Consider the following 72,089-nt stretch of genomic DNA (forward strand, 5'->3'; position numbering starts at 1 on the left):
ATTAAAGAAGAATAATAGTATGAACCTGTGATGAGTGGTGTTTAATGGAAGGCAAGTGCGAGACAATATAATCAGAACAGAACAGAGAGGAAAGCAATCAAAATCACCAACCTGGATTTGCAAAGGTGTATAATGTCATGCTTATGCTAAATAAAGCTTTAGGTTAGAGACTAAATAAAATCTTCCAATGAATGCAAAACAAAGTGTCAAGCTGAAAAAACTAACTAAACAATATTAGGAGACTTTTATGGAAAAATGCATATTAATCCACGTTATTAGAAAGCATGTTAATCCAAAAATGTTATTGCCCAACACCATTAAACTGTATGTACGCAGAGTCTTCATCATGGACAACTGTGAAGAGTTGATTCCAGAGTATCTCAGCTTTGTTAAGGGTATTGTGGATTCTAAGGACCTTCTTCTCAACATTTCTAGAGAAATGTTGCAGCAAAACAAGATCCTGAAAGTCATCCGCAAAGAACTTGGTTAGGAAGTGCGTTGAGCTTTTTTCTGAAATTGCTGAGAATAAGGAAGATTATGCAAAGGAGCAGGTGCCATCAGTGGCACCGCAACAAAATGAAAGGAAAAAAAGTGGGAGAGGAAATCAGCAGAGAACAAATGTATTTAAACAGAAGAGGGAGCCCCGTGCATGCGTTTATTAGAGAGAGACAGAGTCATAGAGACTAGATTACCCCTGAATGAGTAATAAATCCTTCCTGGACAGAATAGAATAAAGAACAAGTCATATTGCAGAAGGCAAAATATGGTTTCAGAATGATAGGTCCTTGGCTTACCTGAGGATTCTGGGTATTAATAGCATCAAGGACTTCTTTTAAAACTTCTAATGCATTACTAGCCTTTTGAATAATGCTGCAAAACACAATTGCAGAGTAAGAGATGTGCTTAGCTGGATCAAAAAAATGACAGCAACAAACTATTTTTAAAGTAATATTTCTTCTTTATTTTCAAATGTATTTCTTTTCATTGTTTAATTTGATAAAAATGACCAGTACATATAGCCATTTCTAGTAAGAGTAGGATTTCTAAAGAATCTGTCCACGAGTATACCAAAGATGAAGATAAGTCACCTAGATTCAGCAACAGTTTGGACAACAACAGTTTGGGACTCTACTTGTTGATGTCTAGTCGAAGCCTGATCTGTGTTCGGTACATTGTTAATCCAATTAAGTTGTGGATAAGGACGATTTGATTGGGTCACTTGATCCCTTTGAGGAAACTGCACCCCAGCACTCTGGAAAAAAGGAAAAACAAAGTCTAGCTTCGCCAAATAATAAACTAGTATTGACAAAAAATTATTTCCATATGATCATTTGTGTCACACACACAGAGAAAGGGGATAGGAGATTCATGACTGTCTATAATTCAGGTATAAAACGTCAGAAAGAAATTTACTAGAAAAAATGCAGATCCTCAAAGCCTTTGAAAGAGAATTTATAGCATATTTACATGCCACCCGCGGGTTCTAAATGAAAAATACCACCATTTGCTAACCTAACTAACTTTGGATCATTCTTCCCCCTCAACACAAACTTCTAATATAACCTTACAAATTTATAATTTCATCCCATAAATCCATATCAAAGACTACCATATCACCTTACAACCCAAATTTAGTATATGCAGTTAGCAACACCTACCTTCTCCAGATATTTATTCAAGAATAGGGTGTGGTATATCATCTTAACACACTATCAAAATTCGAAAATATAGGCACCATGAGCACTATACAAAGAAGAAGTATTTAGGGATTAAAAAAAAGAAAAAAAATGGAAACTCAAGTTTCAAAACGAAATAAGTTTCGAAAAAAAATAAGAAACACATCAGATTGAACCAAACAAGCGGAAGGGTTACCGTAAGGTGGAAGGAGAAGTTTTAGCGTTGTAGTGTGGAAGGAGAAACTTGAGCGTCGTACTGTGGAAGAAGAAGCTTAGCACACAGAAGCCGTAGTGCGTAAGAAGAAATGCGGAAGCCGTAATGTGGAAGAAGAAATGCAAAAGTCGTAGTGTGAAAGAAGAAATGTGAAAGTCGTAGTGTGGAAGAAGAAATGCGGTAGCCCTTGTGTTGAAGAAGAAACGCAAAAGCCCTTGTGTGGAAGAAGAAACGCAGAAGTTGTAGTGTCGAAGAAGAAACACAAAAGTGGTAGTGTGGGGGACGAAACAACACGCGAAAGCATTAGGGTTAAATTTTTTTGAATGTTTGAGAGGTTAAAACACTTATTATGTCAGTTAAAATAAAAATGACACAGTAAAAATTTATTATGACAATTCTATCCTAAACAGACAATACAAGAAAACAATAAAATAAAGACCAAAAATAAGCGTCCCTTAGGTGATAGACACTATTAGACTGCACTATAGCGTCCATAAAGGGATGTGAAAAGGACATGCATCAAAGTGTGGGTTATAGAGACGCAAATCAGACACAACTAGATGCAAAGAAGGAAAAATTGAAAAACCCGACGCCCGCATAACCAATGTCCAAAAGTTTTTGCTAGTGCTGGACGAACACTATGACCATAGTTGCACCCATCGCGTCAACGACGTGTGCACGAAGCTTGAGAAAGGGAGTAAGGGCTTGGTCGTCGATGACAATGGAGTAGCCAACATTGGGAATGAGTTTTACCGTCTCTAAGGTTAGGTGGTAGGTACGTTTGAACCCTCGCTTTGTCGTCGTTGGTTGTGTGTGGTACGCACGCAGTGTTGTACGCGTGCGGTCGTTGTAACGATCGGGTTTTGAAACTAACTTTACCAAATTTTTCTCCTCTCTCATTTCACAATCTGATTGCACTCTCTAATTTTTTTCTTTTTTCCCTATCAATCTCACATTTCAGTTGGTGTCATTGAAATCGTAAGGAAATGTTGCTCTCATTTCACTGTCCTTCTCATCTCATTGTCTCTGATTTTCATTCTTTGTGCTTTCAATGGTGCGTCGTAGGTTTTCGAAGTGGCGGTGGTGGTAAAAGTTGAGCTGAGAGCACTGTTGCTATTTTCGCGGTGAGTGAAAGGTTAGTTTAGAAGGTTTTTATTGTGATTTAGGTTTATGTTTATTGTTGTGGTTTTGGTTTGCGCTGATTTTGAGCTACTCAATTGTGTTTACTGTGGTTTGTTTATGTTCAATGATGTTTAAGAAAAATGGAATTATTATAATAAATGGATTCAACATTGAACTAAATCTTTAAGCAAAATGGAACTTAAGTACATAGAAGCTAGGTGTTTAGCACTTCTTCACTGGTTTACCAAGCAGATTTGTGTAACTAATCTGCATAATTTCTTGCTCTATAGAATTTAAATCACATTGTATTAAAAGTTGCAGATATTTGGTAAGGGTTTTGTAGGATGTTGTTGTTTTTGGAAGGTTTCTAAGTGGTTGGTTAAATAAGGGGTTCTCTATTGGTACAAGTAGGGATGATGCAGGGTGTAATAGTAGACACTGCAGGTCAAGCCCATACCAACTTTGCCTTGGTTGCCTTGCTTGTTTTGTTGAGTCCTTACTGTCAAAACAATAATGCTTATATGCATAATGGGATATATATGATTTGGAGTGCCAACTGGTGTGAGTTGCGCAGAGTTTTTTTTAAGGAGGCTTTTGGAGCATATGTTCTTTCTTTGGGTTGTTTTTGGGAGTTTGTTTCTCTTCCAGACAGTTTTGTTGTTGTAGTTTTCATGTTTTTTTATTGCTCTTTGTGGCTTAGGTGTTGTTTAGCAGCTGCCAAAGTGCGGGACTAAGGGGTAGCATAGGCAATGGTGTTTATTGTTCTAGTCTAAGTTGTACCTTGCTGGAAAGTGCTTATTAGAATCTACTAGTTAGATTTTTTTTTTCAGGTTTTAGGAAACCTTATAGGAAAAAAGAGATTAAAGGAAGATGTTAGCGCCAGTTCACAACCCATATGAGTAATGCAACATCGTAATTAGAGGGTGGTAGATGTATGAGAAGTAGGCGATGGAGTCTCTTAGAAGCTTTTATTAATTGAACATCTTGAGCCTGTTTTTTGAGTTGGTTTGATGGGTATCAGTTATGATGCTAAGAGGCTTGTTCCTGGTTAACTGGTATGGTGCAGTGATGGTGGCATTTGGAAGTTTGGAGGGTGGGGTTGGGATGGATTTGTTGGCAGCAAGTGCCTTTTATGCAACTTTTAGGTGCGACAGTTGACATATTCATGTGGCACTTTAGAACATCAACTATGTGCTTAGTTTTGCAGGAATTGGTGTTGATCTAAACTTTCTTTGGGGTAAATAATTTTCCTAACCAGGTTCTGGTAGGATGGTTGGAGCCCAAATCTGATCTGTTTAATCTTTGAGCAGGTAAAGCCTTGTTAGGCACCTCTGCAGGGAGTTCTACCTATGTTTCTAGTTATGAAGCTCTATGTTTTTGTCTCAATCTTGCCAAAAACCAGAGTTGCAAGTGGGTTATAGGAGAAGGACTTAATCTGTGATTTGCTAGGCACGGTATGCTAGTAAACGGCCACCAAATCCTGTCAATTTCTCTCTTACAAGGCTGTAGTTTTTGGAGTTCAAAGAGGAACCAACAGCTATATGCAGAACAAAATTCTCTTTTTATGGTTGTCAAAGAAATCAACAAATCTCTTCCCAAGAGGGATGTTGTTTTGATTTCCTTTGGCAGCAGTAGTAGAGGAGGCAATGCTTTTTGGGAGTATGGAAATGGATGTGGTGGAGGATTCATTTCACAATTCTCACCTCTCTACTGTAACAGAATCTGAGGAGGCAAAGGCATGCTGGCTTTGAGAAGGTTATGGGTCTCTGACAATGCAAGTGTGGATATGAGGGCTTTCGGAATGCGTGAAAATTGGTGAATGGGTGAGAGGAACTTGGAGTCAATATAATTGTAGGTGCTTGTACACTAAGCTTTCAGTAAGCTACAAAATTCCCTCAAAAGGGGATCGCACGTGTTGTTTTTTTTTCAGGTTTATTAGGCTTTTTAGTTTGTTGTCCAATAGGCAGTAGTGTTCCTCAAGGTTATTGTCGAATTGTTCACTTCACATACTTAGGAGATGGGGCCATCAAGGATAAGAAACACAAGTAGAAAGCAAAGACATAACAAATTCTTTAAACATCCTATAATACTAGTTACATAAAGATGAAATCAAACAATCATAAAATATTAGTTATCTATCATAAATGCTTGCTTACCAATCATAAAATATTATTCATAAACTATTGTAAAATAAAAACATAGGTAAAAAAAAAGGACCATAAAACAAAGAGAAGAATGTATATCAGAATTAAGACATCATCAACTAGACAGATTTAATATACCTCCAAAATGTGCAGCAACAAGTATTTGAAACGGAAAAAAAGTCCATGAGTGGATTTATCAAAAAAATTATTTCAGAGAAAGAAATAGAAAAATATGTTCAAAAGAAAAGAAAAATGAAAATTAATAGCTAAATTAATAGTTTATTTCCAAAATACAAATTTTCAAACCTTATCGTGTCGTTGCTTTACAAAGCCAATTATATCTTCATTATCACTTTTTTTTGTTATATACAATAAATACAATGAAGTAAAGAAATATATGTTGACTATAATCTATTATATGGTGATGTATAATTTTTATAGTTTCTTTTAAATCCATGAACACAACTACTTTAATTTTTTAATTACTAATCATTTCTATGAATGTAAAAATCCATGATCAAATTTATAATTAGTCTATTCAAATTAGTACAAATAAACTAAACCATTTTGAGTATTTAATAAAAAATAGAAAAAAAGTATTCTAGTTAAAATCTTCATCATGGCTTTGTAGATTCATTTATTTGCATTTGTGTTTTCAATTGTTTTTCTTTTTTGTCAGGTATAATATGTTGTTTAAATGTTTTGTTATGGTTATGATTTATTTATAAATTTCAATTAGAGACATATTCTTAAATGATGTTAGGTGGTCTTTAGATTAGTGGGACCAACTAGGTTAGGAAGAGCCTTGGAAATGTTTAAATGTTTTGTATGTAGATAAATGATGTTTTATGCGTATGTCATTTGGTAATGAACATGCAGAATAATGGATTGAGGTTGGATGTATGACATGCTTGATCCTTCAAGGAGACTTAGGCAAGAGTTCATGTGGAGTTCATGATTTTGTTTCAAAGGAAATGGAGCAAGTTTTTTATACAAAAGATGGAGGGATAAGGTTTCCTTGTGTCAAATGTGATTGTGTGAAAATCCTTAAATCTTCTCTTGTGAGGGCTCATTTTCTACAATATGGCTTTAAACCAAACTACTACGTATGTTTTATCATGGAGAAGAGTGGCCAAATGATGATAACTTACTGCATGCTTCAAGCAGCCATGGTCAAAGCAATGTTGATCAGTTTGAGTTATTAAACGATATGGTGAATGATGCATATATGCATGTAGCAGATATAACAACTTGTTATCAGAACTTGGACAATGACAGAATGTTTAACGAACACTCCCCTAATGCAGAGACACATAAGTTTTATGATATCTTAGCATGTGGAAATGAACCCATTTATGATGGAGCAACCGAGTCAAGATTATCAATAGCCATTCGACTTCTGGTTGTTAGAACCAATTGGCTTGCTCCCGAGAAGTGTTTAGATTACTTCATAAAAATGTTAAATGATGTAGTTCCAAAACAAAAGTGCCTACCGAAGAATTACTATGAGGCAAAAAAAGTTGTGTCTACTCTTAGGTTGAAGACTCAAAAGATTGATTGTTGTGAAGCAGGATGCATGTTATATTACAAGGATGATATTGAATTAACTGAATGCAAATTTTGTAGTCTTCCAAGGTATTTTCCTCTGAAGGGTCAAAAGAGAAGATACAAAAATGTCCCAATCAAAAGAATGTTTTATTTGCCAATCATACCAAGATTACAAACACTGTATACATCAATGGAATCTGCAAGCCAAATGAGATGACATTTTGAAAATAAAAATGACGATGGTCTATTGCGACATCCATGTGATGGGAAAGCCTGGAAACACTTTGATAGTGTATACCCAGATTTTTCTGTTGACCCATGTCATGTAAGATTAGGTTTATGTTCAGATGGGTTCACTCCTTACATCCAAGCTTCAACATCTCCGTATTCTTATTGGCCTGTATTTGTGACTCCTTATAACCTACCCCCTGAAATGTGTATGACTAAACCATACATGTTTCTAACTTGTATTATACCTAGTCCAAGTAACCCAACCAAAAAAATTGATGTGTACTTGCAGCCTCTTATTGATGAGCTCCAACAATTGTGGAATGGGGGCGTTTTAACCTATGATATCTCCAGTAAAGAGAACTTTCTCATGCGAGCTTGCTTGATGTGGACAATCAATGATTTTCCAGCATATGGCATGTTGTCTGGATGGGGAACTAAAGGTAAGTTAGCATGTCCTTATTGTATGGAGGACAAAAAAGCTTTCACATTGAACCATAGGGGAAAAAGTTCTTGGTTTGACTGTCATCAACAATTCTTGCCACAAAATCACCCTTTCAGGAGAAGTCAAAAGAGGTTCTTCAAAAACAAATTTGAATTGGATGGTTCACCTTATTTGTTGAATGGGGAGCAATTATGGGAGTTTCTTTGTGACTTTCCGAATGTAATTGATGGTCCATTTGAAACAGTGCATGGCTTGGACAATATCATAATTGGACAAAAAGATCCATATTCTGGGATCTTCCATATTGGAAATACAATTTGTTGAGACATAACCTTGATGTGATGCACATAGAAAAGAACTTTTTTGACAATGTCTTTAACACTGTCATGGATGTTAAAGGTAAAACCAAAGATAATGAAAAGAAAAGAATGGATGTCGCTGAATACTGTTTACATGGAGACTTGGAATTAGTGCAATTACAAAACGGGAAGTTAGCAAAGCCAAAAGCTAATTACACGTTCACAACCAAAGATGCAAAAGCAATTTACAAATGGATAACTGAGCTAAAGATGTCGGATGGTTATGCCTCTAACATTGGAAGGTGTGTTAATCTTGACAAAGGAAATTTGCATGGCATGAAAAGTCATGATTGTTACGTTTTCATGGAGTGCTTACTCCCAATTGCATTCCGGTCATTACCTGAATTTGTGTGGACTGCAATTGCTTAAATAAGACAACTTTTTAGAGATTTATGTTCAAATACATTGAGGATGGATGATTTAGTTCGGATGTTAGAAAATATACCAATCATTTTATGTAAGTTAGAACGAATCTTCCCACTGGGCTTTTTTTATTCAATGGAACACCTTGTTATTCATCTTCCTATGGAAGTATTAAAAGGAAAAGAAAGAAAGAATAGGGTAAATCCCTTGTGTATATTGAACACATAGGGTTATATTTATATAGGAAAAGAAACATATGGGCTAAGCCCATTACATAAATAGAGATATTTAGTAATATCTATAATATCTCATAATATCTAATTATATCTAACACTCCACCTCAAACTGGTGCATATAGATCATATGTACCTAGCTTGTTACAAATATAATCAATCCAAGGCCATCGTAAGGATTTAGTAAAAATATCTGCTAATTGATTATTTGAATTAACAAACTCAATTTTTATATCTCTCGATATAATCTTTTGTCGAATGAAATGACAATCAATCTTAATATGTTTGGCCCTTTCATGAAAAACTGGATTTGAGCTAATATGAAGAGCAACCTGATTATCACATATAAGTATCATTTGAGTGACCTCTCCAAATTGTAATTCTTTAAGTAACTGTTTAAGCCAAATAAGCTCACAAGTAGCTGAGGCCATAGCTCTATATTCTGCTTCTGCACTAGATCTCGCCACAACACTTTGTTTCTTGCTCTTCCAAGAGATCAAGTTATCACCAATGGAGACACAATAACCGGAAGTTGATCTTCTATCAGATGGAGATCCTGCCCAATCAACATCTAAATAACAAATGACTTTAGTATGGTTATTATGACCATATAACTAACCTTTTCCAGGAGAGCCTTGAATGTACTTCAGTATACGAATGATTGCATTCCAATGATCTTCACATGGAGAATTAAGAAATTGACTCACCACACTGAGTGCAAAGAAAATATCAGGACGAGTAACAATGAGATAGTTCAATTTTCCAACTAATCTCCTGTACTTCTCAGGATCTGAAAGAGGCTTCCCCTGATTGGATAGAAGCTTGACATTTGGATCCATGGGAGTATCAACAAATTTCGAATTCATCAACCCAATTTCCTCCAAAATATCCAATGCATATTTTCTTTGAGAGATAACAATACCAGTGTTGGATTGTGCTACCTCAATCCCTAAGAAATATCTGAGTTTGCCAAGATCTTTGGTCTGGAAGTTTTGACAAAGGTGTTGTTTTACTTGTGAGATGTCATGGTGATCACTGCCTGTAAGAACAATGTCATCAACATATACTACAAGATAGATACATCCAACACTCGAGTGACGATAAAAAACTGAATGATCTGCTTCACTACGAGTCATACCAAACTGTTGAACAACATTGCTAAATTTTCCATACCAAGCCCTAGGAGACTGCTTGAGGCCATATAAGGATTTCCGAAAACGACATACCAATCCAGAAGACTCCCCCTGAGCAACAAAACCGGGAGGTTGCTCCATATAAATTTCTTCATGCAAATCCCCATTAAGAAAGAGATTTTTGACATCCAGTTGATTAATAGGTCATTGTTGAATAGCAGCCATGGCTATGAATAAGCGAACAGAAGCCATCTTTGCCACTGGAGAAAAAGTATCACCATAGTCTAAATCAAAAATTTGGGTATAACCCTTAGCCACAAGACGAGCTTTGAGACGATCAATAGTACCATCAGGACCAACTTTGATATAAAAAATCCACCTGCAACCAACAACAAATTTCCTAGATGGTAAAGGAACAAGTTCCAAAGTTCCACTATTCTGAAGTGCAATCATTTCATCAAGCATGGCCTGACGCCAACCAGGATGAGCTAAGGCATCAGCTACAGATTTTGGAATGGATACAGACAAAATAAACGAAACGCAAGTATAAAAGGGTTGAGATAGTCTATGGTAACTCAAAGCAGTATAATGTGGAGAGGGATTACGAGTAGAACGTATACCTTTACAGATAGCAATAGGAACATCAGGTTCAACTGTCGAAGTCGAAGGGGGATGAGGTGTTGGCACTAGAAGAGAGTCATTTGATGAATGATGACACGTTTGACGATGAATATACACCTGAAGAGTTGGTGGCAATGGTGAATCTTTAGGTGCACTAGGCACAACAAGAGGAATATCAACTTGATTAGATGAAGAAATAGAAGGAGAAGGATAAGACTTAAAGTAAAGAGAAGATTCACTAAAGGTGACATCCGCATAAATAAAATAACGGTTTAGAGAAGGTGAGAAACATTTATATCCTTTTTGTGATCTAGTGAACCCTAAAAAGACACATTTGTGTGACTTAGGAGATAATTTATCAAGACCGGGACTAAAATTATGAACAAAGCATATGGACTCAAAAACTTTGGGAGGTAAAGAGTGGAAAAGGTCATGTGGAAATAAAATAGAATGAGGAATTTTGTTATCTAAAACTGAAGATGGCATGTGATTAATGAGATAGCATGCACTAAGAACATCATCACCCCAAAAACGTTGAGGAACATCCCCATGGATTAAAATAGTATGAGTTGTTTCAACAAGATGTTTATTCTTACGCCCAGCTACCCCCATTTTGTTGAGGTGTATAAGCACATGAAGTTTGATGAAGAATACCATGAAAAGCCATAAAATTTTTAAAAGAACGAGAAAGATACTCACGTCCATTGTCACTGCGCAAAATGCGAATGGAAATTCCAAATTGATTTTTAATTTCATTGTAAAATATTTGAAATATTAAAAAAACTCAAAACGGTTTTTCATTAAAAACACCCAAGTACATCTTGAATAATCATCAATAAAAGTAACAAAATACTGAAATCCTAAATTAGACTTAATACGACTTGGTCCCCAAATGTCAGAGTGAACTAAGGCAAAAGAAGATGAAGCACGTTGTGAGACACTACTAGGAAAAGAACTATGAATGTGTTTCCCTAACTGACACGACTCACACGATAAACTAGACAAACTTGGAACAAGCTGCTACATCTTGGCAAGACTAGGATGACCCAACCGAGCATGAATGAGAGATGGAGAATCCATAATCGCGCCAACATGTGTAGAGATCTGTAGTTGATAAAGTCCATGAGACTCACATTCGGTGTCAATAATTCGTTTCGAACTCCGGTCCTCTAAAGAAACATAATCTTTGGTAAAAGAAATAACACAATCGAGGGAACGAGTGAGACGACTAATGGATAATAAGTTAAATGAAGACACAGGGACATAAAGAACATTATAAATAGATAAAGAAGGAAAAAGGTTAATAGTACCAACACCATGTTATGGTACCTGATATCCATTGGCCATGGTAACTGAAGGTAAATTGTTGAACCAAGTAGTGTTCAAGCTTTGAAGAATCCAAACCCTTTGAAGGATGTTGAAGCCTTTGCTGGGCTTGGTGTTGCTGTGCTGGTTTAGCTTAACTCTGTGGTAGTTTATATGTTGTAATCCACCCTTTGATTAAATCTAAGATTTGTGAAAGTAAAATGTTTTCAAACTAAGTTAAAACAACTGATTGTTTTGTCGAAACAACCGATTGTTTATACTTAAGTGTTTTGAGAAAAAGATTGAAAACTGTTTTTAAAATGGTTGAACTGTTAAGAACCAAAACAACCGATTGATTCGAGGAAACAACCGATTGTTTGTTTTCGGACCATAACAGAAAAACTATTTTCTCTTTGACTGAGCTTTAAATGTTTTAACTGCTTACGCTCCAGTCATTAAATGCTTTGACCAATCTTTTAATGCAATTTAAGAGTTTGTTAAGATTTGATAACAAACTACATCTTTGAATAAATTCAGAAAAACAGATTTGACAATTAATCTTTGACAAGTTTTTGCTAAGAGTTTTTTAGTTTTTCAAAGAGCTAAGATTTTTAAGAGTGTGTGATTGATCAAAGTTGTGGGATAGGATTCTGCTTGTATTGATTTCAGATTATCTTCTGTAACAAGTGTAATCCTTGTACTCTCTGTAAAAACAAGTTTCGTTTCTGTGTTTGCTAAGATTGGTTGTGTGTTCTTGAGGGGATCAAGATCAGCAATCTTGGTGTAGGTGTGTTGACCAAGCAGAGTGTGTTTCTTGAGGTGTTCAAGGTCATTTTCTTGGTTGTTGTGTAAGTGATCAAGGTGTGATTGCTTAGTGGATTTCCTCAAGGTTTTGAGAAGACTGGATGTAGCTCTGGATTTGGAGTGAACCAGTATAAACAACTGTGTACAATCTCTCTATCCCTATCTCTTTAAATTCAGTTTTGTCATTTGATAACTGGTATAAACAACCGATTGTTTTTCCAGTATTGTGCATTTGCTTTATGTTTTGAAAAACTGATTTCTTAATCAAGGTTTTATTGAAGTATTTTTATTCTAGGCTTAAAAGTTTACGAAAATCTTTCTTAAACAATTCACTCCCCCTCTCGTTTAAGGCCATATATTCTAACAAATAACCCATAGTAGATAGGGAAGAGAAAAAATATTGATTACCAGTAATGTGATCTGTGGCACCTGAATCTAGAACCCAAGGGCCAAGGGAAGTAGAGTGAGTGAGACCAACAAAAGATGTACCTGAATGTGCAACAGAAGCCGTGGAACTAGAGTTCTGACGATCCTCATACCATTTAAGAAATTCATTGAAAATAGCAGGTTGACCTAGGGTATCAATTGAAGTATGGTCCACAGTAGAAGGTTGCACAGGAGCAGTTTGAGCAACAACAACAGATTTAGGAGGACGACCATGTAAGGCATAACATCTGTCAATTTTGTGGCCAAGTTTGCCACAATGGTCACACTTGTGACGCCCTTTGCCCGACTTGTGAGGGCGAGTACGATCATTATGCTGAGAGACTAAAGTAGAAGAGTCATCAACATGAGATGTTATATCAGTGGTGTGTTTACCTAACACACACAGAAGGGTAGAACAAGTGGAAGTAAAATTGGGCACGATAGGAAATCCCAAAATTTGGTCACGAACATGAGAATAATCATCAGGAAGGCCATGTAAACCCAATAACATGAAGAACTTGGATCCTTGTTCTAGTTCTTGAGAAGGAGTGAGGACAGGAGGTAATAACTCATTAAAATCATGAAGAAGAGCATGAAGCTTACCTAGATATTCCGCCATTGTACCATCAAGACGTTTGGGAGCAACAATTGTGAGGAGATTTTGACATACACCATAAAGACGTTGAGTATCATTGGTGTATAATAATTTTGCTTGTTCCCAAACTTCTAAAGATGTCTCATAGGTACGAAAAATTTGTTTCAAAGATGAGTGAATAGTAGATTTGATAACAATGCATAATTGAGCATCAACTTTTAACCAACGAGAAACCTCATTTTCAGCAACATTAGGATGGGTAAGATGATAAACATAACATTGACTCTTAAGGCATAACTTAATATCTGAAGGCATAGTGGCAATGGAAGCGAAAGAAGCCATAGTGGCAACAGGAAAGATGAAGGCTCTGGCAGCGATTCTGACGGCATCTTCGGCGGCGGTTTCGGCGAGATTCCGACGATGGTGCGGTGGTGACGACTCCGATGAGACGGTGGGGCGGTGGCTGGAAAATTCCAATGAATAGTGGGTTCACCAAAAAAATTGAACCTTAACCCTATGCTCTAGATACCATATTAAAGGGAAAAGAAATAATAGGATAAATCATTTGTGTATATTGAACACATAGGGTTATGTTTATATAGGAAAAGAAACATATGGGCTAAGCCCATTACATAAATAGAGATATATAGTAATATCTATAATATCTCATAATATTTAATTATATATAATAATATCTAACAGGAAACAATCCTTGGAGGTCCAGTTCAATAATTCTTTTGAAAGGTACAAACATGTAATTATTTTTCAATGTTAACCATTCCATGCTAAACATGTAATTCTTCTTTGTTCTAGGATGATTAGAGATGCAAAGCGATCAGTTGGTAATTTAGCAAGGGTCGAAAGTTCAATTTATGCATTCTACTTACACAGGGAGGTCACATATTTTTGCTCACATTATTTTTAAATCAGATAGTTTGTTGTCAAACACAACTTTGAGAAATGAGCCTCGAGTTAGTTCAAAAGAGGATGACACTTGGATATTGCACTAGGCCTGGTAAATATTACTCATTCCTTATGTGTAAGAAATTATATGTAATTCAATTCAGATGTATAAGACATAAATTCTTTGTAACCATAAGACCTTTCTCAGGAATGTAAATATGAACGACTTATTGAACCAGATGAATTATTCCTCGTCACTCACACAAACAAGAAGGGTGATTGGGTAGATGGTCGTTCCCGAGAGACTTATGTAAGCAATTATTTTGTTTTAAATTTAATACTTCACTAAATTTTTAAATGTAAATTACTAACATTTTTTATTTCCTTTACTCCTAGGAAACCTATCATGAGCGGTTGAGGATGTGATCAGGGAGTTCAGAACGATCAACTCCTGGTATCTCTCCCATTGATGAAAAATAAAGCTTCAGTGCTGGAAAGATGTTGCTGGAGGGAAGAGTAGAGATAAAGTTTATGGCACTGGGGATTTGGTTGCTAACTTCCGCCATGGTGCCCCATCCCTCACTCAACCCTCTGTATTAGCTTCTAGTATTGATCATGATGATCAACTAGTTGAGAATGCACAACTTAAACAACAAATATTATAAGCAAATGCAAAAGCAGACATGGCTGATAAGAGGAGTGCACAATTAGAGGACACAGTGAGGTTAATGCAACAACAATTAGCTATGATGATGGAAAAATATGTTGCAGACACTTCAACAAGTACTAGTCAGGTCCACCCCCACTATGCCGAAAACTTTGATGATCACCATGTTCCTTGATTACCACTTCTACTGTAAGTTAAATTACTTGCTCATTCTGTTCTATATTTTATATTAGTAAATACATTTTTATTTCATTTTAATTATTGTTATTTTTTACACGTACTTTCCATTATTTTCATTGCTCACTCAGTCTTATGCTTTGGGAAACATCATATGTATTAAATTGAAGACTTTTTTTAACTATGTAATATTGACATAATATTCGTACTTCTTTCAGTTAGTACATTCACTTGACAAAAGTACTTCTTACATCCAGAGTGATTGGATGATTGAAAACAGTGACTGAATGATTTAAAATGCATAATGTTTGATATTTGTAAATTTGTAAATGGCTGGATAAGTGATGTTTAAATGTGGATGAAATTTGGATAGGTTATTCTGGATCTGATAATAGAATTATACATGTTATTATGAATGTGAGAATGAGATTCTAAATAAGACCATCAACTCTTTTTTTATGTTATGCACGAGAGTGAGGGTTAATTCCTCACCAAGTCCACTTTTACCATAGCTAGGGTTTATCCCTCTCTAAGTCATAATGAGCTAGCTAGGACTTAGCCCATGCATGTTCATAATGAGTTACAATTTAACAAGGGTCTAACCCTCTCTATGTTAGACTAAGTGAGGGTTTGTCCCTCTCTATTTTAAGAGGAGGCTTGCTCTTAGCAACGAAGAAAATTGCCTTAAACCTTACTCTAACAGTGAGGGTTAGGTCGTCTCTACTAGCTTCAAACTAGAGAAGGTTAAACCTACACCAGTAGCTGCAATCCCACACACAAAGATTAGCGTTCAACCTTTCAGCTTCGCTTGACCAGAGTACATTTAACATCCAAAATCTAACATCCAAAATATTTATTCAAATTTCGAAATTGAAAAACTGTATACCTTTTTGCCTCCAAAATAGTTGGATAATAATTATAAATTAATTATTATCAACTAAATCAATTGCTGAACTTATTAAAAAATATAATTTGATAATTTAGTTACTAAACTACTTTATTTTTATATATTATACTAATAATAATAAACTTAAAAGACAATTGTATTATTATTCATATATTTTTATCTTTTAAAATAAATTAAAAAACTATATAATAATATCTTCACCATAATAAATATTAACTTCTTCACCACATATTTACTCTTATACATAACTATTATTTTAACTACCGATGTTTATTTTTGGGAGTTATATTAAAAAAAAGCCAATAAACATTAATGTTGATGATATATGAGGGTAAATTCTCTATCTAACACCATTTACACTTTTATTCCCTATCTAACACCCTTTTGTTTTTATTTCCCTATATAGCACACTTTTGTTTTTATTTCCCCATCTAGCACTCTTTTATTTTTTATTTCCCTAACTAGCACCATTTAAAAAATAAATAAAAATAATAATAAATTTTTTTTATAATTTTAATTTTGAATGCATTAAAAAATAATTTTTTTAATGTTTAAAATAGTTAGAAATATAATTAATTAATAAAGAAATGATTTTTTATAAAATAAAAAAAGTAATAAATTTAAAATGTTTAGATTAAAATTATTTTTTTTAAGAATGAAGAAAATAAAAAATTAAACCCTACAACAACATAAAAGTTGAATCTATAAACATAAATTAATATTTATTTTTATTATTATTGATGATGTCATCATGTTAATTTTAAGTAAAAAATACAGGACATAATTATAAAAAAAATCAAAGTCAATTAAATAATATTGAAGTGTCTAGCCTAAATTCAAAATCCTAAAAAAAAGATTAAAGCAAATGTTACATTTAATGCTTAAAAATGAGAAAAAAAATGCAAAAATAAATAAGTCTAGAAAATAAAAACAACAACAATAAAATAAAAACAAAAAACATAAATAAATAAAGAATGGCATAAAAAAAATAATAACTAAAAACATAAAAGATATAAAATAAAGGCAAAACAAAATAAGATAAAGATAAAAAATATAAAAAAAATCCAAATAAGATAAATATAAGATGTATAAAACGATACTAAATAAGTATATGTTGATCATAAAAAGGAAAATAAATGAAAGATGATCATTCATTTCATATTTTCTTCAGTTGTACATTAAATAGTTTGTGCGAAATGAAACATATTTAATGACGAGAAGTGCACAATCCAGTAATGTTGGAACATGTTCTTTATGTGTGCCCTAGTGTTTGACAATATGAACATTTTTTTTCTCGATCATATTGTTCTCTTATGTCCATATGAGTCCTTATTCAACTTGTTTTTTTTTTTTATAATTAGGTCATGTATTTTTTACTTGAAATTAAAAGGGTGTTAGATAGGGAAATAAAAACAAAAGGGTGTTAGATAGGAAATAAAAAAAAATGCTAGATTGAAAATAAAAGTTTAAATAGTGTTAGATAGGAAATTACCCTATAAATAAATGCGTGAAGTTATTTATTAGAACTCCTTAATCTTTAATAAAACTTTGAAGTGATTGGACTGGAGGGAATAATTACTTTTAAGTTGTAGAAATGTATAAGTTATGTGCAATAAGGAAACTCACTTAATATTTGTAATAGAAAGTATAAAAAAGGAGATTCTAGGTGGTGGAATTTCCAAAATGTGTTTTCATATTTACACTCTATTTACATTCAAGTGAGTCAATCTGAACTTAGATGGATTTGTGATGATTAGATGTGTTTGTTTTCAATAATTTGTATGGATTAACGAGTGAAGAAAGACGACAAAAGTCAAAATTTGATTAATCACTATTCTATGAAGAAAAACGAATATAATAGTTGGATATGAAATAAATTAATTATTTATAAATATATAAAATAAATTATTTATATTATTAATTTAAATTTTATAATATTATTATATATATAATATATAATATAATTGATTATATGTTAACTTATAACTGTCTATAATTAATTATATAATATAATAAAATTAAAAGTATTAAATATTAATTAAATTTATAAATGTTTAATAATATTATTAATAATAAAAATATGATTATAATATAATAAAAATAAATATATTATTTATAATAAAAAATAAAATTATATAATAATATTAATTACAAAAATAAATATAAAAATAATAGTAATATTTAAATGTTATTTCTTATTTTTTGATGTTAATTATAATCCTAACTCTAATCTTAACCTATAACTTTGTAAATTTATCTTCAACCTAACTCAAATTATAATCTTAACTTCAATTCTAATTTTAATTTTAGTCCTAATCATAATTCTAATTCTAACCTTAACCTTAATTATAATCCTAATCATAACACATAACTCTAATCATAATCCAAACTCTAACCATGACACTAACCTTGTCCTATCCTAATTCTGATTCTAAGCATAATCATAATCTCAATCATAATGTTAATCATAATTCTTACCTTAACTAACGAGAGTCATAATCCTACTCATACCATACACATAATCCTACACTAACTCAAACCCTAAATTTTATTTTCAAATGAAATAAATTATTTTATTCATAATAATTATTATATTTGGATAATGTTAATAATTTGTATTTTTTTTAAATATGTGTACATTTCTTACACAAATTTGAAAAAAAAAATCTATTATATCATATTCATTTTTCATTTTTTTTATATACAACAATGAATTTGTATTCATACATTTTTATTTATTAACAAAATATAATTTCAATCACATTCATTACATTATTCACAAATTTTTATAACTTTTTTCTTCACTTCTTCTACTTTATTTATTTTAATCCAAAGAATCTAATTTTCTTCGAGCTTTTCTTTCAAATAATTTCAAATCCAATCTTTCAAATTCACTTATTAATCTAAACAAAAAAAAAACATAAAAGAATTAACAAGTCATTTAAAATATTGTCTTGCTTTTTTTTTTCATTTTTTATTACACTTCTTGTTCAAAGAGCTTTCTCTCTACATAAACTATATCAAATTCATACAATATTATCTCTTATATTTTTTTTATCATATTTAAAAACAATAAAATTTATTCTTAAAGTATTATTTTTCTCTCCTACATAATTTCTAAAATAAAAAAAACATATAAATAATCTCAAGCATTATTAAACATAGTAAGTAATTTCTCAAATATTGAAAAACCCTTTGAATTATTCTCCAAACTTAATAAAATATATCAAAGGATTAGTGTTTTGTCTTTACCTTTTAAAATAAGTAATTGTTTTAATAAACTAAGTGTGTGTTGGTCTAATTTAGTTATTTAAAAAGTAATTATTTTTCATTTATTTAACTGTAATAATCCGTTTATTAAATTAGTAATTATTTAAAAAAATTAAACAACTTAATTGAATATTCGATTTGAGAGATGAAATGGATGATTTAATATTTGAAGATGTGAGAGAGGAATTGAAGTCAATTAGATAGATGGTTCAAAGAAGGTAGAGTTGTGAGAGAGTTGAATTTACTAGGGTACTACCAGTGCAGGGAGGTTTCTGGTCAAAGTTGAGACGCAAGAGTCTCCTACCCAGTAAGGATGGAGTGGTGCGTGTCAATGCCAAAGATAGAACTACATGCTCACCTCAATGGATCTATCAGAGACAATACACTTCTGTAAGTTCTTTTCATTTACTCTTTATGCCTTTTCCCATTCTCCAACATTCTGAAATTTTGCATTTTTTCTTGCAGAGACCTCGCTAGAGCTTTGGGGGACAAGGGTGTCATAGATTTCTCCCAGGTCGAGCATGTTATTCTTAAAAGTATGCCCCTTTTTCTCCTACATCCTTGTTGTGCTTGAGTTTGGATATGAGTTGTGTTTTGTTGCTTTGCTCATTTTGTTTGCAAAAAAGGGTAGGAGATTCATGACAGTAAAAGAGAAAACAGAATATGACAACGAAAAACGCAAAAGGGGTGGAACCTGAAATTCAAATTTTTTGAATTTATGGACTGTTCCTGATTTTTTTTTAATCTGATGCAAGCAGGACATGGCCCCATATATACCCCATATTTGTGTTTTAAAGTTTGAGTTTGATTACGGCTATTTTAATACAGATGATCGTTCATTAAGTGAGGTATTCAAGTTGTTTGACTTAATCCACATTGTTACTACTGATCACTCGAGTATTACCAGAATTACCAAAGAGGTATGTTATTGTATTATTTCAGTTTTTTTTGCTTTTGCATTTATGCAAGCAACTTGTACAAGCAGGTTGTTGAAGATTTTGCATCTGAGAATGTTGTATATCTGGAGCTGAGAACCACACCAAAGGTAATATGTGGAGCTCAGTTGGTTATTTTGTTTGTTCTTGTTTCCATGGGCTGGATGAGGAAAGTGTTTTCTTAATTATGTGTAGAAAAATGATTCCCTAGGAATGAGCAAACGTTCTTACGTGGATGCTGTAGTGGAAGGTCTAAGAGCTGTCAGTTCAGTAGATGTGGCTTTCATTCCTTCCAGCGAGGAACCTACAAATCTTTCAAGCCCATTACTCTCAGATGCGAGTGATAAATGTAATGGAAACATTAGAAAAAAAATATTTGTTAGGCTTCTCTTGAGCATTGACCGTAGGGAGACAACGGAAGCGGCAATGGAAACGGTAATATTCTATGCAGAAGTATTTTGGGCAAAGTTAAGTCTGTTTGTTACTGACTTGGAGCGCTATACTCATCTGCTACAGGTAATGCTTGCACTGGAAATGAGGCGTTTTGGGGTTGTTGGGATTGACCTCTCTGGGAATCCAGCTGTTGGTGAATGGTATATCAGAGTGATCTTGGACTCTACCGAAGTGATTTATTTTAAGTTTTAAAAATTCATGCTAGAGCCCAGTTTTATCTTTTGTAGGATTACATATCTGCCAGCATTGATATTTGCTCGACAGCAAGGTCTTTATGTGACTCTTCATTGTGGAGAGGTGATTGATCTTTTCTTTGTACCTTTTATCCTGGTGTTTGTCTGGCAGTTTTTTTTCTTTCTGACTGTGTGTTCAGGTATCAAATTCAAAGGAGATACACAATATGCTTGACTTTCTTCCACAGAGGATTGGGCATGCTTGTTTCTTCGAGGAAGAACATTGGAGAAGGCTGAAGTCGTCTAACATTCCGGTTAGACCGTTACTTTAGTTATACTAATGTTAAAGCAACAAAAATGGTAGTGTGTCATGATTTATGTGGTTACAACTTACAAGCACATGCTTTTGTTAGTATTCAGTCAATTAAAAGTTTATACTCGTTCAATTTCTTTTTTGTCAAATTTAATGTTTGATTTGATCTGGAATAAGTGGAGGAGACCACAATCTCTTCCTTTCACTGATTATTCCCTCCAGGGCTTCTGATTGTTGCTAAGTTTGAATTCTTTGTATTGTACAGTCTTTTTACAATTTATAAACAGATGACTTAGATATCGTGTTTTTCATCTTCATTTTCAGGTTGAAATTTGTTTGACATCAAACATTAGAACATTGTCTGTTCCAACGATAGATGCACATCATTTTGGTAGGATCTCTTGTTTATTTTTGAAATTGATGATGACAAATAAAAGAAACTTAGTGTTTGTCCAACTTTATTAATAGGCTTTAAAGTAATTTTAATTTGATTACCATTGGTTTCTGGGGAAGACAATTTTTTTTTAATTTTACTTTTGGTTGATAAAGGAGAGAAGTTTTGGGCTGGCTACAAGCCTACAAGTTTTGATTTTGAAACATACAAAACAACTATACTTACTTTCAGCTTTTCTTTTCCCCCACTTGAAGCTATTTTTCCCGATAGAGCCTGAGAAAAAGTGCCCCTTCTTTTCAAGAGAAGCTGATTCCCTCTTTTCCGAAGCATTCCATGATATTTTAGGGCTTTGATCAGGGAATCAACTTTAGGCAGCCTCTCTTGACATCATGCGTTTGTTGATGCAGTTGATTTATACAATGCAAGACATCCTTTAGTTCTGTGTACTGATGACTCAGGCGTATTTTCTACCAGTCTCTCCAACGAATACAACATTGCTGCTTCCACATTTGGTAAGGTTTCAGTTTTCTCTTGCAGCCAGTGGAATTCAAACTAATAGCTAAACTCTGCTGACTGCTTGTTGGTTTGGCTAATATCTAGGCCTTGGACAGAACGAAATGTTTGAGCTATCAAAGAACTCCATCGAGTTTATATTTGGAGATAATGTAGTAAAGGAGATTTTAAGAAAAACTTTTGATTCAGCAGCAAAGAGTCTGGAATTGTAGGTAGAGTTTTTCACACTGGTGGTATGTATTTGGATTGTTTTGACTTTAAAGTTATAGCGGCTACTACAATGGAAACAACTTGTGGTTTTTCATATTATATTAGAGAATGAGTTAACAGGGGTGGCTGGGATTGGATTGGTCCCTGTATATCAGACAGACCTGGCATTCATTCCAGAAGTGACTCTCCAATGAGACAACTTTATATTTGACCAATTTGAGTGGGCGGCTATGAACTCGTCCACTGTGCCATACAACTGGACAAAATTCTTTTTTGGAGGCTTCAATCCAAACATCCCAATTCAGTACGCCAAACAGCTTAGGCAGTAATCCACAGTATCTTTTAAGTTCATAGACATATGTGAAAGTTAACATAAATTAAATTAAGAGTGAGAAAAAATCTAAATTTTCAAATCCAATTCATAATTATCCAAATTTATAATATTTGGTAAATTCTCCTTGTATCGTACCAATTTGAACTTGCACCCTATCACTTTTTAAAATTTTAAAAATTATTCACTATTTCGAATTTGAAAATCCGGAATTTAAAAAATATAATTTTGAAAATCAAAATTTCATTTTGGAAAATTAAATTTGGAATGCAAAAATTACATTTTGGAAAAGAAAATTTGGAATACAAAATCTGAAAATGCATTCTGGAAAAGGATTTTCGGAATTCAGAAATGTGTTTTGGAAATCCAAATCTGGAAAATTGATTATGGAAGTATTTTTTATTCGTATCCTTTTTTATTTAAGGTTATTTTCGTCATTTTGTAGAGGCATTTTTGTCATTTTGCAAGGATGTTTTGGTTATTTCAGTGTTAAATTGGGTGCAAGTTCAAATTGATATGGTCTAAGGAAGAATTTCCATATTATTTTTAAGTTTATTTAAATGGATCTATATGAAATCTAAATTCAAATTTTTAGATTTTAAGTCCAATCCATTTAGATGGATTTGGATTGAAAATTGTACCGTCCCAGGTATTTGGTGATATCCATAAATGGATTTGGATTGAAAATTGTACCGTCCCAGGTATTTGGTGATATCCATAGCTGGTTGGCTAGGTGTGTTCCAAGAATGCTTAGCTAAAGCTTAAGAGCTAGGATAAGGAGTGTTGTCCTTTATGGAACATCTTAATTAAAATTAGGTTGCCTCTTCAACAAATTGGACATCGATCATAGGGAGACAACATTTAGATTGAGACTTGATAGCGAGATAAGTGGAGAGGATTTATATTTTGTTGAAATTTTAGGGATTTAAAATGTATCTGAATAAACCTGGAATCTCAGGACATGATTGTAGGTGGAAAAATATCTTTTATCTCTCATTTAGTTTTTCGGTACCTATTTGATCCTAGGGACATTGGGAAAGTCCCTAACGAGAGATCCTAGGTAGTGGGGGAGGTGAGAAAAAAAGAACATTCTCGTCGAAATTCACAAAGTTTCTAAACCAGAACAAATATACATTAGATAACTTTTTGGATTTTGAAAACCAAAATCAATGTGTGTTTAGGTCATTTCAAGTTATGAATTGTTAGGTAGGGCCAAACTAGGTAATGCCGAGTTGTGTTCATGCAAGGTCTACCCAAGTTGACCTGGGTCAGAGACAAAGTATGTTGAGTCAAGTTAGCTCGAGTGAGAATCAAGACGAGTTAGGACAAATCAACATTTAGCTAAGTTGGGCTAGGCCCAAGTTGGTCTTAGTCTGATCAAAGACTAGATTGAGCCTAACTCGATAAAGACTCAGTTGAGTCGCGCCCAAGTCAAGCCAAGTCAGGCTAGACCTAGGTTATAGTTGACTTGAACCTAGGTCGAGTAGAGTCGGTCTAAACCTAGATCAAGCAGAATTGGCCCGAGCCTAGGTCCAATTGAGTTGACACGGCCCCTACTTGAGTTGAGTTAGTCGGGGCCTAAGTTAGCCTTAACTTAGGTCGAGCAAAGTTAGCATGGACCTAGGTTGAGTTGAGTAGGCACATGCCTAGGTTGAGTCATGTTGACCTAAGCCCAGGTTGTGTCAAGTCGACTCGGGCTAGAGTTGAGCTAAGTTAGCCCAGACATAAGTCAACCCAAGTAAGGCCGAACCAGGTCTAGTCGAGTCGACCCAGGTCGAGTGGTGTTAGCCTAGGCTCAAGCCAACCCAAACCAGAGCAAGTTGAGTCAACTCAGGCCCATCTTGAGTCGACTTGACTCATGCCCAAGTCTAGTGGGTTGGACTAAGCCCATGTCAAGTCAAGTTTAGTTTGGTTGAGTTCAAGTGGGATCGAGATAGACTAGGTCAAGTTTGACCAAGTCGAGTTGGGTTCGTGTTGGATTGAGATATCACCTTTAAATTAGGTTTGGACCATGTCAAATTAAGTTAGGTTGATCCACATCAAGTCGAACTTGGTCCAGGTCAATCCAAGTCAGGGTGTCCCGACGCTTAATCAAGTTGGGCTAGGCCTAGGTCAGTTTGGGTTCAATCGGCTTGGCCCAAGTTGAGGCGAGCCTAGGTAGAACTGAGAAAGACTGGGCCAGGTCGAGCCAAGTCGATTTGTGTTTGTGTTGAGTTTAGACATCAAGTACACATTGAGTTAGGGTCATGCTAAGCTAAGTTGAGTCAATCTCACGTTAGGTTGAGTTAAGAGGCTAGGGTTCAAGTTCAGTCGAGTTAGCCTGACCCTATGTTCAATTGAGTTGTGTTGACCCAAGTTAGCCCAAGTCTAATTAGAATTAGATTAGGCCATGCCCAAACCAAGTCGAATTCGTTCGAGTCCAGGACAAGTTAGGTTCAGTTCGGATCAAGACAGATTAGGTCAAGTGAAGTCAACAGGTCGATCAAGTTGACCCCACATCAAATTTAATATAACTGATAAAATAGATTTAATTTAAATTTAATCCAATTTAAATTGAATTAAAAATATTTAAATGAATTTGCTCTAATTAAAATAGACATGAAGTGTATATCCAATATTTTTTATTTTATGTGGATTGATCTAGACTTTCACCCTATGCAGATTTAATATAGACTATCTTTCGATGTGGATTCGATCTATACTATCACCCATGACATAAATTGACTATAATGATTTTTCAGTGTTTGGATTGAGGAGGAGATGTGTGAAGAATTTGAGGAAGTGGATGTGTGAGGATTTGAGATGAGAGTGCGAAGAAAGTCAATATGTTTGGATTGAGATATGTTAAAGTGAGTGTGTGAAGAAAGTTTATTCGAATTTATGACGAATGTGATGATTATGAGGATATTTGAGTTAATTAATTTTTCTCTCAATTATTTCATGTACTGCTAATTAATATTTTTGAAAAAAATACGAATTAATTATCATTATCGAAAAGTTGTTAAAAAAATAATACACAAAATTATATTCGAATAAATATAATTTATTTATTTACAAAATTTAGCCGTTGTTTGTAATTAAAGTATTATTTTCGAACTATGTTGAAATCAACTTTAAACAAAATGTAGATTATGTCAAACTAATAAAATTATAACAAATTACAATAGACACAAATTAATTTATAACTAATTATAATACACAAAAATAAATTTATAACTAATTATAGTACATAAAAATTAATTTATAACTAATTATAATATAGAAAAAAATTTAGAATTTAGAGTTAAAGAGCACTTATCAACAAATTAAATCGATTATAGAACCAATTGTATACAAAACATAAATCTTCATAATTTCTAATTTTAAATTTAAATAAATTTTATTTAAAATAAATTATTTAAGAGGCATTAATTAAATATTTAAGTTTTTTTAAAACATAACTACAAATTTCTATTGTAAATATTTTAAATACAATTTTTTTTTCTCACAACTCCGCAACAGAAAAAGATATACACAAGAAAAAAAAAACACACGAGCAGTATATAAATCTGCAAAAATTAAAACGTACTGGAAAATAAAAACAATGCAATAGACTTAGAAAACAAATAACATAATTAGTTATACCTAAGAATAAACGCACAACATAATCGATTAAAGATCTAAAAATAATGACTAATCGATTATGACTTAGTTTAAAGTATAATATAATCGATTAAGTAGTATATTTTATAAATAATAATTGATTAAATAGTATATTTGCATCACACAAATCTCTCAAATGCTCTCAAGGGAAGTGGACAATGACACTTAAATGTTGTCAAGGGAACACTAACAATCTGCAAATATGAAAACTCAAATGGTGCACAACATGTTCACGGGCACAAGGTTTTGAAACAAAAAATGTTCAAAAAGCAGTTAAACATGCTCTCTGGATTCTTCTGCATGACTCACATGCGAACACTGCGTGCAGAAAATTGTATTTCACATACAGTTCTTGTGCATGTTGTAGCTAAGGGCAATGAAGTAAAATAATCCTAACCTACATGACTTTACTCGCATTGTTTGGTAAATCTTCGCTGTCGAGAGAAGATATAATATGTATACTCACTCCCTTTTCCTTCCGCACACTTTCTCTCACAAACACAAATGATCATTGATATAAATAATTAAATATCTAACACTGTATACCAAACAACGACCCATAAATTGTGATTAATTCATATTCAGACGGCTAATCCTTCATTAGCGGAAGAATACATAACTACGGTCAAAGTCACGTATCGTGTTGAACTTATTTGAAAAAATAACTGCTTGCAGTTTCGTATTTTCTCACATGGTTCGGTAAAAATAAAGTTTTAAAATCAATAATTCGATTTTGAAGTTTTGAATGCATTGATAATATGCAGGAATTCATTAATATGCAATAGACTATTAAAAAGCAAATAATAAAATTATTCTTTTACATGGGAGTCCAATCCCTTAAACGTAAGGCCAGTTAGTTGAGTTCTTCTTCTCCAGTTTTCTACCAACAATCTGGTCATGTTTCTTCCTTTAAATGTACTGAAAAAAAATACAAACTAAATCCAAATTAAAATTCAATAGCCTTCCTTCAATAATCTAATATTTTATAAACTAGTATATTTTTCAAACTTGACATCTACGAAATATGGTAATTGCAGTATTATAAAATAAATAAAAAAATAAATAATAATAAATAGCGAACATCCTTGAAAATCAAACATTAATTAATTAATTTGTCCAAACCAGTGCCTTTCTTTCTTTTCCCTTTTCTTAAAAGAAAAGGAATAAGGAAAGAAAGAAAGAACACTGGATTTGATGGGATGTGTAGGTATGTGTATGTGGGTTGACGGGTAACACAGCTTGGGTTCGTTTTCTGAGTTAGTGTGCGCTGAAGCTGATTACGTATCTACATGCGTGTTCTGTTATTTTCCGATATTTGTTGAAACATCGATCAGCATTCAGCATTCAACCGCATGATCCGATTCGGATCCGAATGCGGGACCGTAACGTAGAGGTCAATTCTCAATAATTCAATGTCAGTACGTAACTGAATCGTGAATTCTCGATCCCAAATCGACAATGTCTTGGGGTTTGGGTTGGAAGAGACCTTCGGAGATCTTCCACCTCACTCTAAGCTATGGCACCGATGATCCGCCGGAGAATCTCGCCCGCACCTCATCCTCTTCCCGCTCCTCTTCCTCCTCCACTTCTTCCTTGTCTTCCTCCGCTTCCACTTCGTCAATCATCTCGCAGGATCAGGACCTCGGGTTTCGCATTGAATTGGATTGGTCGGCGTCGGAGGACGAAGATCAGGTGGCGTTGAAGCTTCAATCGCAGCTCATGGTGGCGCTGCCGATGCCGCAGGACACGGTGGTGGTTGAGCTTACGCCTCGGGACGATGACGAGAGCCTGGTGGATTTGGGAATGAAGGTTGTTAAGCGACGGGAGCCTCTCAGAGCGGTAACAATGACCAAGGTTGTTGCCTCCGGTCAGCAGAGCGACGGAACTGGCGTTTTGATACGCTTGTTGCGCTCCGATTTGCCGTCCTCCACCCCGCCGCCGCCGCCAAACGTTGGAGATGCCGCCGTTGTCGGTTCCGGCAACCACTGGACCAGTCTCTCTGTGCTCAGCCTCTGTGGCTGTGGCTTGTCGGTGAGTGTGGCTTACTCTTTGATGGAACTCTTGCTCCTGTGCTTTATAGCTGCTGCCATGTGAATAATTTGAAGCTACGTGTGGTTTGTGTGATATGTGTAGTTTCCGAAATTGGAAGAGTTATCTTCTATATTCTTCGATAACATATGAAAGATTTAGGTTATGTTTGGATAATGTTAGGAACATGCATTTCTAAATTCTAATGCATGATCCGGAATTTCACGGTATAAAATAAAGAAGGGATAATTTGTTTCTTTAGAAATACAAGTACTTCTGAACTCAAGTAGCATCTAAAAATACACTTGTATTATATTATTATGTTTTCTTGCCTTACTTTTTTTCTCCCTGGCGCTCAGGAAGTGCTTTGTATTTTATAATTGTGGCGAAGTTGAAGTCAAATGTTATTGAGTTGGACCGGGGATGTTTTAAACACGTTATCACTATGTACAGGTATTTCCAGTAGAGCTTACACAATTGCCACACCTTGAGAAACTCTATCTTGATAACAACAGGCTAAGTGTTTTGCCGCCTGAGCTTAGTGAGCTAAGAAGCTTAAAAGTGCTCAGGGTTGACAGCAACATGGTTGTCTCGGTGCCTGGTAAGCTTTCATTGTTTGACTACTACCATTGAGGATAGTGGTAAACTAGTGTGTTCAAGTGTGCCTAGCAGTGATGGAAATATTTGTACGTCCTCTAATAAGTATACTGAGTAAACATTTTCCGACAGATCTACTTGAAAGTAATGAGTAATGTTAGATTACATGCAGCTTCCAACTTTACACAAACATAGAAAGCATGATTGCATTGGGTACGGGAAGTCCTAGCCCCACTTACTGCACTAATGTACTTGATTAACCTTGTGGAGTTGGGGAGCACACCCAATGTTCAATCCTGCAGTATCTACACGTGATATTTCCTTAAGTAACTGATGTACTAATATTAGTGTTGCTTATAAAATAAGTCCTTGTTTCTGATTTTTATTTCTTTGAGCAGCAGAACTGAGACAGTGTATGCAATTGGTGGAGTTGTCATTGGAACATAACAAGCTTGTTAGGCCACTTCTTGACTTCAGGTTTTTGGTTTAGAGGATTTTGTATAAACTAGTCTAGACTCCTCGTATTGCTCTGGTCTTATTGATACCACTTATGGCAGGGCTATGGCTGAATTACGGGTTCTTAGGCTATTTGGAAATCCTCTTGAGTTTCTTCCTGAAATTTTGCCCCTCCACAAACTTCGCCACCTTTCCCTTGCAAATATTAGGATTGTGGCAGATGAAAATTTGAGATCGGTGAATGTGCAAATAGAGGTAGGACTTTGCAAACTAACTAGACTACTCCTGACATTATCCTTTTAAAACATCACATACAATTAAACATGTTTTTTCTTGTCAGTACAGATGGAAAACAGTTCTTATTTTGGTGCTTCTAGGCATAGACTCAGTGCCTTCTTCTCTCTTATATTCCGCTTTTCTTCTTGTCATCACCCTTTACTAGCATCTGCACTGGGAAAGATAATGCAAGACCAAGGAAATAGAGTGTTTATAGGTAAAGATGAGAATGCAGTGCGACAACTTATTAGCATGATAAGTAGTGACAACAGTCATGTGGTATGTTTTACTGGGTCTAGATATCACAATTTCTTAAAACCTTATCTGCTGCTATTTGGTGATTGTCCTTAATATTTTACAGGTTGAACAAGCCTGCTCTGCTCTTTCATCCCTTGCCTCTGGTGATTCCGTAGCATTGCATCTGATGAAAGCAGACATCATGCAACCGATTAGAACAGTTCTGAAATCTGCAGGTCTGGAAGAGGTAATATCTGTACTGCAAGTTGTGGTCAAGTTGGCTTTCACTTCTGATTGTGTGGCTCAGAAGATGTTGACCAAGGATATTTTAAAATCATTGAAAAACTTATGTGCCCATAAAGATCCAGAGGCAAGTTAGTTTCTTTTCATCGACAATGATTAAATTGATTCCTTATATTGCACAGTCATTTAAGTTTTAGGTTTGTCCTTCTATTAGGTACAAAGGCTAGCCCTGTTAGCTGTTGGGAATTTAGCCTTCTGTCTGGAAAATCGTCGCATACTTGTTACTTCTGAAAGCCTACGGGAACTTCTCTTGCGCCTGACTGTTGCAACTGAGCCACGTGTTTGTAAATCTGCTGCTCGTGCTTTGGCAATTCTTGGTTTGTCTTTGCATATATAAAATTCATTTGTTTCTTACGATGTTTTGTCCTGATCATTGAATGGGGTTCTTAATTTTTTGCTTTTGTAGGAGAAAATGAAAACCTTAGGCGTGCAATTAAAGGGAGACAAGTGGCAAAACAGGGACTACGCATACTCTCAATGGATGGAGGTGGAATGAAAGGTCTAGCAACTGTACAAATGCTAAAGGAAATTGAAAAGGGATCAGGAAAACGAATACATGAGTTGTTTGATTTAATATGCGGCACGTCAACAGGAGGAATGCTAGCTGTTGCGCTTGGGATTAAGTTAATGACTTTGGAAGAATGTGAAGATGTATACAAAAATCTTGGTAAGGATGTTGCTTAGGAATGATATATGTCATTTATTTTTTATCAATCTGTTTATTTGGTCTACAATTCTAGATAAACTGATTCAAAACAATTGGCATCAGGGAAGCTTGTTTTTGCGGACTCTGTTCCCAAGGACAATGAAGCTGCTACTTGGAGAGAAAAATTGGATCAACTTTATAAAAGTTCATCACAGAGCTTTAGGGTTGTTGTTCATGGATCAAAAGTATGTATTTCTTTCCTTTATGTTGGTGCGCATTGACATTTACTTGTCATATGTACATGTTTGTCTATCTGTATGTAATAGGGATTTGACAACATACACCCTCCCCCCACCAAATTTTAGGAGTAAGTTAATTAATTATATCTACAAATTTCTTCTACTACCCCCTATGTGCAACTTTTTAATTTACTCTTTCTACTAAATACATATGAGATTTGCTAGCTTACGCCTGCTTAGTTTTTAGAAGAAGTAAGTTAGCAAAGTATAACTTAAATTTCTTAAAATATATCCAAGGTGTAGTTTGCTAATTTATTCATTCTAAAAATCAAGAGGGTGTAAGTTAGTAAATCCTCCTCCCTGCCCAGACATATATAGGGACTTGCTAAAAGTACACCCACTTATTTTAAGATAAACTGTACACCCAGGCATATTTTAAGATAAACTGTACTTAGTTTGCTAACATATTCCTTTTGAAAAACAAGTGGGTGTTTGTTAGCAAACCCTGCCAACACTTGCTAATACACATATAATTTGCTAATGCTCTTCTTCAAACACACACACACACACACATATTTGAAGCATGTGTTATAGAAAATCTTAATGGAAATGAGATACTTCACAATATCAATGTTCATGTTGGCCAATTTTATTTTACATTTGTTAATGCATAACTCATTCTTTTAGGTGAACTTTTAGTTATTTTGACTAAGATATGATCTAGGTACGTGAATTTTCTATGCCCTAAAATGAGTGTTATGACTTATTAACTTGCAGCACAGTGCAGAGCAGTTCGAGAGGTTATTGAAGGAAATGTGTGCTGATGAGGATGGAGATCTAATGATAGATTCTGCTGTGAAAAATGTGCCCAAAGTTTTTGTTGTATCAACCTTGGTGAGCATGATGCCTGCACAGCCCTTCATATTCCGCAATTATCAGGTTCATATTTTTTATTGTTGTTTATAAATGCTGTTAAAATACATTTTTTCATTGTTGTTAATGTGTTGTTTATTTATAATATTTAATTCTCTGTCCCTCTCTGTCTATGTTGTTACTATCTATAATGCAGTACCCTGCTGGAACACCTGAGGTTGCTCTGACAGTATCAGATAGTTTAGGTATCAATGTATTACAATCAACTATAGATGAACAGGTTGGCTATAGGCGCAGTGCTTTCATTGGAAGCTGTAAGCAACAAGTATGGAAGGCCATCAGAGCATCATCTGCTGCTCCATATTATCTAGATGATTTCTCGGATGGTACTGATTACTCTGTTGTTGTTTGCAGCAAATTTCCTGTATTTTAGTCTTAGTTATTTCTATTTCTGTACTGTTTTGACATGTATTTTCTTTCATTCTCCAATGTACCTTAAGATGTCAATCGCTGGCAAGATGGTGCAATAGTGGCAAACAATCCTACAATTTTTGCCATAAGGGAAGCACAACTTCTGTGGCCTGACACAAAAATTGACTGTCTGGTTTCAGTGGGATGTGGTTCTGTTCGAACTAGGGTAGGTAATCTTCTCGGTTTTAATTCTGCTCTACAATAATATTCTGTGTTCCGAAAAGAAGATCAAGGGTTTGGATAGTTATTCATTGTAACCCTTGTTTCATAGGTCTGTAAACATGAAATTAAAAAAAATGATATTGAAATTATGGGATTTTAGGTATAGAAGGAGGTAGAGAGATATAAGAGAATGAAATACTTTATTGATATTAACTAAGATGTTTTACAATGTTTTGACGTGTTTATAAAATTTAAAGCACTAACCCGTATTTATACTAATCATAATCCTGACTAATTAGAAAAATAAATCATGATAAGGAAATGTGGTAACTTAAGCAATAGTGAAGAAATAGGAAAACTAATCCTAGACGAGAGTCTAAGTTATGACAAGATATTTTTGGATATTTCCATAATCCATATATTCTAATAAATGTGATTAGTAATTTTTGATTTTTTGAAGATGTCTCACTGACTACTGAAGTTTGTAAGTTTGTTTTTTTACTGTTCTACATTAATACTTCTGTAGGCACGAAAAGGAGGTTGGCGGTATCTGGATACGGGGCAGGTATTGATTGAAAGTTCATGTTCTGTTGATCGAGTGGAGGAAGCTTTAAGTACATTGCTACCTATGCTTCCTGAGATACAATATTTTCGTTTCAATCCAGGTATAATATTTATGCCTTTTGATTTTGGGAATGAAGAATCTTTCCTTGCCTTTAAATTCTGTTGAATGTAACGGGCTTAGCCCATAGTTTATATTATTCTGTTATTGTTTTCATTTATAAATAATCACCCCTATGTCTGGATTTTACACCAGGGATATGAATCCTATATTTATTTTCTTCATTCTTAACAGATTCAATTTTCAGTAGTTTCCTATTTTCTCTCAATTTTAGCTCCATTTATTTTCTTTGTTTGATAAAGAAGTCTATTTCCAGGGTAGACATTCTTGGAAAGAACTTTAATTCTCATTAAGTGTTCTTGGTATTTTTACTTGCAGTTGATGAACGCTGTGATATGGAACTTGATGAGACAGATCCAACGAACTGGCTAAAGTTGGAATCTGCAATTGAAGAGTATATACAAAAGAATCATCAAGCATTTGAAAATGTGTGTGAGAGATTGCTCCTTCCTTTCCATCATGAGGAGAAGTGGTCAGAAAATCTTAGACATAAATTACCCAAGACAAAGGAATCACTTGAGGGTATTGTGGATTATATGTTGTCTGTACTGTAAAATTTCTCTTTCATCGATCCCCTTAGACATTATGATTCTTCTGTTTTATTTTATCAGGAACCAATGGCCCAACCTTAGGGTGGAGGCGTAATGTACTACTTGTTGAAGCTTCACATAATCCAGATTCTGGAAAAGTGATCCACCATGCCCGGGAACTTGAGTCATTTTGTGCTCGTAATGGCATACGTCTGTCCTTCATACAGGGTTTGTCTGGGATTGTGAAGACAGTGCCATCAACAACATTCCCAACGCCATTTGCATCACCTTTGTTTACAGGAAGCTTCCCTTCAAGTCCCCTCATGTATAGTCCTGATCTTGGTCAGAGGATTGGACGAATTGATTTGGTCCCACCGTTAAGTTTGGATGGTCAATTGGGAAAAACAGTTGCATCACCCCCGATGTCTCCTCGAGGACTTCGACAGCTCTCTTTTCCTGTTAAATCATTGCATGAGAAATTGCAGAATTCACCACAAGTGGGTGTTATACATTTGTCTCTTCAAAATGATTCTAATGGCTTAATTGTGAGGTATTTGCTAGTATGATTAATTGCTTTCATGAATTTCTGTTCACTGTCACTAGTTATTTTGTCTGTGCGCATAGAATCTTGATGCTGTTGTCCTTTTATTTAGTTGGCACAATGATGTGTTTGTTGTGGCTGAACCTGGAGAGCTTGCCGAGAAATTTCTACAAAATGTTAAATTCAGTTTGTTGTCAACAATGAGGAGCAATCGCAGAAAGGGCGCAACTCTCCTGGCAAATATTTCTACTATTTCTGATTTAGTTGCCTTTAAACCTTATTTTCAAATTGGAGGCATTGTCCACCGATACCTAGGCCGTCAAACCCTAGTATATCTTCTTTCCCTTGTGCTTCTTTATACATTTTTTAAATCAGATTAATCTATCTATTAGAAACTTAAGTTTTTTTTATATAGGTTATGGAAGATGATCAAGAAATTGCTTCATATATGTTTCGCAGAACTGTCCCTTCTATGCACCTATCACCTGAGGATGTAAGATGGATGGTATGTGTTCTTTGCTTCCACTTTACTGTCCTTTGGAAGTAAATTTTATAGCTTCACTCAATCAAACTGCTAAGAACTTTCATATTGGCTGTTACCCAATGTTCACTATCATCATCTGAACTGGAGTTTTAAGATATGGAATGGTATTTGGGTGTTGGTCACTTGATTATACATGATTCACTTTTATATAGTGAAAGAAGTAGTACATATCCTAATACTAATCACCACCTTGTATTGCTCTTGGTTTATATGGCTTAATTTGTTTCTGTTGCTAACTTTCATTCGTGGGTGATTCTTCAATCTGGTTTTGTACATGGATGCCTTATTTTGGAGAATATGAACATGTGGACAGAGCAAGAGTCTATTTCAATTTTTTTTTTCTTGAAGAATTTTGAGCAATTTCACTATTTGAATTAGATCTTTACTGTGACACGACACTAGCTTTGGCTGATTTTTGAAGCATCTGAATTGTGTAGGCAGTGTAAATTTAAAGATCATCTACAGCCATTATTTTGCTAGTTAGGGTGTCTGATTTTATTAGTGAAAGAAGGGATAAAGCATTTTAGTATGTTTTATCATATCAATAGAATAAAAAACGCCCTTTGGTTCAAATAAGATTGACAAGTTCACAATTATGAATTTTACTTCTCTAGAGTGAGTGATTAATTTTTTTGGAGGTGAAGTGCAGAGTTATAACGTATGATACAAAAGTCAATGGTGTGATATTCTAATAAAATAATACATATTATGGCACGCTATAAAGTCTGTCTCTAGGGTACACTTCATAGTTGTCAAATCCCATTATAATCATTTGGTATAGGTTCTTAATATAAATCAGAGCCATGCTTTCCCTCGTTGATTGTTTCAAAGTAAGATGTATATAGTGTTTGGTTGGATAGATGAAGGGAGAGAGGAGGGCCCGGGGTTATGGGGAAATATGTGGATGTTACGGTGTTGTATGACATCTTTGTTATCTACTACACCACTAATTTCCCTGGTGTAGTAGGGATATAGAGGACCCGTGTCATATTCGTGGATTTGTTGACTCATTGTTGCTTTCTCCTTTTACTGGTATCTTGAATTACCTAGGTTGGAGCTTGGAGAGACAGGATCATAATATGCACAGGGACACATGGACCTACTGCTGCTCTTATAAAGGCCTTTCTGGACTCCGGTGCCAAGGCTATTGTTTGTCCTTCAAATGAACCTCCAGAGTCTCAGACGACCAATGTTGACGGTTACAAAGAGTTGAATGGGGTGGAAAATGGAAAATTTGAAATTGGAGAGGATGAAGCAGATGATGAGAACATACCCAGCAGTCCAGTAAGTGACTGGGAAGATAGTGACCCTGAGAGAAATGGGGACCGCACTTTGTCTTTTTGGGACGATGATGAAGAGGAACTGTCACATTTTGTTTGCCACTTGTATGATTCATTGTTCAGGGAAGGTGCTAGTATCAATGTTGCTTTGCAACATGCTCTTGCCTCGTATAGAAGAATGAGGTATGTGTGCCATCTCCCCGGCGTACAATAATTTTGATCACTTAATCTTACATAATAAAAGACGAAATAAAGGATGAGCGAGGGGGAAAAGATAAGCAGCGGAGTCTGTATGAGATCATGTTCTATTAAATATAGTCGATAACCAGTTTTGAGGCTCTTAAAAGATGTGCTTTTCATTGTTGTTTGCTTATTATCCCTTGCTATTTTATTCAGTTTCTTGTTCATCAGTTCCTATGTAACTATGTAACTGTAACGACATTGGAGGAGCATCAGGGCTTCCTATTATATGTATTATAGTCACACATTGTCATGCCTTTTGTTTGAGCCAATCAGATATTCCAAAGCTAAAAAGAAATAGAGACCAATATTTTGTGATATTGAATTTTATTCACATACATAAATGTTTTTCCATATACAGAAATTACGATATCCATACAAAACCAACACATAATCGATCATCATGCATACATAATCGATTGACTTATGCTTACCTATATTTTCTCCTCTCCACTGACCACCACTGCAATAGCTCCGCGACCACACAGGGATCAAATGACACTCCCCACCACCCTCTTTCAACAAGAGCCTCACACACAAACAACTCTCACGAATTCTATCAAACACCGAATGTATTCTCAGCACCAACCAAGTAAGCATGAGAATGACCATACACTTACACGCCTATTTATTTCAGTTTTTTAAACTCCATCTACCAATAGTCAAGGAATAACTACATCTTTTATGAGAATCTCTGCATGCTCCAATCGTGAAAAACTTGACGTGCATGGTAGATAAAGCGAGGTTTAAATAGTAGTTTCACCTGTGGTTTTCCTCCTCTCCCTTTGCATGTGAGTGAGGCAGTGAAAGGGAGCAATCGACGCATTTTCTCGCCTTCATTTTCCTTCACATCATTAGATCCAAACGGCGGCTCTTCAACCTGCTTTTCCATCTTCGTCTACAGTCCATCACTGAAAGCAAATCGGACGTAAGAGAGAGCTAGTAGTGTAATTCTATTCACAACAAGATCAAATGACAAGGTATTTAGACAAAAGTAATAAATACAGTATACACTTAATATAAAACGATTTTTTTTAATGAAGATTAGTTAAAAATATCTAAATTTACAATATACTTACAAATTAATTAAATCTTTAATTTTTTTAACTATTCTAAAACGTTAAATTTAGAGGTTTGATAAAATTTATATGTTTTATTTTAAAAAATATAATAACTATACGAATAAACCCATTATGTTTATCAACAATCAATCAAGTTGATAAATTAAAGAAATCAACCTATTTATTTTTTTAAAGTTTTTATAGTATAATTTAAGGAGAAAACATATGATATGATACAATTAAATAATAATAGCAATAACAATAGTTATGGTATGATAGTGATTATGTATTGTTCATGGTAGTAACAATGATGAAGACAATAAAATTCTCCGTAACAATCTAAGCACATTGAACAATAAAAATAATAGATAGTGATAGTTGTGATAACAATTGTGTTTGGAATTCAGGATTTAAACGTGTCCACAATAATAAGAACATAGTGAAAATAGTGATGATGATGAAAATAATCACAATAAGATAATAAGATGGTGATTTTGTAACTAGAGGTGAAAAAGTAAATTGAACTTATTGGACCAAGATAAATTGATCACTCACATGACAAAATAGACTAATTTATTTACTCGTCCACTTTAACAAATTATTATGAAAATTTAAATTTTAAATTTTTTATTTTAATTTGTTAAATTTAAGTTAAAAAATTTCATTTTAATTGTGATTAGTATAGACAATAGTAATAAGAACATAGTGAAAATAGTGATGATGATGACAATAATCATAACAATGATAATAATAAGATAATAAGATGGTGATTTTGTAACTAGAGGTGAAAAAGTAAATTGGACTTATTGGACCAAGATAAATGGATCACTCACATGACAAAATAAACTAATTTATTTACTCGTCCACTTTAAAAAATTATTATGAAAATTTAAATTTTAAGTTTTTCATATTAATTTGTTAAATTTAAGTTAAAAAATTTCATTTTAATTGTGATTAGTACAGACAATTATTAGTCTATAACTATATCTATATAACTTTTTTTTCTTAGGATCTCTTTTAATGCATATTTGTTTGTTTGTTTTTGTGATGGTGTTGCCTTCATGACCGATTGAATTTTCATGGATTTTTGTTGAAGTTGGCGGAAGCTTGATGAAGGAGATGAAACAAGGACGGTTGCAATGGAACTATGAGTTCCTTGAAGGTGCATGAAGAGTAGGCAGAGTGATTGGTTGGGCCATATCACTTGGAAAGGTGAAAAAGAAGATCAAGGTGTCTATCCTAAAGAGTATAGTCAAAGGAGTGAGAAAGCTTGCAAACTTGGGTAACAATTCACTCATATATTGATCTTAGAAAAATGAGAGCAAAGCACCTCAATTTATAGGAGAGAAGGCTGAACATTTTTTAGCCAAAATTTGAAAATTCAAAATAAAACTCTCTAAAGAGAAGGTGCCATGTGGAGTCATGCTTTCCATGTTTAGCTCACACCTTTCATGCTAAATCCTCTCCACTCCTAGGCTGCCATGTGGATGTCCATGTGCTCCATGCCAAGGTAATTTTCGTCCTCCAATATACTCTAGATGTTTTAGGGTTACATTGGGCTCAACGAAATCCAATTGTTACCCTAACTAATCACTTTTAACCCTAATTAGACCTATTTTACTATTGGCCCAAATACAAGCGCTAAAAACCTATACTACTTGGCCCAAATATTTGGTCCAATTATTTTATGTTATTAGGCCCAATACATGGCCTATGAAATCCTCAACAACTTTATACAATTTATTTAAGCTAAAGCTTGACCCAAAAATAATGTTGACTAGTCAGTAGAAACTCAATCTTCTTGTGTTCTTCTGGCCAAAACTCTAGTTTATGTTTTGATGACTTGGAGATATTCTTGGATATGTTTGTACACTCATTCACCCTAGAACTGCCCTCTTGATTGGGCCTACAAAAATAAACAAAAGCCCAATTAAACCCATATGTGCAAATAAATCCATAAACAACCTCTAGGTCTTCATCCTCCTTATTATGTGGTTGTGTGTGGTTGAGGACTCTGCCGTCATCCCCTCCTTCTTGAGAGGATTTGTCCTTAGATCTACAAGGTTGATATTGAACAACAGCCTTATTCCTGCTTTGAAAACTAAGCTCGTCCTCCTGGATCAAGTGACCATTTGTTGGAGTCATCAAACAAATCAAATGAGTTAGTTTCAGCAGTTGTATAAAAATCAGTCTTATTAAGTTGCCATTCCTCTTGTTTTTCTATTGTTTTTGTCAACTTTTCACAAGATTTCATTAGAGAGGAGTACATAATTTTCTTTACTATATTTTTCCTCTCTTGTTCTAGAATTTTATTACTAGACTCATTAGACACTACCTTTTGTTCTAGAAGAGCTAGTGATTTTTCAGTTTTTACTTTTTGTTTTAATCTTATTTGATCATCTAACACCTGAGAAGGTGTTAAAGGATAAAAAAGATATTTATTTTTTCATGTGTGAAGGTAATCTCGTTGGTACAACCATTATTCACGGAGTTTTTAGCAAATTGCTATGGTCGTTTCAATAAGACATGACAAGTTTCCATAGGACCTACATCACATAAAATTTTATCTTTATAGATGCCTACAAATAACTCGACTTTCACTTGTAGGTTAACTGTCAATTCCCCTGTTAGCCACTTAAGCTTATAAAGTATGGAATGGGGAATGACATACAACATGACCTATTATCCACAATGAGAGAATAAATATTTTCTAAAATTTTACGTGTATGAAATACATTCTCTCTTTGTGAATCAGATAGAGGACTAGACTGATTGTCAAGGTTACGCTGAATCATGAGCAATCCACCCTCACAAGGATAGGTTTTCTTACTTATTTTGTCCTCGTTTTCTCTTTTTAATTTCATTTGTACTTGGTCATTTACCACTTGTGAAGGTATTAAAGGATAAAGTACAAACTTTTTTTCCCTGTGGATAAAAGTTATCTCGTTGGTAAGATCATCATGGGTAGTTTTCTTTTCAAATTGCCATGGTATTCCCAATAAGATATGACAAGCTTCCATGGGTACTACATCACATAAAACATCATCTTTGTAATTCCCCATAGAAAGATTGACTTTTACATGCTTATCTATAGTTAAGTCCCCATCTTCATTAAGCCATTGAAGTTTATAAGGTTTTGGGTGGGGTATAACTTGTAGATCAAGCTTTTCAACCAACCTAGTGCTACAACAGTTGCAACAAGATCCATTATCCACAATGAGAGAACAAGTGTTTTTTAAAATTTTACATCTTGTGTGAAAGATGTTCTCTCTTTGAGTTTCATGTTTCATGCTAGGTTGATTGTTGAGGGTTCTTTTGATCATCAATAATTCTCCCTCACATGGATATGCTCCCTTACTTTTCTTTTTTTTCCTCTTCCCTGCTAGACTTATTCTCTTGGCTAATATATTCATCCTTACCTCTTAAGGTCATGGTTCTCCTATTTGGGCATTGGGATGCTATATGGCCTCTACCAAAACATTTAAAACATTGTATGCCTCTAGTGTGGGCTTGTGGGGTAGATACATCCTTTCCTAGGATCTTGGGAGTTTCTACTTTGGATTTATCTTTTGAAAAAACTATCCTCTCTTTCCTTTTTGTACTCTTTCTTGGGATAAGAGTTAGAGTAAGAGCTCTCCTTGCGACTTGACCATTTTCTCAAAATTTGTTGTTCAACTTTTATACAAAGTTGGATCAAGTCATTCAAGTCCATGTATGACAAGAGTTCTACTTTATCTCTTATCTCAAGATTGAGACCACTAAGGAACCTTGCTATGGTGGTGGATTCTTCCTCCCTAATAAAGGCTTTCATCATGTAAAGCTCAATCTTTTGCCTATACTCCTCTACACTCATGTTCTTTTGTTGGAGTCTTTGGAGATTGTCCATCAACTCCCTATTGTAGTAAGAAGGAATATGACGGCCTCTCAAGGCTCCTCTAAGGTTATTCCAATATTCAATGGGAGGGTCATTGTGGAGGCGTCTATTTCTCTCTAGGGTTGTCCACCAATACATAGCATTTCCTTGAAAGCTTAAAGTGGCTAAGGGTACCTTCCTCTCCTCACTAACATGATGACAAGAAAAAAGTTGTTATACTTTTATTTACCAATCTAAGTAAGTCTCAACATTTTCCTTCCCATAAAAATAAGGTAGGTCTACCCTAGTTTCTTTACGTTGGCTTTCTCTTCTAGTTCTTCTAGGCGGAGGTTGATAATATTCATTTACTCTCATACTCCCCTCAGCATCTGAGTCACTCGACCTAGAACTAAATGCATGTGATTTTTTTAATTTTCTAATGTATCCATATTTTTCTTTAAAAATTTTCAACTCTTCTTCTAAGATTTCAAGATGGGCATCTCTTTATTTCTTTTCATCCAAAATTTGAGCTTCATGTTGCAATTGTCTAAATGATAGTGATTGAAAATCTCTAGCCAATTGTTTCAAAAGAGATTTTGTAGATTTCTTATCACTTTCAGTGTGACTAGAAGAATGAGTAGACATGTTTAGAGTTATGTGATAAAAGTAATTTCCAAAGAGAAAGATAAATGGAGTGAAGTAGGTAATTTCCAGGAAAGGGAGGTGGATCGGTAGGATCTCTTAAGTACCAAGTCTTTCCTTGCTAGGTACTATCCCACAACACTTTCCCAAACCTTTCTGTAAGCAATTTACTTAGAGCACAATCAAAGATGAAAACAAAATTTTAATGCAAGAAATATGCAAAGCAATAAAAGACACAAATGAAAATTGCTATCTAGAAAGCTTTTAAGCTAGGCGTTTCCTAAGGTGAGGCTTCTTGGCACTTTGAACCTTGAAGACACACTCACCGACTAAAACGAATTTAATCCACTAATTAATCAAAAGTTTTGCAAATTACAACTCAAAGAAATACAAAGAAAATTAAGGCCAACAATTTTTATGCACAAAAATTAGATGCCTATTCTATGCACTCCACCACTTGTACTCCTTTTGGTATTTTGTGTATATTTTAGAGAGGTCAAACAAGTTTAAAACAACAAAACTCAAATTTAAAAATAAGGACTACTGCAAATGGAGTTGATAATTGACATGACTTGAAAGAGTGATCAAGAAATTGACAAGCAAAACATTCAGGTTCATAAGAAAAGGTAGCACACAAATTGATTCCTAGAGAATGGAACTAGAATAGATTAATAAAACCAAAATGGCACTACAGACTTTTTGTGTCAAATTTTTTCTCAACTTGCCAAATTTATGATGGAAAGATTACTTCATATTTGAATTTGAAATTTAAACCACAAAAACTTCAATGTGTAAGCTCAATATTGGTGTAAAATTTCACAAAAACAGTGCGCCAAATAATTGTAATAAGTTTTTCAAATTCACTGCTGATTCAAATTTTCCAGAGTCAGATTTTTTTACACTATCTATTTTTCATTTATCATTTTTTTTCTATTTTGAATTTTGATGTACTTTTTTTCATTCTTTCTTAATACATCAAACTATTCAAATCCAGAATTTCAGAATTTTTAACCAACAAAATTAATTTTGATAAACGTTTTCAACCAGCACAGAAACTGTAAAACAGAGAAATCCTAAACTGGAATTAAAAACAAATTGGAAACTTAAAAAACATAATGGAATTGAATGGAAATTGAACTTGTATGGAACTAACAACAAGTATGAACTCAAATATTAAAAAATAAAAATGCACCAAAGCTCAAATTCAAAATTAAAATTGTACTCAAATTAAAAACAAACAACCAAATAAAAAACAATAAGCACCACTTAGAATTGATGACATTATAGGATGAACATGACTAGGCATTACTTGAATGGATTCAAAAATCGAAATGACTAAAATAAAATGTGAATGCACCGATTAAAACAGAAAGAACAACTCAATTAAAATAAAAATAGCACACCTCACTCGATGAAAACCTAAAACACATTGAAATGGACAGTTCGAGAATTGGAAGAGTTTGAATCGATTAAAATTGCCAAAAACATCATAAAATGATTTGTAACTTGAATTTAAAACACAAGACAACCAAAATAGTATATGAACAACACGGAAATGAAGAAAACACAAAAATTAATTGAAGAGAAGACACTTATCTCTTGAAGAACGAAAGCTCATGATACCAAATGATGGTGTTGTCTTCATGACCGATTGAATTTCCTTGGACTTTTGTTGGAGTTGGAGGAAGCTAGATGAAGGAGATGGAACAAGGAGGGCTTCAGTGGAGCTATGAGTTTCTTGAAGGTGCATGAAGAGTAGGGGAGTGATTGGTTGGGCCATATCACTTGGAGAGGTGAAGAAGAAGATCAAGGTGTCTATTCTAGAGAGTCTAGACAAGGGAGTGAGAAAGCTAGCAAACTTGGGCAACAATTCACTCATATATTAATCTTAGAAAAATGAGAGTCAAGCACCTTAATTTATAGGAGAAAAGGCTGAACATTTTCGAGCCAAAATTTGAAAATTCAAAATAAAACTCTAAAATGAGAAGTTACCACGTGGAGTCATGCTTTCCATGTTTAGCTCACACCTTGCATGCTAAATCCTCTCCACTCCTAGGCTCTCATGTGGATGTCCATGTGCTCCATGACAAAGTAATTTTCATTCTCCAATATACCCTAGAATTTTTAAGGTTACAATGGGCTCAAAGAAGTCCAATTGTTACCATAACTAGTCACTTTTAACCCTAACTAGACCTATTTTACTATTGATCCAAATAAAGCCCAAAAACCTATGCTACTTGGCCCAAATATTTGGTCCAATTATTTTATGCTACTAGACCCAATACATGGCCCATGAAATCATAAACAAATTTATACAATTTATTTAAGCTAAAGCTTGATCCAAAAATAATGTTGACTAGTTAGTAGAAACTAGGTCTTCTTGTGTTTTTTTGACCAAAGATCTAGTTTATGTTTTGATGAGTTGGAGATATTATTGGATATGTTTGTACATTCCTTCACCCTAAACCCTAAACCAGTGATTGTGTGAATAAATGGAGACAAAAATTTGAGACTGGATATATTTGGCTATCCTTGCATTGTATGAAGAAACTTACAAAAAGCCATTTGGAGGAGATGACATTACAAATATACCCTTGCCTTTTAAGAATCCATTCTTTTTATATTGGTATAAATATCAACAAGTAAACTCTTAAGTACTTTTAATTTCATACATGTTTTTAATTTGAATTATCCATGGTTGAAATGTGCTAACTTTGAACATTTTATGATTGATAATGGTAACATGGTCATAATTTGTTTATTTGCACTTTATATGGTTGATAGTGGTAATAGGGACACCTCTTGTTTAGCATACATATGACCTATAATTGATTATGAAATGTTTTATTTTTTATTTATTCCATTTCTTGGCGTGACAATTTTCTTGACTTGAAAATGATTGCAATGGAACCTTCAAATCTAGAAAACTAAAATCGGAGTGGTGATTTGCATAAAGATCAAGTAGTCATAGTTTAGTTTGTTACACACACTCTAATCGATTTCATCTTAAATCCATTTCTCATTAATATACCAGAAAAATATGTCATCATTGTAGGTCAAATTAATAAAATAATAAATAATTCTTATATTATAAATTATCGGTGACATTTAATCCAAGAAGACAATAAACTTTGAAGTCTACAAATTATGATCATTAAAATAAATAAATTTTATTTGATTAAGTTAGTAAGAATTATATTGTGTTGGTCGGTATCGGACGAGTCAGTCACTCGGTTTCGGTGGCTGACCGACCATGTCAAAGCACATTTCAAGGCACTTAATAAATGACAACAACGATAGTTACCAAAGTATTTTATGAGTCATAATCACATCCCAGATTATGTGGGAAATATCTCCGAGAAGTCAGCTAAATACTAATTAACTGAAAGATATTAAAGATATTCTTCAGGTATACAAACATATATATATATCAATATATTTCCCTATAAGTCAGGAATCACGATATACATCAGCGTGCAACTGATATTTAGCCATCACAATAAGGTCCCATGACCAACACTATAAATAAACCCTTTGCAGAGGTGTAAGGTACGCTTTTATCAGTTTACAAGTATATACTCTTTACACATAGAGTATTTACTTGATTGTCGAAGTACCTTTTTCAGGTCAACCCCGACCGAGCAACACCAACAATTGAGGAAGAAGACTTGAAGGAAGGAGCGAGGAGATCACCGACACATCAACAATTGTACAACCATATCTAAGTACTATTTAGCCCCTCTTTGCCTATACAGGTACATATATGATTTTTTTATAACTAAAAAATTGCATTCAAATATAGAGAGTTTAGATAATTGTATTAAGTAAACCAATAAATATGATATGACATTTTTATAGAATTTAAAGTTGTCTTTTTAATCTAGAAAATATATTTTCACTTTTCTTAAAAATAATTCTTATGTACATATTTTTCTATAAATAATCTATTGTTATAGTCATGTAAAAAAATATAATCAATTATGGTTTCAATGGAATATGTTGTTTTTAAATGTCTTTGAATTTATTTTTTTTATCAAATAACATATATACCAATGATTATTCATTCTAAATGGAAAACAGGTTAATTCACATAAACATTTATATATATGAGATTGCAATTTATAGAGATTAAAATTTATATGAATTTAAGTTAAAAAAAATCTGTAAATATGATTATGCAAATATTTTGAAATTAGTCACTACTAGAAAATCATTGAATAGAAACTAATTTTTAGAGATAAAAAATAATTAGTTGTTATAATGACTAAATTTGATACTATTTTAGAGACTAAAAAAATTATTGATTTCTAAATAAGTTTCTATTATTGATAAATAGCTTCCAAGAAAAAGTCATAGCCGATTTAAGAGTGAACCGACCAGACTCGTCTAGAATCCAATTAGGAACATCCCGATCCACCCTAACCATGATATGACTAAAAAAGATGAGGCATCTGCTATAAAGACAACAAAATATTCCAATCACGACTTATCCAAAATTGAGAAACTGTATCCGGAATGCTAATACCATTAGATAACCCTGCAATATGTGCTAAAGGAGTAGTAGAACACCATTTATCATATCAGAAATTAATAAAAGAACTTGTACTAGAATAAAACTGTTTAATTCCAAGCCAAAGAGATGAGGATCTATAAACCATTTTAAACTCGTATTTTGATTTAAGAACCTTGGTTTTCAAGAGCAAAGACCTGTTGCTATAAGCAAAGTTCCAAGCAAGCTTTTGAAGATATGGATTATTTTCATGGTGAAGGTTAATAATCTTCAAACCTCCATTCTCAAGAGGAGAACAAATTGTAGCCCAATTAACAGTAACTATGCCTTTCTTCAGAATACCTTCAGTCCATATAAAATTTCAACACCACTGCTTAACATGCTTAAGAAGAGAAACATGTCATTTATACAAATTAAAGCTATATACTAGAATTCCCGTAATCACTGTATTTACCAACTGAATCTGACCCATCATGCTAACATATTTACCTTTCCAAGATGCTAGCTTTAATTTGACTTTATCCGCCAAAGGTTGTAGAAAACGACTCTTTGGAGCACCAACAAAGATAGACACTCTTAAATAATTGAAAGGCAAACAACCATGTCTGCAAGAAAGAATACATTGAATTTTGGTGACAAATCTTGCAGAATTATCCATGGTGAAAAAATTACTCTTAGAATTGTTAACATATTGACCCGAGAAATTACCATATGTTTTAAGAAAAGTACTCAAATTTCTAAGAGACTTATTATTCGCCCTACAGAAAACAAAAATGTCATCAACATACAAAACATAGGAGGGAGTGAGAAAACCATGCAAACCAGCCATATGTAGAATCTTCTTATCATTCACAAACTTAGAAAGACCTCTACTGAGAACTTCCTCTGTAAGACAAAAAAGTAGAGGAAACAAAGGATCACCTTGTCTAACCCCTTTACTACAAGGAAAAAAACCCACCAGTTTGCCATTTATTCTGATAGAAAGCATAGTAGACCGGAGAATAGTACTAATCCAACCGACAAATGAGGGGTGAAAACCAAAGCGTGTCAAAACTAATAATAAAAACTTCCAACTCACAGTATCAAAGGCTATATGAATATCAACTTCGTATGCCACATTACCTTCTCAAACCTTTTTAGAGAGCATGCTAATAGCCTCTAAAGCAATACCAATACAATCTTGAATCTGTCTCCCCTGCACAACCCCATACTAATTAGGAGAAATTATTTTGGCAGCCACAAGGGCAAGCTGATCTGCCAAAATCTTGGAAATCATCTTAAACTTAAAATTAGAAACGACTATTGGACTACCACATTACTATTCATTCCAGGGAGAACCCAGTTTTGCTTAAAAAACTGTTGGACAACATTACAAACATCTGGCCCAATAATATCCCAACAAGAAAGATAGAAAACACCACCAAAACCATCAAGACCAAAAGCACTATTACCATTAAGGTTAAAAACAACATTCTCGATTTCCAAAAAATCAAGACATTTCATCAACATCATATTTTCCTCAAAGGAAACCAAATTAGGAACATAAGTACCAATAAAATCTTCCATATTACATGTATCCTGATCATGAGAAGTAGACTCAACATAAAGAGTTTTATAAAAGTTCAAAATATGTTCCTCAACGATTTTAGGATCCTCAATAACCACATTGTCAATCCGTAAACAATGAATCCCACCACAATTATTTCACCTTTTAACCACAACATGGAAAAAAGCAATATTTTTATCCCCATCTTTAAGCCAAAGCATCTTAGCTATTTCTTTCCAAAACAAATGTTAACAGTGAAAAGCATGATCAAGCTTCTCCTTAGCTATATTTTCTTGACAGAGAAGCCCATCAATATCAGACATACTAGCAGTCTCTAAATTTTATTGAATACCAAGGAGGAGACCCTGCTTAAGAATAACTACATTGTGAACATTAGCAAAAATATTTTTTTATTCCAATCACGAAGCTCAGTTTTCAACCTTTTTAACTTATGGTGCAAAATAAACATAGGACACCCAACAACCTTATCAGGAGCCCCCCCCCCCCCCCCCCCCCCCCCCCACATTCATCAGTCAATAACACATCATTAAAATCTCCCAAAATACACAAAGTCCATACATTATTAAAATCTCCCAAAATACACAAAGTCCATAGGAAGGAACTAAGATCCCTCCACAAAAACCGTCTAACCAAGTATGTGTTAACACCATAAACACCTGCAAAGCTAAAAAATTTATCATGCAGATGGCAAGATACAGAAATAAATTGATCATTTACCAAGAAATTTTGGACCAGATTAGGGATCGACAAACACCAAAGCTTTGAAGACTTATTAACAATAGGAGACGTAACCATCAAATGAATATCAAAAAATTTGAAAAGGACTTCAGAAGAAAGAAAAACCAAAAGGGGTTTATGCAGTTTAAGTAAACTAAGCAACATCTCCACAGTTTTGTGGTTTCCCAGTCCTCTAACGTTCCAGAAAAAAGAAGAGACCTTCATTGCGACGTTATGGTGAGAACTGTCTTAGCAGGTTTTTTTGGCTTTACCAGTCCCCTTAGGTTGTCTCTCGGGTTTTCTTTTAGTACGAACTATCTCCTCCCCAGTATCACTGGCATCCTCCTCCATCTCATTAAGATCAGCCCAAAATTTTGACCCAATATGATTTTCAACAATGATATGGTCAGAATTAAATTCAACAATGGCAGTAGACGTACCAATATAAGGATCACCTCCCACTTATGTAGTTTCCAAACCCTCGAGAGAGGAAAAGTGATTTTGCAGGACCAATGACAGGGATGGTACAGTCACAATTGCATACTTGTGATGACCATCCATAGGAGTAGTGAATGGTGTTGTAGAAACTACAGGTGAAGTAGCCTTCTAAAGAGATGGATCCCCCCACAGGAGGTGAGACCTCTACATGAAGATCCTCAATAAGAGCATAAGACTCTGAGCCCTTGCCTTGTATAACAGTAGGTAGCATTCCTTTTTCTGGAAAATCTGAAGTATGAGAGGATAACCCTTTCTTGGATTTGTGATTCGAGGCATCCTCAAGAGGAGGCATATCAGCAAAATCGTCCTTCAGTCCTCCTGATTTATCAGTAGCAAGGTGACCGAAGGGTGACTCGACATTGGCCTCGCCAGGAACAACAAAGTTTGAATTATCTGTGGGGCCTTCCAGGAGCTTCGGCTGCAGATCTTTCTTCCGATATTCTTGACGTTGTTTAGGAGCCACATTCCTTCCCTTATCTCGTTCATCGGAAATTATCTTCTGAGAAGATTTTTGTTGAGGCCCAAGAACACGACCTTGATCATGTATGATCCGTCACTGAGCAAGCTCATGCCCTATCATCTTACAATGAGAGCAAAAAGGAGGTAGCCATTCATATTTCACACCAACTACAAAAGTGTAGTCTGAACGTTCAACCAAGAGGTGATCGGGAAGAGGGGACAACATGCCCTTCTTCTTTCTCATACTATTCTCATCCAAAGACAAAGGAGTACCAAGACCTTTGATGATGGAAAAATTCGCCCTTGATCTCCAATACTCCAAAGGCAACCTATATAGTCGAACCCAGTCTTGGGTTTTGGTACTCTTCATAGTAGTTGGAACAAAGTCTTTTGTCTAGGCAAACAGTCTCAAGAAACCCAAAGATAACTTCAAGGAACCCATCCCAAGGGCCCATCGCATGTCTTCTAAGGAACCGAACCCAAACTCATAGAAACTCTTCCCGAGAGGAATTGCTTTCCATGGTCCAAGAGCCTTCCACACCGGCTGCAGTATTTTAGTTAAATCCATGTGTGTAAGGGGTTTATACCCCTTAGAAAGAATAACTCGACCATGAAGATGGGTCTTGCAATCCTCAAATCCAACCAAGTAATCTACCTCATCTATCCAGACCACAATCATGTCTCCCTTAATACAAGGAGTGGGTAATTCGAACAAAGGAATATCACATGTAGTTCCCAAAGCCTGAGCAAAAGTTTTCCTTTGGCCAGGCTTATCATATACCGTTTTCGCAGGAGATATTTCACAATCCTTCAAACAAGTAAATGGGATAAGGAAACCCTTAGAACCCTCCGCCATTCCAAAAGTCACTACTCACCACACCACCCCCGCACAACCGTACCACCACAACACCAAATCTTGAGTTTACCACAAATTTTGATAATAGTCTTGACTTTACCACAAATTTTGATAAAAATCTTGACTTTACTGCAAATTTTTATAAAAATATTGACTTTACCACAAATTAGAAGTGGCTACATGAAAATGGTGGAAACTTTTTGTATGCAATAGAAGTTCCAAGAAGAAACACCTTTATAAAGAAAAAGATTTAAGGAAAGAATACACCTTGTACCCAGACGTAGAGAGTCGTCGGGCTACCACCAGCGTCTTGGCAGACTATCGCGCCCCCGCCGACCAGAATCCATGACCCCTGCGCCACCATCGTCCACCACCAAGTTGGAGAATGAACAACCACCCACACAAATCCTAGCCACACCAAATCCCTTCGAAAGAGAGAGAACAAAGCAAACGTGTTTTTCAAAAAAAAGGTTGTGTAAATAAATTATCTCCTCAGTCAAATAATTTATTTTAAAAACCCTTTATATTAGATCTAGAAATAGTTGAGTTATATTTGTTCAAATAATGGGAAAAAAAGTGGAGTTAAACATACGTACAAATTTTACAAAGGCTATTTGTCCCACAAAATCTTGTTGTAACAAACAAAAATTGTTGTATTAAGAGTAGTCCATTTTAATGAATTATAGTAGAAAGGAATGTCAACCACACCTTTTATTTTAAGAATATATAATAAATTTGTGAGGACCATTTATAGATGTAGATGATGATTTTAACATAAAATTTGATGAGTTACTAAGATGAGATGATTTATACGTTTTATCATTCTAGTTTTCTTTTTAATTTTCTTATTTTTTAGTTTTGTTTCATTTTGCTAAGTTTGTTTTTCTAGTTTTCTTATTTTTAGGTGTTATTTTGAGGATTGAAATATTAATTTGAGTTGTGGGGAAATTATAAATTAAACCTTGTTTTTAAGATTAGAACAATGGAGTGATCTAGACAAGATTGTGGTACATGAAAATTGAACAAGATGATTAGTTGGAACACTGAATGGCAAGTAAATGAGGAATTAGCCCAAGTGAGTGTGTGATCCCAACCTCATTACAACCCTGTAGAAGACCTTAAGATTCATGTTCTTATATAATTGTGATATGGAAAAAAAATGAAAGGCAACTATGATTTGTTAGGATTCAGTGAGAATTGAGAGAAAACACTTACATGTGAGATTATGAGAAAAATATTCTTGAAAAAATATTGTCATTTCATTGTTTTAGTTGTTTATTCCTGAAAATTGATTGTATTTATATCTTTTTATTTTGGAGTTGGTAGCACCATGATTTTCTAATTTGATATGTTATTTAGTAAATTAAGTTGTTTTGATAATTTAACCAAAGTATGATTGTTAAATTCATTTACTTTGCTTGAGGAAAAACAAGATTCTAGGTTGGGGGAGTTTGATAAGTGTCATTATTTGGTGTAATTTCATGTAAAAAGCTAGAAATTTATTGATTTTAATTGTTGATTAAGCTATAATTCAACCCTAATTTGAGAATTTAGATTTTAATAACATTTTGGATTATGAGATCAATAAGAATTATTTATTCCTAATTTTGTGTTAATTTCAGGAATCTAAGGGAAGATGAAGACACAGGGATAAAAGATGAATAAAAAGTTAGAAATGAGAAGAAGATACAAAGTTGGGGAACCCAAGACTCGCCTAAAGCTCGCCCAAGTCATTCAAACTTACCCCGAACTCGCTCAGATTTGCTCAAGCGAGATCACTCCAGAGGAAAACTTGCTATTTGGACCAAACTCGCTTAAGCGAGTTTGTTCCAATGAAGTTGGTTTCTATTTTTTCTAATCTTGCTTGAGCGAGATGTCACTTAACCTACTTCCAATTAGTTTAAATTAGGGCATGAGACAGATGAAAGAGGGGACTGGAAGGAAAATAAATCAGAGGTAAGAAACCCTAAAGGAAGTTGTCGTTAAGGAGAAACACTCTGACTCTCTTGCTTTCAATGCTTGTAATGGCCACCATGATTGGTTACTACTTTCCTTTGGGATTGAAAGTAATTTGTTCAAACTCTTATGTATTGAGATGATATTTATATATAATATTATTTTTTAATTGAGATTGGTATTACCATTTTATTCTTAAAGCTTGAATTTTGATTAATGAATTTAATTCTTAAAATTGATTGGGAAGTACTTCTGAGGATCTTACCAAAATGATAATGCTTGATATAAATGAATGGGAGGAACAAATTTGAATATGTCAATTGCTTTGTAAAATCTATTCTTAATGATAAGAATGTTGTTTTTCTAAACATGTGAGGAATCAGTAGTTAGGAGATAATCTTAATAATGTTATATGTGATGAATCGATATAAATGACTTTTATATGTGCATCAATGCCAATTAGCTTAGAATATTATGTTTTTTTCATCCAAAATACAGATGAGTGGGAATGATTAACTCCAATCCCAATTTTCTCAATTAAATTATCTTAATCATTTACTTTGTTTTCATTTAATTTTTCACGTGAGCTTATAATGTCAATAACTTTTCAATCGAACTTTTGCACATCTTTTAATATTTAGTGAACATTATACATTAAGATTTTAAAAGAACAGTTCCTTAGTGAATCTGTAATGCATATGGAATGTTTCTGGATTGAGTTTTCTGGAATATGTTGTCTGGAATGAACCCAAATTTGCAATTTCAGTATGAGGTTTTGTGTCCTTTTTTGCTGATGTTTGATGTTTAATGCATTATTTTTCTTGGATGGCCTATTCTTAAATGTATTTATTCAATTTTAGAATACATATTTTGTACCTAACTCTCGAAACTTGATTTGCAAGAACCTCTAAACTCCATAACCACTCAAAGCTCTTAAACAAAACTCATTTCTTACCTCCAAAAGTCAACCAACATATCGAAAAGACAATCACACCTCAATTCTTACTCCACGGACCTTAGCATTCCTCTGCCAGTGCCAACATATTGGAAGCCTTTTCAATATGTGCCTTTTCAAATAACGTAGCCTTAACGTCTTAAACAACCTAGCCATGGAAGCCATGCCTTTTCAAATAAAAATGACAAGGTTAATTTTGGTATTTTGGAAAATGTAAGAGTGCAAAAATAAAAGTTTGTAACGTATATTTATCTGACAAAAACGTTAGTTACTACGTCTGTGTACTTGTGGCAGATTTTTGTTGAGCTTCATTAAGAATGGAGATGTAACTGCCAAGATGAGAAATATTAAGATCATTTGATATGATGCATCTTCAACTCTGCTCATTCTAACGACATTTCCCTCTTTTGTCAGAATTATTTCGTAATCTGTATAATATCAAAAAGTCAATGTATATAAGGCATTTCCTCTTGTAGTAAAGCGAAGAAATCCTTTCATTGAAAGCGCTTAATTTGGAAGATTACATATGTAGTCAAGGCTTTAAAGTTTAGCTTTGCGAATGTCAGAGAACTTATTAGTTAGTGTACTACCGGGAGGCCGAAAGGCCGAATAGTCGATAAGACCGAACGAACGTGGAAGCAGACTATAAATATCAAAGGGGACCCAATGCCAGAGGTAATTTCTCTGATCCCTAACTCACCTGTATATTATACTCGGACTGACTTGAGCGTCGGAGCACCTTCGCAGGTACCCCACCCCCCTCATCTTGGAGAAGGAAAGGAAAGCACCAAGCATAGGAGTCGCGAGGACGAGAAGACGGAGATTATTGAAGTCACTCTAGGAGGAACTCGATCTTGTAAGAACATTTTTGGTGCCCACCGTGGGGCCGGGAAGAAACCCCTTTAGAGTGTCCACATGGTAACAATAAGAAACATGATGGAAAACGACAGGAATGCACACGCAGGAGAAACCAGCCATCCGGATCCCATGGCAATGATTTTGCAAATGAGGAATGAGATGGATCTTTTAAAGAAGAAGAATGAAGAAGAGGTTCAAGCTATGAGTTGAGAGAACGAAGAAGAGCCAGTGGCGTTAAGAAGGGAGAATTCATGGATGAAACATACACTCAATGAACCAACAGTTCAAGACACTATAGAAGAGGAACGTCCTCCGACTAAGAGCACCCATCTGAGAACTGAGAAAGCCGACAATTCCCATCAAGAGAATACTCTATTAATTTCAATAAGCACCTTGGGAAAGGTCTCACGCCGAAGTCCTTTTGTGGAGTTCTTATGGAAGTGTCATTGTCGTGTACCTGGAAGAATCCAACGCTTGACAAGTATGATGGAACCACTGACCCTGATGAGCATGTAGATGCGTATGTAACACAAGTCAGTTTATACATCACCGAAGATGCACTGTTATGTCGAGTATTTCCAAGCTCCCTCAAAGGAGCTACTTTAAGTTGGTTTACTCGATTATCGGCGCACTCCATTGACTGTTTTGACACTTTGGTCAGGAAGTTTGGTGCACAGTTTGCTACAAGTCGCCCCCACCACCTCACGTCCATCGCCTTAGTTAATATTCGACAAGAAAAGAAAGAATCATTGCAAACTTTTATGGAAAGGTTTGCAAGATAACGTTGAACATACGCAATCTAAGTCCTGAGGTAGCCATGCATCACATGGTGACCGCTGTCAAACTTGGTTCGTTCTCGGATAGCTTGTGTAAGAAACCAGTTATGAATCTAGATGAGTTACAACAAAGAGCTACCAAATTTATGCAACTAGAAGAATTGAGAGAATTTTGCGCCAAGACTCAAGCACCTGAAGAGTCCGAAAGAAGGACTGATAAGAACCGCCCCATGACATCCGTAAGGCCGAGAGAATTCCCTAAGCCGGCATGATTTACTCGTTACACTCCCTTGATCACTGACAGATTGAGGATCCTAGAGGAAGCTCTCAGTGTCGACCTCTTGACAACGTTGAAAAGGACCAACACACCGCCGAATGCAGATCAAATTAAGCATTGTCGTTATCACCAAAATTTCAATCATACTACGGAGGATTGCTGGGCCTTGAAAGATAAGATCGAGGAGCTTGTACAAGCTGGCCACCTCCATCGCTTTGTGCAGGGTAATCAAGAGGACAGAAGACCAAGGGTTGATGAAAGGAGGAAAAACCATCGAGAGAACAAAAGAAGGGATGGCTGAAAAGACAGGGAACCACACAATCGTCGAGAGGGCAGACCCGTGCGTGGCGTGATCAACACTATCGCAGAAGGCTTTGCCGGAGGAGGGACGACTTACTCATCCCGAAAGAAACACCTTAGAGCCATCAGCTTCGTATACTCCATCCATAGGTGGCCGAGAAGAAGCATGCCACCTATTCTTTTCACTGATGATGACTTTAAAATTATTGATACGAAACATATTGATTCGATGGTGGTGACCATCGAAGTGACCAATTTTGTAATCATGAAAACGTTGATAGACCAAGGAAGCTCTGTGGATATCCTTTACTGGAAAACATTCAAGAAAATAAGTTTACCCTTAGATACGGTAGTGTATTTTAATGAGCAAATAGTCGGATTCTCGGGGGAGAGAGTAGACACTCGAGGATACATTGATCTGGACACAAAATTTGGTGAAGGCAATGAATGTTGCAAAACTATAAGAGTTAGATACCTGCTGATGGATGCAGAATCCTCGTATAACATTCTTCTAGGAAGGTCATCCCTCAACAAGCTAGGAGTAATACTGTCAACTCCTCATCTCGCCATGATTTTCTCTTCAGATACTAAAACCCAAAGTAAGAATGTTGTGACACTTCAGTCATACCAAAAAACTGCTAGGGAATGTTATGCCGCCAGTCTGAAAATTCTCCCCCCAGACAGACTGGGAGAAGACAACCTTCCAAACCGAAAAGGCTCATATTTGCTATGAAGTCATGCCTTTCATATTAAAAAATGCGGGTGCAACTTATCAGAGGTTGATGGACCGGATGTTCCGAGAGTAGATATGAAGAACGGTGGAAGTATATGTTGATGACGTGATCGTGAAGTCTGATAGAGTTCAACAACACACAATAGACTTGGCTGAGATCTTCGGTCATTTAAGACGATATGACATGCGTCTTAACTCTGAAAAGTGCGTGTTTAGTGTGGAAGGTGGAAAATTTTTAGGATTCATGCTAACTAGCCGGGGCATTGATGCAAACCTAGATAAATGTCAAGCCTTGGAAAGTATGAGAAGCCCGCATAACCTGAAAGAGGTCCAACGACTGGTGGTAAGGTTGACGTCGCGTCTAGATTCATGCCAAGGTTAGCAGATAACATAAAGCCAATCCTTAAGCTCATGAAGAAGGCGAAAAATTTTTTTGTGGAACGCAACATGTGAGGAGGCCTTTACGCCTGTCAAACAAGCCTTATCCCAACCTCCAATATTAAGCAAACCGTTCCCAGGAGTACTTTGTTGGTCTACCTGGCCGTGTGGCCGGAAGTCGTGAGTGCTGCTCTTGTCCAAGGAAAAACATATCAAAAGCCTGTCTACTTCGTTAGCTGAGTATTACAAGACGCCGAGACTAGATACCAAATGATCGAAAAGGTGGCTCTAGCCCTCGTACATGCATCCATAAGGTTGCGACCTTATTTTCAAACTCACGAGATCATAGTACGAACCGACTGTCCTATCAACAAGGTATTGAGGAAACCCGAGTTGGCAGGCTGAATGATCAGGTGGTCGATAGAATTATCTGAGTTTGTAATTAAGTATGAACCTAGAGGGTCTATAAAATCACAAAGTCTAGCTGACTTTACTTCATAATTACAAGACAACTTGGAACCGAATGTAACATGGATTCTATATGTAGACGGATCTTCTAGTAAAGGTGGAGGAGGAGCAGGGGTTGTCCTGGAAGGATTGAGAAGCCTTTGCATAAAACAATCGCTACGTTTTGATTTTAAAGCGTCAAACAACCAGGAAGAATACGAAGCACTCATAGATGGTTTACTACTTGCCAAAGACATAGGAGCCCGGAAAGTCAAATGTAAGACAGACTCACAATTATCAGTCGGTCACATAAATAGGGAATACCAAGCGAAAGACTCATTGTTGTTGAAGTATTACCACCGAGTGGTGGACATCCTGACAAAATTTGAAAGCGTCACGGTATGCCACATAAAGCGAGAAGATAATTCTCGAGCTAACACGTTATCAAAGTTGCCTAGTAATAAGCAGAAAGGCCGACATGACACCGTCAAACCTTGTTCGCTCCGTCGATAACAATGGAGGAATGCATGGCAACTGATAGAGAGGATGTCGATTGGATTTCTGAAATTAAGAACGTGTTGGAAGGCTGGGAAGCCGGGAAAGAGTGCAACGATTTCGCTATGTGAAAAAAGGCCTCTCAATTTGTCTTAGTAGGTGATGACCAATACAAAAAAGGATACTCTACTCTATTGCTTAAATGTGTATCAAAGATCGAGGCCGAATACATTTTAAAAGAGTTACACCACGGTGCATGTGGACTACATTCGGGAGCACGAACAATGGCAACAAGAGTACTTAGGGTAGGGTACTATTGGCGTACTTTAAGATTCAATTGCGCTGATTTTGTCAAAAAATGCCAAAGATGCCAGAAACACGGTCCCCTCATACATCTTCATCCTCACGAGTTATAGAACATCAACTCTCCATGGCCATTTGCCTTGTGGGGAATGGATATAGTTGGCCCTTTCCCCCAAGCAACGGGGCAAAGAAAATTCCTAATAGTAGCAGTAGACTACTTCACCAAATGGATTGAAGTGGAACCTCTTGCAAAAATCACTGTCGGACAGATCCAAAGCTTTGTATGGAAAAGTATAGTGTGTCGTTTCGACATCCCACACACTATTATCACTGATAACGGAAGGAAATTTATGGATCAGAAGTTGCCAAAATTTAACATCAGTTTGGGAGTCCAACACAAGACAAGTTTAGTAGAACATCCACAGACTAACGGACAAGCTGAGTCTGCAAACAAGGTCATCCTGATGAAGCTGAAGAAGAGATTGGGTAGCGCGAAAGGGAGATGGGTATAAGAGCTCCCTGAAGTCCTATGGGCCTACAGGTGCACCCCGCACTCGGCCACAGGGGAAACTCCTTATAACCTTACATATGGAACATACGCTATGTTATCGGTTCAGTTCGGAGAGCTGACTATCCGACTAGAACTTCATAATCTCAAGCTCAATGAGGAGTGCCAGAAAACTGAGTTAGATTTACTTCAAGAAATGCATGAGAAATCAAAAGTACGAGAAGAAGCATGTAAGCAAAGGGCAGCAAGAAGATACAACTCTAAAACCAAGTCGCACTTGTTCCAAGAAGGAGATCTTGTATGGAGGATGAGAGGAGAAGCTCGCAAGCTGGTAGCTGAAGGAAAATTCAGCTCAAACTGGGAAGGACCTTTCAAGGTGAAGGAAAACTTACGCAACGGAGCTTATCGCTTACAACACTTGGATGGCCGAGAAGTTCCAAGAACATGGAATGCAAGCCATCTCAAAATGTATTTTAGTTGATATGTAAAAAACGATGTACTATTTCCTACTCTCGGTCTTTTTTCCCATAAGAAAGGTTTTGGTCGAAGTAGGTTTTAACGAGGCATCACATTCATGAAAACAGACTTATCAGCTATATAAGATGAACAATTTACAACAACACGACGAAAGACACCTCTTGGCCAAGGTCGATTCGCCCAAGTGAATCTCTGCCGAGAGCAAGTTAAAAAGAAACCTCTCAGCCAAGGACGATTCACCCAAGTGAAACGCTGCCGAGAGCATGCTAAAAGGAAACCTCTCGTCCAAGGTCGATTCACCCAAGTGAAACCCTTTCGAGAGCAAGTTAAAAAGAAACCTCTCGGCCAAGGTCAATTCACCCAAGTGAATCCCTATCGAGAGCAAGATAAAAAGAAAACCTCTCGGCCAAGGTTGATTCACCCAAGTGAAACCCTGTCGAGAGCAAGTTAAAAAGAAAACCTCTCGGCCAAGGTCGATTCTGTTAGAATATATGGCTTTAAACTAGAGGGGGGCGAATGGTTTAAAGGGAGATTTCAAAAACTTTTAAGCCTTGAATGAATTTTCTTCCAGATTCAGTTGATAAAGAATTCAGTTTGCCAAAACACAAAGCTAAAAGCACAGCACCAGAAAAAGAATCGGTTGTTTCGCAGAAACAATCGGTTGTTTATATCAGTAAACAAATATCAAAACTGAATTTAAAGAGTTAGGGACAGAGAGAATGTACACAAATGTTTATATTTCATTTGAGATTACTCAAGGCCTCAAGATCAGCTTGGTAAAGGGAGCATTCTTTCTTTGAGAGTGATTTAAGTGACACTTCACTTTGGCAGTTTGGTTCCAATTTATTTTTGCTAACTTTGTTTTCTTAACTTTGTTTGCTGTTTTGTTGTTTGCTGTTTTCTTTTTACAATGGCTTCATATTCCAGCAGTGGTTTTTCCAAACAACATTATTCTAGCAAAGCTTCTGCTCTTGATGAATTAAAAAAGGCAAAACGAACCATTAATCTCCAAGATGAAACTATAAGAAAGTTGGAGGAAAGAATACAAAGAGTTGAAATGAAGCAAGCTAGGTCCTCTCATTCTATTCATGGAGAGCATCATCATCATAGACCTTCATCAAGAGGCTCTTCCAATGATCATGGCCGTGAAGAGGAACATAGAAGAAGGAGGCCTCAACCCAACTTTCATGGATATAGACCACCTCATGCTCATGAAGATAAACGTGGAGATGGCTACTACCGTGATGCAAAGGCCAAGCTACCTTCGGTCAAAATTCCTAGTTTCAATGGGGATAGTGATCCTAATGTGTATCTAGATTGGGAGGCAAAATGTGAACAGATTTTTGACCTCCATGAGATCCTAGATGAGCACAAATATAAGCTAGCCACCTTAGAATTTAGTGATTATGCCAAAGAATGGTGGCATAAAATTGTAATGGACATTATATATCGCAAGAAACCTCCCGTGGTTTCTTGGAATACTTTGAAAGAGTGTATGCGCGCGAGGTTTGTTCCTCCTTCTAGGAAGGAACATTTGTTGAAGTTCCAAAGGCTTCCTCAAGGACATAGGATGGTAGATGAATACTTTAAAGATTTTGAAACAACTTTGACTAAAATGACTATGCATGCTAATGAAGAGTCAATGATAAAATGGTTTGTACGTGGTTTGAGAAGAGATATTAGAGAATTTGTAGAATTAAATGAGTACTCTTCTTTAAAGAAAGTGTTTCGCAAAGCCATCAAGGTGGAATCCTATCTTTTGAAAACAACTTTAAAAAATACTCATGATGATGATTTCTACAACTCTTCTAGGAAGGATGCCAACAAAATTTCTACTCAAAGTTCTCCTTCCCATTTTTCCAAACAAACCATGTTTCCAAAAAAAGTTTCTACTACAAATCCTTCTACTCCTAAGTCACCTACCAAAACTTCAAATATCAAATGTTTTAAATGTTTAGGTTTTGGGCACATAGCTCTTCATTGTCCACAAAAGCAAATCTTAAAGATAAACAAGGTAAAACAAGACCTCACTCACCCACCTACCACAAGTAAAAATGAAAAAGACAAAGAAGGCCAAGTTGACATGGGTCTTATACTTTCACATCCAAGGTGTTTTCCTTCCTTATCTTTTTCATTACCAAAGGTTCTTACTTCACCACCATCTTGGTTAAAAAATGTTAGGGATGATTTTTTCATACCTCCTAATGGTTGTCACCATTTAAGAGGACTTTTTCCAAAAGATATCATCATTCCTAAACAAATTTTTCCAACTTGGTCGTTTTATAGAACCTCCTTTTCTGAAATCCCATTGTTTCCAAATGTTAAGTCATGTTTTCCTTTTTCTTCCACTTTTAATTGTAAGAATAAACTGACTTTGTTATATGCAGGGATTCAGAATTCGTGGACGAATTCTCTCCAACTCGAGGAGTATGATGAGAATCAAATAAAGGAGGCTTTTATTAATGAAGGAAGAGGACATCCACCCTCACATTTGAAGTTCTTCCTTCTAGTCTTCTCAAAATTAAAAGAAGACATAAAATAAAGATGAGGCCCAAACCCAAAGCCCAAGTCCAAGCCCAAGAAGGCCAAAGCCCAACAAGCCCAAGTCCATCCCATGAGGGGCAAGGCCAAGCATTAAATAAAAGAGCATCATTTGAATTACTCTTAGGAGGTGTGGATATTAAATAAAGGAGTGTGAAAATGTAAAATAAAGTTACATTGTCCATGTGACTTAGGAGAGTAGGTGTAGGTGTAGTTTTTAGGAGGTGTCATAGTAGAAAAAGGTCACACCTCCCATGTGACTTGTTTTTTGTGGGAATTTCAAATGAGTTTTATTTGAATTTTCCCACCTATTTTCCAGCACCCTCACACTATAAATAGAGGTGTGGGCTCTTGTAAAATTTAGATTTGAATTTTGAATTAGAGAAACTCTACTCAATTTGAGAGAGAATTGGAGAGCTTTATGCCTTCCTCACTTAGTCTTATCTTGAGAGTTCTTTGGTTACCTCAAGTGGCGGCATTGCACACTCATCTTGGAGTCTCCATCCTCTAAGTGGCGTGATCATCCAACCATTCCTCCATCTTCATGAGCTTTCTCTTCTCCTTCCTTCCTTCTCTTTTTATGTTCATGTCTTAGCTTGTTTCCTTTGTTTTTCAGTTCAGTTTTCTAGTGTTCTTGTTGATTTGCTTCGGTTCCTTTTTCTATTTGCTGTTCATCATTGGTTCTTCTTCTTTTCTAGCTTAATTTTTCGGTGCAATTCTGTTCTTATGCATTTTGTTCGGTGCTTTTGCCTTTTCATTCAATTTGTTCGGTTCAATTTGACAATACATGGAACTTCCATATGAGTGTTGGTTTTGGTACTAATCTTGGTGAGTTCTTGATCATAGAACCTTGATCCAATTCTATCATAAAGTGCCTATCTCATATCCAACTCATGATGATTCCTAAGAATGTCAAGAATCATTCATATTGTGCTAATGGAATCATATCAACTCTAAACCCAGAGCTACATCTAGTCTTCTCAGAAACCTCTGAGGAATTCCACTAAGCAATCAAACCTAGATCACTTACAACACAACCAAGAAAATGACATTGATCCCCTCAAGACACACACTTCTCTTGGCCAACACACCAACACTAAGAATGCTGATCTTGATCCCCTCAAGAACACACAACACTTTTCAGCAAAACACACAAATAAACTTGTTCAACAAACAATCGGTTGTTTCCTCGAATCAATCGATTGTTTTGGTTTTAACAACTCAACCATTTGAAAAACAGATTTCAATCTTTTCTAAAAACACCTAAGTATAAAACAATCGGTTGTTTCGACAAAACAATCGGTTGTTTCGACAAAACAATCGGTTGTTTAGGGTTTAGGGAAAAACACTTTTCTTTTAAAAGATTGAGAATGCCTATGCTTTGGATTCAACCTAGAGTGGATTACAAAACTCAAACTACCCCAGATCCTAACTAAGACAGCTCAGCAACAGCAAGCACAGCCAAACCTTCAACATCCTTCAAAGGGTTTGGATTCTTCAAAGCTTGAACACCACTTGGTTCAACAGATTCACCCAAGTGAAACCCTGCCAAGAACACGCTAAAAAGAAACCTCTTGGCTAAGGTCGACTCACCCTGTAGAGAGCACGCTAAAAAGAAACCTCTCAACCAAGTTCGAATCACCTAAGTAAAATCCTGAACGAGAGTATCATCTCACCGAAAACATGATAAGCAGAAGTATTCGAACAAGAAAAAGGAAGTAAAAAAGATAAGGCAATTGATAATTATATTCAAAAAAGGCCGAATGGTCGTCGATTTACAAAAAAGAGCACACAACTACAAAGGTACAAAATACGCGTGGTAAAAACAACATAGACCTAAGCATCTAAGTCTATCCTCTCGGCCCCTTGAGTTTCTGAAGGAGCTGACACGCCCTCTCGGGCCCTCGGGATCTCATCAATTGGTAAGAGCTTACCCTTATAAAAGTCCTTATCGACGTCGAACTTCCCCTCGTCCTAAGGGATGTTATAAAAATAGGCAGCCTAGTCGAGAGCCTTTTGAAAGTCGAGTTCATGTTGATCTATGATGTTGTTATCAGCAATCTCTAGTTCCTTCATCAGTTTTTTGATCTTTTACTCAGACCGATAGTTTGTAAGGGCCATGTCCGAGAGGCTTTCTTTGAGCCCTCGAATCTCTTCATCTGCCTTATCGGCCACTTCCCTCCCATTCCTCTCGGCCTCGGCACAAAGACCTTTCCAATGATTAACTTCAGCCTCGAGGTCTTTGTTCTTGCCCAACAAGCTATTGTTCCCTTCAAGGACCAATTGAAGTTTGGCAGTCGAATCTTCTAGTTGAGAGCGCAAGCTTTCCACTTTAGCTGCACTCTTATCCCTCTTCAGCAAATCAGAGGCCATACGCTTGCCGAGGACGAGAGTACGCGAGCAAAGCTCCATGAAAGCATCATGGACTTGAGAAGGTCGAGCCGACAAGAAGTAGTCCTGCTCATAAGGGTTGAGAGTCACCCCGTCGGCAACTCGAAGGTCATGACTGAAAAAGTCAAGGCCGCCTGAACTAGACCCTCCGACACCTCGACCTCTCTTTGGAGACTTGCCCGATGAGAGTTCTCCATGACGCCGAGAATAACGACCTTGATCCTTTCCGTGATCGTCCTTTGTTCTCTTCTTCGGGTTGACGGGAGGACGAGTGGTATCTGGTCCAGACACCACAATTATTGGGACAGCCGCCTCTGTGGCAGAAGTGAAGCTCCCGGCACCTGTCTCAGCAGTTTGTGCCCTTTGTTGTCGCTTCAAGCGCAACTCCTTGAAGTAGTCCTTATTCCCACCTGTGAGTGTTAGGCCTACCATGATATTTGCAAGTAACCAGGATTAAGTCAAATGTTAAAGTAAAAAAGAGCCGAGACGAGTAAAAAATCACATACCATCAACGTCGACAATTTTATCAGAAGACAAGTAGGCACGGACGAGAGCCCGGGTTGGGATATGGCGGGGAAGCCCATCCAAGACAGATAGTACCTCCAGGTCGTCCTCGATCATTAGGCTTCTCGGCCACATATAGAAAAGTGTCGAATCCTTTGTCCAATAGAAAAGGAACCTTGGAGTCTCACCATCAAAGAAAAATGGTCGACCTTCCTCCTCAATCACAACCTTGAAAATACCTTCTTTAAATCTCTTATAGAAAGTGGTAAAAGGATGAAGGAAGTTATTCTTTGATTGACCGACTAAAGATACCCAACCTATCCGGTCTCCTGGCCTTGTACCGAAAAAATGTAAAAAAGACCTAGGAGTGGGCTTAAGACCAAGCACCTCACAAAGCAACCAAAAAGCCTAGAGTGCCGCCCAACTATTCAGATGCAACTACATGGGAGCTACGTTTAAGACACATAATACCTCCATGGTAAACTCATCAAAAGGAAAGTGGACATAAATGTCCAAAATCAAACAAGAATAAAAATAGAAAAAATCCTTGGCTTTCCTCCCTCTATCCAAACAAATGGTTTCAAATTCTCGACACCTATGAAATGCAAACACACCATTCGACACACCCTCTAAAACAATATCAAAACTATCTACAAAATCATGAACCCTGTTGTCCACCCACACATACTCGGCCTCTCGAGTTTCCTCCCCATGATATGTACTTAAAGATGATGACATAGCAAGTTCAGGATTATCTCGGCTAGAAGGACTGATAGCCCGAGAAGAATCCTCTGTACTCTCGGTATCACTAGGCACAACATCTATAGCCAATGGCCTTTCCCTACTCAAACTCCCAGAATCCGAAGAAAATAAAGTGGTTACAAGAGGAGAAGACATGATTACCTCAAAGAAACTCTTCAAATGAGTACACACAATCAATGAAAGGATTATTTGATTCTCGGATTCTCGAAGCTAATTCATGGTTAACACGTGAGAAATGGAACCCACCACCACCACTATTTATTGGTGAAGGAAAGGGCGAATACGAACTGTCACACACGATCTCCACTGCTGGATCAATTCAATATCAACGACCCAGATCACGCGAACTCGCGCTACCTGACATCACGTCACATCCATATGCCTCGAGTAACCAAAATTTTCCACTCGGCCTCTAGGACATAAACAGATTACACAAACGTAACAGATTATGAAGAACACACTCAAAACTAGCTCACGACCTTTCAGCTTCTCGGCTTCTCAGCTATCTAAGACTCTACGTTACATTTCCATAATTTCACTCGAGCCTGGGAGGCATATGACTTAGGAGAGACGTATACCCAAAGATAAAGCAATTTTCCTTTCTTACACTCTACGTTACATCTCCATAATTTCACTCGAGCCTGGGAGCAAATGTACCACCGGGAGGCCGAAAGGCCGAATAGTCGATCAGACTGAACGAATGTGGAAGCAAACAATAAACCGTGATCAATCATAATTAAGCCAGTTTAATCATAAACCATGATTAAGGCACAAATGGACCTTCATCGGAGCCCAAAAGAAGGGCCATGACAGCTGAAGCCCAACACAAGGCTATAAATATCAAATTGGACCCAATGCCAGAGGTAATTTTTCTGATCCCTTACTAACCTGTGTATTATACTCAGACTGACTTGAACGTCGGTGCGCCTTCACAGGTACCCCACCCCGCTCATCTTGGAGAAGGAAAGGAAAGCACCAAGCATAGGAGCCGCGAGGACGAGAAAACGGAGATTATTGAAGTCACTCTAAGAGGAGCCCAACCTTGTAAAAACAGTTAGATAATGTTACGCTGTTTAAATTTGATCTAATAACATGAACAAGTATATTGTTCATTATTTTGTTTCAGACTAAATAAGACCAACGTAACTTATTCGTCTCTAGTACTGGTGCTTAACAATTATCTGCAACCTACTTTTCAATGGCTAAAACTTAAGGATATTAATTAATTGAAGTTGTTCCCACATAGGACTACTTTTACCAAGTTGAGAAGTGTGATAGGATAAAACAAAGATGGTATATGGGTTTTGTGTATCGTGAGAGTTCCGTCTTTAGACGTTCAATAAAAGTAAAAGAAGAGTTCTCTGCTTATTAGAATCCTTTAACAAGACTTTTGTTAAAAAAAATATACATTCACAAATATAAGTTAAGAGCATCTTGAAGTTCCATAATTAAAATGTGTCCTTTAAAGAACATTGTTTGATGATCACTTGTTCTTCCAATATAATATTTGTCTAGTAGTAAATTATTTTGAAGAAATTCTTGAGTTTTACCAACATAACCAATTACACATCATTTGCTCCAATGGTATTTTTTGTCAAGCAACTATATAACCAACTTTACGTATATTGCCACTGTAGATGTTTTGTTCACAACCCCAGTCACCCATTATCCTCGTTTGTGGCATCATGTAGTGGAGGTGCACCAAAACAACCAATGCCATTGTGTTCTTTAACATTGAAGTGAATCAGTTTAAAGACATACTTCTCCTTCACACTTTACGCAAACTGAAATCAACCATGTGTATCCGGAAAAAAAACATTCCTATGAAATATTAAACATGGATAGGTGGTTGTCAAAGTCATTTAATCACCACACCTGCCCTCTAAAGTCAATCAATGCGCTAGTTGGAGTTTAAAAAAAAGAAATATATGTCAGAACTTCACCAAAACTCTCGACATGAATAGGATTCATCCTTAAAGTGGTGAAAACGGTTTGTATCTAGAATAATAATCTCCCTGCTAGTAAACTTGGACATAAGTTTCATAAAATGTGGCAATCACCACAAATTCTGAGGTTTTTTATAATCCTAATTGATATACAGCTAGGAAAACACATCAAAATATTTTTGTTCTTCTTCATGCAAACCCATATGACTTCATGCATTTCGTATTGATACATATGTTATGTCTGGAAAACCCATAAATCATTACATTCCATAAAACAATGCTCCAAACCTCCATCGCACCTTGAAACATAAGATATGCTTCCCAATGCAGCCACATTTGGCATACATGTCTACAAGGGAGGAAGAAACATATATGTTTGACCCAAATCCAGACTTATGTGAAATGGCATGAAGTTGCTTCCCTTCAACCAAAGTTGTCAGACCTGCACAAGCACTAACAGCTGATGAAATCATAAAAGCATCCTGCTTGAAACCCATCAACTAAGCATTGTGAAAAAGCAACAATGTATCCTCATGAAACCCATTTTGCACATATCCAACCATCACTGAAATCCATGTAACCACAATCATTCTTTTCAAGCATACTATCAAATATCTTACTTGCATATTTTATTGAAGAACACTTAGCATAAACATGGAGAAAAGTAGTTCCAACAACACAATTTGAATCTATAGCAGCCTTAATCGAAAAAGAGTGCATGATAGAGGACCATCCAGAAGGACACATATTGGACCTTTAACTAGGACCATGGTTAGAAGAATGGAAGAAGAAGAAGGAGTTCAGAAAACTCTGAGAATTAATTTTTAACTTTTCTTCCAAATTTCCTAGTGATACAAATCAAAGCACCCAGCAGAAGCACTTCACAAAAAGGTCAGTCATCTCAGTATACAAAGTTGGGCCCCACCAAACCTCGAGAAAGCATCAACAGAAGAAGAAGCTATAAACCAGAATATCAAAAGTTCTTCCTTCTAGTCTTTTCCACAAGAGAAAAGTTATGTAAATAAATTGGGCTCACTTCAGGGGTCCAAAATAGCAAGATAGGCTAGAATAGGTGCCTATAACATAATAAGGGGTGTAGTTATCATTTTAGCTTATGTCTGGCCCTTTAGAAAGAAAAATTGACCTAGTTTCTAAAAGGACAAGCCTAGGGTGCGGTTTTGACTTAGTTAAACCCTAAGACTGTCCCTTTTTTAGTGTTTCCCATCCTACCATTTCTTCTTGTTTACCAAGGCATCATCTCCTATAAATAGGGTGTCTTACTCCATGTATTTTCATGCTGAATTTTATAGAAGAAAGAAAACTCTGCACAAATTGTGTGAGGCTTGTTAGCTCTAAGCATTAGGTCTTATCTTGAGTGAGTTGAGAGCTCTCAAGTGGCGGCCCTCTACACTCATATTGGAGGAAACCACACTCCAAGTGGCGTGTCCACTCTCTTTTCCATCACCATAAGCTTTCTTCCCTTCATCCTTTCTTCCATTTTCCATTACACTTTTATCTTTGTGTTGGTATTCTTTTTTTGTTTCTTTTCTATTTCGGTTTCCTTCCATATCTTGTGTTTCATTTCATGTCTTTTACATTCCGCACCATACATCATGTTCACCTTATTATGAGATTTTCCTCTTTGCTTTTGGAAGTGAACATTCACACTTACTTAACCATTTGATTAAGTTCGTGTCCAGTGGGGATCTTCCCTAAGTCTCATCATTTATTTGCTAAAATCTTAATCATAAGTAAAGTGTCACCTCTAAAATGGAACCATCTAAAATCAACTCACATCACCTAGTCTTATAAAATTGTAAAGAATAGTGTAGGATTTTATTTGGGCTTGTATTTGAGCCTTATTTGGGCTTATTTTTGGGATATGTATTGGGCCTATTAGAATAGGAAGTAAAGAGTCTAGCTAGGGTTACAATTGGACCTCTTTTAGCCATTTGCAACCCAAGACCGTTTAGGGTTTTTGGAGAGGTTTCTAAGGAGACATGGAAGGCACCTTTATAGCAAGGGAAGTGTGAAGGGCCAGCTGGACAACCAACATGGGAAGCATGACTGCCACATGGTTGCACCTCAATTGAGAGAAATCCTTTCCGCTCACAAGCCACCATTTGTCACTCCATGAATGGAGAATATTTGCTCCAATTATAGAGTGTCATTTGTCAAGCTATGATTGGATAGTGTTTTCAGATTTTTGTCATCATTTAGGCTATAAATAGAGGTGTTCAACCTATGTATTTTTCAACTTTGATCGACTAATGAATTGCTGCACAAATTCAGTCTGAATTGTCTCTTAGCTCCCTCCTAGTTAGCTCTTTTGTGAGTGTTTTAGCAAAGATTCTCTTACAAGTTTTTCTCACGTCTTCTAAGCATATTTTTCCTATTTCATTTTACCTTCATCCATGGTTCAACATCAATCATAGAAGTCATAAATTTATCTCACCTTCCACAACAAAGAAGTAAACCAAAAGAAATAATACAAATCAAACTAGAATTGCATCAGGCCAACTAAATGCACTCAAGTATTAGCATATTTGAAGGCACACTTGCATAGAACACTTGAAATGGTAAATTCATTGGATGGGGTTCCTTCTCTTTGCATTTGAATGAAAAGAGTTAGAGCTTCCTCCTGACCCTCGGCTTTATGGGTAAGAGCTTCAATTATGGTATTCCACGAAACTAAGCTTTTCACTGGCATTTCATTGAATTTTTTGCGTGCACTATCACCTAAAGAACATTTAGAGTACATGTTAATCAACATATTTGATGTTAACACGTCCATTTCCCAGCCAACACGAATAACCTGAGCATGACATGCTCTTCCTCCCACTAATGATCTTGTTTTTGCACATAACTGCAAAAGATAATGCAAATTTGACACGCTCCACATGAACTACATTAACCAATGAGGCCTCCGGTTTGTCCTCAGAAATAACTGATAATTTACTAATATGGATTCCATAACAATTACAAAATCTCCCACACCTTCTCAACGTTTTCTTATCATTGTAGAGATCAAAGAAAAATAACGTGCTTTTACTATCTTTTAACCTACCTTAGTAGCCAAACCAGTTTATTTGCATGATCCAGAAATCGAATTAGATTTTTAAACATGTTTTTTTTAATTAATTTAGTAAGTGGTTAAATAAGTAACTAGTATGTGTTATCAACTTGCCATTAGTTTTATTTATTAAATGATAATTAATAAGTGTATAGTTTAAAATGTATTAGATCGAAAAATTATGTTAAATTATGCATTTGGCGCTTGGTAATTATGTACTGTCATTATAAAAAAATATATATACTTTGAATTAATTAATAACTATTTTAGTTTGATTTTTAGGTTGAACACAAAACAATATATCATCTAATGCTCATAGAGAACTTATTGTACCGCCGCTTGCTCTCCACAGTACCAAGAAAAATTAAAGAGAAGAAGGAAGGACGTATGCTAGGAATTTTAAAAAAATTTAAGGTTAATTTTGTCAACTCTGTACAAAAAAAATGTAGAAGTAAAAGAAGAAACTGTAGTAAAGGAGGCTTTAAAACAAACAAAATTGATTTCCTGAGGCGTGAGTAATCACTGTTCATAAAGACTTATCTGCAGTGTATTGCGTAAGTCCCTCCAGGATAAAACAGGAACTTTCCGATAATTTTCGAGGATCAAAACTAGCAAATTACTTAATAGAGTAAGAACACAATGCACTCATAAAAATAAATATAATAAAGTAAAATAATGAATGAAGAGAGAGAAAGAGATAATTGTGAAAAGGTGGGAGGAAGAAGAAAGGTTGCACGTTGGATTGCAGAAGATGAGAGGCGAAGAAGGTGTGTTTCTGGAAGAGGGAAACCCTTGTTTATATAGGGGGAAAAATAACATACCCAAAACTGCCACAACCCACGTTCTAGCCATTGGCAACACTACTCCAGGTCCCAGCTGCACAACCTCCCGAGAAGAACGAAGTCTTCGAAGGTCTGAGTCTCACGCTTTTTCCTTGCACAGATCGTGAGTGAAGAGAAACGAAATGCTTGCACGAGGGTTTCCACAAATCGTGCAACAAGGAAAATGAACCTGAGAATCAGGTTTTTGAATCAAAACCACATTAGGTTTGTGAGTCAAAACTATATTAGGGTTCATGAATCAAAGCCACATTCTCTATTTTTTCGTTTTGCAAAATCGCACTCTGTTTTTCGTTTTGCAATATATACAGTTTTACAACAATCCCCCAGATATTGCAAAAGATAAAACATATAGATAAAGAAAGAAAAATATTTTGGGTTCATTTAAGATGTAATTCATCAGAGCTGATATAGCAAGCTATATGAACCAATCTTAGATTGATGTACTTAACACACAATGTAGTTGGTATAGCAAGCTATATGAACTAAGACACTTAGTATGTGTTAGAGGTTTATTAATCACAATACACCCCCACATTACATGTTATCGTTGTGTTGCGCTATTAGGCCATGCGCGTGCCCAGTATTCGTGAGTGTTATAGAGATCTTGCCAAGATCTCATGCAAGCGACCCCACTTGACACTCATATAGGTGATTCCATCAATTGTATGTTGCAAATAATACACCACCCATAAGGGATATGAAAATCATTAAAACTTTGTAAATTGTTAAAACTCTTTTACCTCAGAATTTTAACCACAGAGTTTATCCTCTCGATAATGCAATATCTATCCCTTTCACACACACCATAGGAATGGACAAAATTGATTTTGAATCAATATTAGTGCTAGCAGAACTAACAAGTGACTTGTTTTTACCCATATGAACCTTATTCATGGGATTTTCAATCACAAAGGTTGGGGTTTCATCACTTGTTTGTTTGCAAGTGGCTTAAGTTTCATCCTCCTCAATGTTTCTAAAATCATTTTTTTCCTAGGGGTTTTGTCAGAGGATCTGCCAGATTCCATTCTGACTTGACATAGTCAATAGAAATCATTACACTCTATAACAACTGTTTCACAAAATTATGTCTCAATTGTAATTGTCTATTCTTTCCATTTTAGCTTTTATTTTTAGCTATAGCTATTGCCGATTGGAAATCACAATGCATTGATACAAATGGGGTTGGTTTCATTCC

General features: G+C 35.5%; 3 protein-coding genes and 3 pseudogenes across 5 annotated transcripts; 3 read left to right on the forward strand and 3 right to left on the reverse strand.

Annotated features, from left to right (window-relative positions):
- Window positions 1-6,036: 6,036 nt before the first annotated feature.
- LOC150028703 (uncharacterized) lies at window positions 6,037-14,226 on the forward strand (annotated as a pseudogene).
- LOC150028704 (uncharacterized) lies at window positions 9,670-13,240 on the reverse strand. Its single transcript, XM_090300664.1, has 3 exons — window positions 12,604-13,240; window positions 10,086-10,265; window positions 9,670-9,725 (listed from the first exon to the last, which is right to left on the reverse strand). The coding sequence occupies exons 1-3, from the start codon at window positions 13,238-13,240 to the stop codon at window positions 9,670-9,672; spliced, it is 873 nt and encodes a 290-aa protein (XP_090156790.1).
- A 5,049-nt stretch (window positions 14,227-19,275) lies between the features above and the next one.
- Window positions 19,276-22,346, forward strand: LOC137806684 (adenosine/AMP deaminase family protein). 2 transcript variants are annotated; one of them, XM_068606919.1, is made up of 11 exons: window positions 19,276-19,530; window positions 19,606-19,676; window positions 19,969-20,060; window positions 20,126-20,185; window positions 20,271-20,510; window positions 20,592-20,668; window positions 20,756-20,825; window positions 20,902-21,015; window positions 21,339-21,405; window positions 21,816-21,920; window positions 22,009-22,346. In XM_068606919.1, exons 1-11 carry the CDS (start codon window positions 19,454-19,456, stop codon window positions 22,131-22,133), a joined length of 1,098 nt encoding a protein of 365 aa, XP_068463020.1. In that variant the 5' UTR covers window positions 19,276-19,453; the 3' UTR covers window positions 22,134-22,346. The 2 variants fall into 2 exon arrangements, with proteins under 2 accessions (XP_068463020.1, XP_068463019.1); XM_068606918.2 differs by having other exon boundaries at window positions 19,317-19,530; window positions 20,271-20,668.
- A 4,854-nt stretch (window positions 22,347-27,200) lies between these two features.
- On the forward strand, window positions 27,201-36,527 carry LOC137806685 (phospholipase A I-like protein). Of its 2 annotated transcripts, none has more exons than XM_068606920.1 (18): window positions 27,201-28,135; window positions 28,586-28,733; window positions 29,128-29,206; window positions 29,287-29,440; window positions 29,531-29,740; window positions 29,823-30,068; window positions 30,156-30,318; window positions 30,408-30,668; window positions 30,771-30,892; window positions 31,664-31,825; window positions 31,956-32,145; window positions 32,260-32,396; window positions 32,919-33,057; window positions 33,393-33,596; window positions 33,686-34,154; window positions 34,258-34,474; window positions 34,561-34,650; window positions 35,740-36,527. In XM_068606920.1, exons 1-18 carry the CDS (start codon window positions 27,563-27,565, stop codon window positions 36,181-36,183), a joined length of 4,008 nt encoding a protein of 1,335 aa, XP_068463021.1. In that variant the 5' UTR covers window positions 27,201-27,562; the 3' UTR covers window positions 36,184-36,527. The 2 variants fall into 2 exon arrangements, with proteins under 2 accessions (XP_068463021.1, XP_068463022.1); XM_068606921.1 differs by having other exon boundaries at window positions 29,131-29,206.
- Window positions 36,528-39,897: 3,370 nt separating this feature from the next.
- LOC150028705 (uncharacterized) lies at window positions 39,898-41,282 on the reverse strand (annotated as a pseudogene).
- A 25,852-nt stretch (window positions 41,283-67,134) lies between these two features.
- Window positions 67,135-72,089, reverse strand: part of LOC137839123 (pentatricopeptide repeat-containing protein At5g04780, mitochondrial-like) — a 5,230-nt pseudogene continuing 275 nt past the window's right edge.

Source organism: Phaseolus vulgaris, chromosome 3, assembly GCF_051622355.1.
Source record: "Phaseolus vulgaris cultivar YP4 chromosome 3, ASM5162235v1, whole genome shotgun sequence".
Classification (NCBI taxonomy): domain Eukaryota; kingdom Viridiplantae; phylum Streptophyta; class Magnoliopsida; order Fabales; family Fabaceae; genus Phaseolus; species Phaseolus vulgaris.

Bases quoted from the DNA above. Each gene is read 5' to 3' on its own strand.
- LOC150028704 (XM_090300664.1), bottom strand. From the start codon at position 13,240: ATGGCGGAATATCTAGGTAAGCTTCATGCTCTTCTTCATGATTTTAAT. The intron at 10,266-12,603 runs GTAATCAATATT...CATCTAATCAAG, and splicing joins TGCCACAGATCACATTACTG to TTGATATTCCTCTTGTTGTG. The intron at 9,726-10,085 runs GTATACGTTCTA...CTTTTTCTCCAG, and splicing joins TCCTATTGCTATCTGTAAAG to TGGCAAAGATGGCTTCTGTT.
- LOC137806684 (XM_068606918.2), top strand. From the start codon at position 19,454: ATGGAGTGGTGCGTGTCAATGCCAAAGATAGAACTACATGCTCACCTC. The intron at 20,186-20,270 runs GTAATATGTGGA...AATTATGTGTAG, and splicing joins AGCTGAGAACCACACCAAAG to AAAAATGATTCCCTAGGAAT. The intron at 21,016-21,338 runs GTTAGACCGTTA...CTTCATTTTCAG, and splicing joins TGAAGTCGTCTAACATTCCG to GTTGAAATTTGTTTGACATC.
- LOC137806685 (XM_068606920.1), top strand. From the start codon at position 27,563: ATGTCTTGGGGTTTGGGTTGGAAGAGACCTTCGGAGATCTTCCACCTC. The intron at 28,136-28,585 runs GTGAGTGTGGCT...CACTATGTACAG, and splicing joins TCTGTGGCTGTGGCTTGTCG to GTATTTCCAGTAGAGCTTAC. The intron at 34,475-34,560 runs GTATATCTTCTT...TTTTTTATATAG, and splicing joins ACCTAGGCCGTCAAACCCTA to GTTATGGAAGATGATCAAGA.